The 72089-nt window shown below is 37.5% G+C and overlaps 3 protein-coding genes across 5 annotated transcripts in view; 2 read left to right on the top strand and 1 right to left on the bottom strand.

Annotated features, from left to right (window-relative positions):
- Window positions 1-27788: 27788 nt before the first annotated feature.
- LOC140864970 (sm-like protein LSM5) lies at window positions 27789-35533 on the bottom strand. Of its 3 annotated transcripts, none has more exons than XM_073269429.1 (9): window positions 35356-35533; window positions 34255-34299; window positions 33381-33456; window positions 32188-32382; window positions 31894-32017; window positions 30208-30280; window positions 30056-30089; window positions 29436-29486; window positions 27789-27998 (listed from the first exon to the last, which is right to left on the bottom strand). In XM_073269429.1, exons 4-7 carry the CDS (start codon window positions 32222-32224, stop codon window positions 30057-30059), a joined length of 267 nt encoding a protein of 88 aa, XP_073125530.1. In that variant the 5' UTR covers window positions 32225-32382; window positions 33381-33456; window positions 34255-34299; window positions 35356-35533; the 3' UTR covers window positions 27789-27998; window positions 29436-29486; window position 30056. The 3 variants fall into 3 exon arrangements, with proteins under 3 accessions (XP_073125530.1, XP_073125531.1, XP_073125529.1); XM_073269430.1 differs by having other exon boundaries at window positions 32188-32268; XM_073269428.1 differs by lacking the exons at window positions 29436-29486; window positions 35356-35533 and having other exon boundaries at window positions 32188-32268; window positions 34255-34293.
- Window positions 35534-38532: 2999 nt separating this feature from the next.
- On the top strand, window positions 38533-39201 carry LOC140862807 (uncharacterized). Its single transcript, XM_073265847.1, has 2 exons — window positions 38533-38598; window positions 38683-39201. The coding sequence occupies exons 1-2, from the start codon at window positions 38533-38535 to the stop codon at window positions 39199-39201; spliced, it is 585 nt and encodes a 194-aa protein (XP_073121948.1).
- Window positions 39202-71432: 32231 nt separating this feature from the next.
- LOC140866133 (UDP-glycosyltransferase 76B1-like) overlaps window positions 71433-72089 on the top strand; it is a 1708-nt gene continuing 1051 nt past the window's right edge. Inside the window, exon 1 of the mRNA XM_073271035.1 lies at window positions 71433-71975. Within this exon, the coding sequence (XP_073127136.1) occupies window positions 71501-71975 (475 nt within the window). The 5' untranslated portion in view covers window positions 71433-71500. The remainder of the gene's footprint in view (window positions 71976-72089) is intronic.

Genomic DNA, 72089 nt, shown 5'->3' with positions numbered 1-72089 from the left:
ATGTGACTGAGAATGTAGTTGTTCGAAATGCTGAGGCACGATTGAACTTTCCTTCTATCTCATAAAACCGGCTTCAGCTCTTTTAGCCCTGTCAATAGCATCAACCAATCTATTCGGTCTCCCCGCATCTATCCAAGCATAAATTTCCGGATTCAGTCCATTGATAAACAATTTCGTTTGGACTTCTTCATCTTGAATCACGTGAGGAACAAAACGGAGCAAGCTGGAGAATTCAGCAACATACCCGTCGATAGTCATATTTCCTTGCTGCAAGTTAACAAATTCTCCTGCTCTATCCTCTCTATATGATCTCGGATGAAATCGTTGACAAAATTTAGTCTTAAATACCTGCCAAGAAATTACTATACCTCTGTTTTCCAGACATTGCTTCGTCGCAAACCACCAGCTTCTTGTTAAATCTTGCAGTTGGTATACGACCAGCTTGATTCTTCGTTCATCAGAGTATTCTAAAGATTCAAACAATTGATCAAGATTTTCTAATCAACCTTCACAAGCACTGGAATCTTCTGTACCTTTCAAATTTGGTGGATTATACGTCTGAAATTGTTCAAATAGCACCTCCATCGGTGTGAGGGTAGCATCCATCGATTCTAAAAGCTTACTACAATACTGATATGTTCAGTCGAAGGTAATTACTTCACTTGCGAAGTACTGTTCGGTTCAATCTGGGGTGCTAACATCACCCAAAGAACATGACTTACTTCAAAATAAGATCCATAAGTAACATAGAGATTATACTATTCAAATCGTTAAAAATACATATAATCTCATGATTTGCCATATTACACATGCTTACAACTCCTCATGCTATTCAAAGAAACATGCTTACAAGGAATTCAAAAATTCATGTGAATTCACATAATCAGGTAAGCACATAAGTATTTAAGCATGTACTCAGATGATTTCTCCAAGTAGTAAATCACACTCACATACATTTTATCAATTTCAGTAAAGCATCAATCAAGTCATACTAAAGAAAATGCATGCGACTCGATCTACCCCGCTCAACTTCTAACTCAGTTCAGTAAACATACGCTCTGATACCACCTGTTGTGAGGACCCGGGCGCTAATCTCTCAAATCAAAACATTTAATCCAATAACATGAATTAAAATCAAGCAATCAAAGGCCTAAAAAAAATTAACATGGTTGCGCCACGCACGCTTGAGAGCGGGCAAACAAACCAGCAACCGAGCTGGTTAGCTCGCGCACAGGCTCGCCCCTGCGCGGGTCTGCAGTCCAAAAAAATAAAATTCAGCACTTGGTTGCTGCTGCCCAAGCCCTTCCAAGCCATTTTTGCACATCTAGACAAGATATTCCAATGCCAACAAGAATCTTAAACATAATACAAGTTCCAAGTATAGATTACAAGATAACATAATGATTCTTCTTGGCACCTATCCAAAAGAATAAGAACAAGTTCATGCCATATTCCTTAAGATAGTCTCAAAGCTAATGGAATAAATAATACAAGCATCTTCATAACCAAGAGAGCATGATGCTACAACAAGATAAGTTCCATTTCTTCATATAAACCAACTCAAGTTTACATGTAGAATCTACAAAAGTGACTCAACTAAATTTCAAATGTAGCAACAACATAACATCTAGATTAAAGTCTAGTCTCAAGCCTTTAATACAAACATCAAAACATGAAAGGATAAACTAAACCAATGAATTCAACATATCAACATTTGATTCCAAATCTAACATGCTTGACATTACAAAAGAACATAAACTTCTTCTATCACCCGAGTCTCCACTCTAATCTCTCAATCTCTCGCTTTCTTGCCAAGTCTGACTCGCTTACTCTTCAACCTAATGCAATGCACACATACAGGCAAAACAACAGCCGGATAACTCTAGTGAGAATAAATCTCAGTATGAAAGACATATATATAAATCAAGTAGATATAATTCAAATAAGAAATCTACTATCACAATCATCATTTCCTTATACCCTTACCTATCGAATATCTTTCAAAAAAAATTCATTCAATAACATAAAGTGTAACACCCGGTATTTTTAATTACATAAATCCGCCTGCATAATTAGGATATTTAATTATTTAAATTTATGATTTATGAGTTAGATAATTATGTGAATTATTTATGCATGATTTAATTTATTTTTAAGCATTTAACCCATAATTAGTGATTTTTATGATTTTTAGTATTTTTATTATTTAATCGCGTAGACGAGACCGTGGACGGACGAGATGACGACTTTCCATCCAAATTATTTTATGAACCTTTTTAGAGCCTTAAAATATTATTTTGAGTTTTATTATCTCAAAATTTTAAGTATTTAATTTTATTTAATTTTAGGGGTCATTTTTATCCAAAATTAGTCAAAATATTGACTTTTTAGTATTTTTAAAATTCCCCTAAATTATTAATTCGAGATTTTATTTATGTTATCAGATTTTTTAAATGTTCAATTAAGAGTTTAAGTTGTATATTAATTATTTAAAACCTTTTTATAATTAATTAATTAACCTATATTCTATTTGACACAAAAATTTAACCTAATCAACATAAAAATCCTAGTAGCCGATTTCTTCACCCCTTAGCCGCCTCCACTCTCACAAAATCTTCATCTCCTTCGGCCAAGACCAGCTCCAAGAACACCATAGCCATTATTTCGAAGGTTCCAAGCAAGCCAAGGCATCCCGTCGTCGTCCCGTCGTCCCGAAGCCCGTCGTACACGCTTTTAGCTCTATAAATCGGTATTAAGGCATGTTTCTATTCACTTTTCAAACCTATATCAGTGTATGTATGCGTGTGGGTGTGTAACATCAGAATTTATCATTTGACAGCAAGCTTTTCGAATTTCCTTCACTAATGCTCTCGGTTTTGACATGTATTGGTTCATGCTCACGTTTTTGTCATCCATGGCTTGAAGGGGGCTGCTGGCTAGGTCCTACGGGGTCCCTAGGATGTCTAGATGAGTCGGCCATGGTTGGGTTGGGGCTAGGAATCACGGCCGATCGGGTTTTCAGAAAGGAAACTGAGGCGCGCAGGGAGGGCTCGGTGTAGGCTAAGGGGGCAGCATGGGGTTCGGGCCAGGGTGTGGTTCGAACCGGCAGGACCCTGGGGAGGTCCTGCCGGCGGGGCTCCGGCCACGGTGGCCGGAGCTAGGCTGCAGCAGGCCGTGAAGGCCTGCTGCTCGTTCGGCCGAGACAAGGAGGGAAAGGATGGTTAGGGTTTCGGGTTCTAGGGTTAGGCTTGGATCCGGGTCAGGTCAGGTGTTCCGGGTCGGGTCTAAAATAATATGGGTTGAGTTAAGTGGTTCCGGGTTCGGGTTATTTTAATTGGGCTCGGGTATTTTTATTTTTTAGTTTTTAAGTTAATTAGGAGTTAAATGGACTAATTAAATTCCCAAAAATTTAATTAGTACCATTTAATTTATTTGGTTTACATTAGATTATTTTGGGTTATTTTATTTATTTTTGGGCTTTTAATAATTTTTATTTAAATTTTTAAGTTGGCCAGAAATTTTTATGGGCTTGGGAGCCCATGAAAGTTATTGGGCCTGTTATTGGGCTTTTGGGCCCATTGGGCCAGGGACAGTGTTATTGGGCCAAGTCTTAAGTTAATGGGCTTGCATGTCTAGGGCCAGCAGCTGTATCAAACCATGAAAAATTGCATGTGTCCTGATTATATATTTAATTATTTTTATGCATTTAAGTTATTTTAATATTTATATGTTAGTAAAAAAAAAATTAAATTAAATATATATGAAGGACACACAATTTATTTAAGTACATGCATTCATGAAATCAATTTTTATGCTATGATTGAATATCTATGGTTGAGCAAATAAAATATTTTAGGTGGAAATTGAAGTAGTGTGGCCATTTATGGGCAGTTTTCTGCCATTTATGTATGGGCAGTTTCTGCCATTTATGTATGGGTGGTTCGCCACCAGCCTCGTACGATGGTTTCTTAGACTGATCAGTCGCACTATAAGTATGGGTCACACTTACGGATAGAACCATTCGATGTTAAGAAAATAAATGCTCAACAACTCAAGTATGTATGTTATGTATTATTGTTATTTATGTTTATTTAGGTAAGTTATGTTATGTAAATTTTAAGCATGCTCATTCATGTATATGTATGTATTAGTATTAAAGTGTTTTAAATTATTTTGAACCCTTGTTAGTATGCATGTTGGGCCTCTAGGCTCACTACACTGATATGGTGCAGGTGAGTACGTAGAGGAGCAGGTTACTCCTACCGGTGGTGAGGATGTATGAGCAGCGCTGCAGTAGCCCCGTGACCGTGACAGCTTCTGAGTCACCATGCATGAGTGTCATGATACATTTTAATATTTTTAGTGGATGAGGTTTATTGGAATATTTTATTAAATATTTTTAGTGCATGTACACATTTTATTATTTTATATATGCAGTATATTTTAATTATTGTTTTGACTCAGATAGTTATTTAATTTAAAGAATGCATTTTCTTAAGTATTTAAATTGTTTATTTATTTAGTCATGTATTTATTTTAAATATTTTATTCTGTGCATATATGTATGGGCATATATGTACATATTTTATTTAGTAGTATAAAAAAAAAAAAAAAAATTCCGCATATTTATTTATTAGAGAGTTAGGGTCGTTTCAGTTGGTATCAGAGCACGGTCCTTGGAGGGGTCACTACTGCTATGCAAGCTCAGAAATCCACGCTACCGGTCTGTAAGTTTTAATGTTTATAGTATGATTTAATTTCTAGAATTTAAAGTTAGCCTTAATTTTAAACACTTAGTTATGCATGGCAATTTACGTAAATAAATATGTGGTGGTGCAGAATGCCTCCCAGACAGGTGAACCGACGTGGGAGACCTCCACATCCACCTCCACCTCCACCGCCACCTCAGCAGCACCCCATGACAGCACTGGAGCAGGCCAGTGCCACCATGATGGCGGGTATTACTGCTCTGTTGGAGCAGCAGGCTGCACGTCCCAGACTGTCCCATGAGGAGGACGTCGCAGAGAGGTTCCAGAAGAAGGGGCCTAAGGAGTTTTTGGGGACCACCGATCCTTTGGTGGCTGAGAGATGGATTCGCTCTCTTGAGTCCATTTTCGACTATATGGGGATCACAGACACCGACAGGGTGAGCTGTGCTACGTACATGATGAGAGGTGATGCAGCCCTTTGGTGGGAGGGTGCAGTTCGAGGAGTCCATCTACCTACACTGACGTGGGCCGAGTTCAGGCGTATCTTCTACGCCAAGTACTTCACTGAGGACGTGCGCAATCGCATGATCCGAGAGTTCATGAGTCTCCGTCAGGGGGACAGGTCTGTGGTGGAGTATGTGAGCCAGTTTGAGAGGGGCTGTCACTTTGTGCCCATGATTGCTGATAGTCCGCAGGAGAAGCTGCGACAGTTTGTGGAGGGCCTGAAGGCTGAGATCAGGCACGACGTGCGTATGGCAGACGTCTTTACATATGAGTCTGCAGTTAGCAGGGCCTTGCGTTCCGAGGAGGGACGGAGGGAGATACAGAGAGAGCAGCAGGGTAAGAGGCAGTTTACGCAGACAGGGTATCAGCGACCATCTTCGCAGCCACCTGCGAAGAAGCAGTCTACAGGGCCATCTAAGGGCCCAAATCAGCAGAGGCCTCAGGGGAAGCCACAGCAGCAGACTAGGGGCGGGGCCCCTACTCCAGGGAGATACCCAGTATGTCCGAAGTGTCAGAAGATGCATTCCGGGCAGTGTCTATTGGGAGCAGGAGTCTGCTATCGCTGCAAGGAGCCAGGGCATCAGATTGCCAACTGCCCGCAGAGGCAGAACGTCAGTGGGCGAGTTTATGTGATGCAGGCAGAGGAGGCAGACCCAGATACCTCCTTGATCACCGGTATACCTAACCCCTAGAACTTTTTCAATTCTTTGCTTTTGTTTATTGTGATTATATCTGAATGCCTGTTGCATGAGTTTAATTATCAGCATGCTAGAATAAGAATTTTGTTTCTTTGTGATTAGAATTAAGGATTTGTAGTGTTTTAACCTTGGGAGCATAGTGGTAAGAATTGTTGGGAATCTTCTGCGTGCAGGGAGAATTCTAGTTGGAGGCAACTCCACGTTTGCGTTGCTAGATTCAGGAGCCACGCATTCGTTTATCTCCCGAGATTTTGTCAGACGGATAGGCATTTCACCGGAGGTTGTAGACAGTGGTTACGATGTTACCATGCCATCCGGACAGATTATCACTACCACTAGTGTCATCAGGGATCTGGAATTGGAGTTGCAGGGACACTCCATTCGAGCAGATCTAGTGGTTCTTCCATTGACTGGGTTTGACTTGATTTTGGGTATGGACTGGCTATCAGTTAATGGAGCTTCGATTGATTTCCGACGTAGGACAGTGTCAGTGAAGCCAGCAGGAGGTGAGATGTTTACTTTCTTTGCATCTCAGTCTAGCAGTATTCCTCAGATGATATCACTTGTTCGTGCAAGGAAACTGTTGCGCCATGGATGTCAGGGTTTTCTTGCTAGTGTGGTCACTACCTCAGATTTTTCTAGCAGATCTTTATCAGATATAGAGGTGGTACGTGACTATCCAGATGTTTTTCCTGACGATGTTGCAGGAGTTCCACCAGTGAGAGAGGTGGAGTTCAGTATTGAGTTGTTGCCGGATACTGTGCCTATCTCTAAGGCACCGTATCGACTTGCTCCTACAGAGATGAGAGAGTTGAAGGAGCAGATTCAGGAGCTGTTGGAGAAGGTCTTTGTTCGTCCTAGCTTTTCTCCATGGGGAGCTCCAGTGTTGTTTGTGAAGAAGAAGGACGGCAGCATGAGATTGTGCATCGACTACCGGGAGCTCAACAGAGTCACAGTGAAGAATAAGTATCCACTACCGAGGATAGAGGATTTATTCGATCAGTTGCAGGGAGCTTCGGTATTCTCCAAGATCGATCTGCGATCTGGTTACCATCAGCTGAGAGTCAGGGATTCAGACGTGTCTAAGACTGCCTTTAGGACACGATATGGGCATTACGAGTTCTTAGTGATGCCCTTTGGGTTGACCAATGCTCCAGCAGTTTTTATGGATCTCATGCATCGTGTCTTCCAGCCGTATCTAGATCAGTTTGTCATTGTATTCATTGATGACATATTGATCTACTCGAGGAGCATTGAGGAGCATACACAGCATTTTCATACAGCCTTGCAGACCTTGAGGGAGCATCGACTGTTTGCAAAGTTCAGTAAGTGTGAGTTTTGGTTGGAGCAGGTGGCGTTTCTAGGCCACATTATTTCTAGGGATGGGATCGCAGTGGATCAGTCCAAGGTGCAGGCAGTGAGGGATTGGGGGATTCCAAAGAATGCTTCGGAGATTCGTAGCTTCTTGGGTTTGGCAGGATACTATAGGAAGTTCATCAAGGGTTTTTCCTCTATTGCAGTACCCTTGACTTCCTTAACCAAGAAGAACGCGAAGTATACTTGGAGTCCAGATTGTCAGAGGAACTTTGATCAGCTGAAGGATGCACTTACTTCAGCGCCTGTGTTAGCTATGACAGTGCCACATGAGGAGTTAGTGGTGTACACCGACGCGTCCAAGCTTGGGTTGGGCGCAGTACTTATGCAGAGTGGCAGAGTTATCGCATATGCGTCGCGACAGTTGAAGATTCATGAGCAGAACTATCCGACGCATGATTTGGAGCTTGCAGCAGTGGTATTTGCGTTGAAAATCTGGAGGCACTATCTTTACGGCGAGAAGTGCAAAATTTTCACCGACCACAAGAGCCTCAAGTACTTCTTCACCCAGAAGGAGTTGAACATGAGGCAGCGCAGATGGCTTGAGCTTGTTAAGGACTATGACTGTGACATTAGCTACCATCCGGGTAAGGCTAATGTAGTGGCAGATGCTTTGAGTCGGAAGTCGTCAGTGGTGTCATGTTTGACTGTACAGTTACCACTACAGACCGAGATTCAGAGATTTGGTTTGGAGTGCTATCCGAGCGGCCAGGCACCGAGCTTGTCAGTGTTGACGGTGCAGCCAGTATTGCGAGATCGGATTAGAGAGGGACAGTCCACTGATGAGGAGCTACAGCGATGGAGACAGAGAGATGAGGCTAGAGGTAATCTCTTGTATACAGTGGAGGATGGCATCGTTCAGTACCGTGGGAGGATGTGGGTATCGAACGTTGATCAGTTGAGAGCCGAGATTCTAGCAGAGGCTCATGCATCTCCGTACTCCATTCACCCCGGAAGTACGAAGATGTACCGAGACTTACAGTTATTGTATTGGTGGCCTGGGATGAAGAGTGACATCGGGAGAGTGGTGTCAGAGTGTTTGACTTGTCAGCAAGTCAAAGCAGAGCATCAGCGTCCAGCAGGACTTCTTAGACCTCTCCCTATTCCGGAATGGAAGTGGGAGAATATTACGATGGACTTTGTGGTTGGCTTACCGAGGAGTACCAGAGGGTGTACAGCGATTTGGGTGATTGTGGATAGACTCACCAAGTCAGCTCATTTCTTGCCGGTAAGGACTACTTACACTTTGACACAGTATGCAGAGCTTTACATCAGAGAGATTGTTAGACTGCATGGCATACCAGTGTCTATCGTATCAGACAGAGATCCGAGGTTCACCTCAGCGTTTTGGAAGAGTCTGCACACAGCCTTGGGGACTAGACTTTTGTTCAGTACAGCATTTCATCCCCAGACAGATGGTCAGTCCGAGAGAGTGATCCAGGTTCTCGAGGATCTTTTGAGAGCTTGTGTCATCGATTTTCGAGGATCTTGGGAGACTAGACTGCCATTAGTGGAGTTTACCTATAACAACAGCTTTCAGTCGTCTATAGGTATGGCTCCTTATGCAGCACTTTATGGGAGGAGATGCAGATCTCCGGTGCATTGGGATGAGGTTGGTGAGCGGATTTTGTTGGGTCCGGAGATTGTGCAGCAGACAGCTGACATCGTGACGCAAATTCGAGAGAGGATGAGGACTGCGCAGAGTCGGCAGAAGAGTTATGCAGATGCCAGACGACGCGATTTGGAGTTCGCAGTAGGTGATCACGTATTCTTGAAGGTGTCACCTATGAAGGGAGTAGCGCGTTTTGGGCGGAGAGGCAAGCTTAAACCGAGGTATATAGGGCCATTCGAGATCTTGGAGCGAGTTGGCACGTTGGTCTATCGTTTAGCTCTACCTCCAGGGCTAGCGGCAGTGCACAACGTTTTCCATGTGTCCATGCTTCGGAGATATGTCTCCAACCCGTCGCATGTGTTGGATTTCGAGCCCTTACAGTTGCCACCGGATCTTGTATACGAGGAGAGACCAGTGCGGATCTTGGCTAGAGAGGAGCGGAGGGTTAGGACGCGGGTCATACCGATGGTCAGAGTCCAGTGGCTGAATCACTCGGAGGAGGAAGCTACTTGGGAGACCGAGGAGGATATGAGGACTCGCTACCCGGAGTTGTTCGGGTAAGTACTTTAATTTCGAGGACGAAATTCAATTTAAGGGGGGGAGAATTGTAACACCCGGTATTTTTAATTACATAAATCCGCCTGCATAATTAGGATATTTAATTATTTAAATTTATGATTTATGGGTTAGATAATTATGTGAATTATTTATGCATGATTTAATTTATTTTTAAGCATTTAACCCATAATTAGTGATTTTTATGATTTTTAGTATTTTTATTATTTAATCGCGTAGACGGGACCGTGGACGGACGAGATGACGACTTTCCATCCAAATTATTTTATGAACCTTTTTAGAGCCTTAAAATATTATTTTGAGTTTTATTATCTCAAAATTTTAAGTATTTAATTTTATTTAATTTTAGGGGTCATTTTTATCCAAAATTAGTCAAAATATTGACTTTTTAGTATTTTTAAAATTCCCCTAAATTATTAATTCGAGATTTTATTTATGTTATCAGATTTTTTAAATGTTCAATTAAGAGTTTAAGTTGTATATTAATTATTTAAAACCTTTTTATAATTAATTAATTAACCTATATTCTATTTGACACAAAAATTTAACCTAATCAACATAAAAATCCTAGTAGCCGATTTCTTCACCCCTTAGCCGCCTCCACTCTCACAAAATATTCATCTCCTTCGGCCAAGACCAGCTCCAAGAACACCATAGCCATTATTTCGAAGGTTCCAAGCAAGCCAAGGCATCCCGTCGTCGTCCCGTCGTCCCGAAGCCCGTCGTACACGCTTTTAGCTCTATAAATCGGTATTAAGGCATGTTTCTATTCACTTTTCAAACCTATATCAGTGTATGTATGCGTGTGGGTGCGTAACATCAGAATTTATCATTTGACAGCAAGCTTTTCGAATTTCCTTCACTAATGCTCTCGGTTTTGACATGTATTGGTTCATGCTCACGTTTTTGTCATCCATGGCTTGAAGGGGGCTGCTGGCTAGGTCCTACGGGGTCCCTAGGATGTCTAGATGAGTCGGCCATGGTTGGGTTGGGGCTAGGAATCACGGCCGATCGGGTTTTCAGAAAGGAAACTGAGGCGCGCAGGCTAGGGTTTTGGTGGAAGAGGGCTCGGTGTAGGCTAAGGGGGCAGCATGGGGTTCGGGCCAGGGTGTGGTTCGAACCGGCAGGACCCTGGGGAGGTCCTGCCGGCGGGGCTCCGGCCACGGTGGCCGGAGCTGGGCTGCAGCAGGCCGTGAAGGCCTGCTGCTCGTTCGGCCGAGACAAGGAGGGAAAGGATGGTTAGGGTTTCGGGTTCTAGGGTTAGGCTTGGATCCGGGTCGGGTCAGGTGGTCCGGGTCGGGTCTAAAATAATATGGGTTGAGTTAAGTGGGTCCGGGTCCGGGTTATTTTAATTGGGCTTGGGTATTTTTATTTTTTAGTTTTTAAGTTAATTAGGAGTTAAATGGACTAATTAAATTCCCAAAAATTTAATTAGTACCATTTAATTTATTTGGTTTACATTAGATTATTTTGGGTTATTTTATTTATTTTTGGGCTTTTAATAATTTTTATTTAAATTTTTAAGTTGGCCAGAAATTTTTATGGGCTTGGGAGCCCATGAAAGTTATTGGGCCTGTTATTGGGCTTTTGGGCCCATTGGGTCAGGGACAGTGTTATTGGGTCAAGTCTTAAGTTAATGGGCTTGCATGTCTAGGGCCAGCAGCTGTATCAAACCATGAGAAATTGCATGTGTCCTGGTTATATATTTAATTATTTTTATGCATTTAACTTATTTTAATATTTATATGTTAGTAAAAAAAAAATTAAATTAAATATATATGAAGGACACACAATTTATTTAAGTACATGCATTCATGAAATCAATTTTTATGCTATGATTGAATATCTATGGTTGAGCAAATAAAATATTTTAGGTGGAAATTGAAGTAGTGTGGCCATTTATGGGCAGTTTTCTGCCATTTATGTATGGGCAGTTTCTGCCATTTATGTATGGGTGGTTCGCCACCAGCCTCGTACGATGGTTTCTTAGACTGATCAGTCGCACTATAAGTATGGGTCACACTTACGGATAGGACCATTCGATGTTAAGAAAATAAATGCTCAACAACTCAAGTATGTATGTTATGTATTATTGTTATTTATGTTTATTTAGGTAAGTTATGTTATGTAAATTTTAAGCATGCTCATTCATGTATATGTATGTATTAGTATTAAAGTGTTTTAAATTATTTTGAACCCTTGTTAGTATGCATGTTGGGCCTCTAGGCTCACTACACTGATATGGTGCAGGTGAGTACGTAGAGGAGCAGGTTACTCCTACCGGTGGTGAGGATGTATGAGCAGCGCTGCAGTAGCCCCGTGACCGTGACAGCTTCTGAGTCACCATGCATGAGTGTCATGATACATTTTAATATTTTTAGTGGATGAGGTTTATTGGAATATTTTATTAAATATTTTTAGTGCATGTACACATTTTATTATTTTATATATGCAGTATATTTTAATTATTGTTTTGACTCAGATAGTTATTTAATTTAAAGAATGTATTTTCTTAAGTATTTAAATTGTTTATTTATTTAGTCATGTATTTATTTTAAATATTTTATTCTGTGCATATATGTATGGGCATATATGTACATATTTTATTTAGTAGTATAAAAAAAAAAAAAATTCCGCATATTTATTTATTAGAGAGTTAGGGTCGTTTCATAAAGACTCAAAGACAAGTCGAGGGTTAAAGGATTCAAGTCTCACAGAATCGATATTTTCAAAAATCATCTCGTTGGGATCCCGAAAATATAATAAGGCCCAAAATCAAGCCTCCCACCTACACTCCCGCTCGAGGTGGTAACAATCTCGTATTTCCTGGACTGTGAAGACTATACTGAGAACCGTGGCAAAAAGAAATCAAGTCAGATCTCTAGCCTCTAATATACAAGTTCACCACGTCCAATATTTTATTTTCGATTCTGTTTTCAGGGTTTCAAAAGAATTGTGGCTCAAGAAGTTTACTCTCGACTCTATAACCAATCTACCACAACTTAACAACTCAAAATAATCTAAACTCATCAATCTCAAATAAATTATCAATCATCAATCTTAACAAGTAGTCATGTTTAAATCAAACAACTCATATATCAACCAATCCAATCAACTAATTCAAGTAATTCATATAGGTCATATAAGAGTAAGTAAAACACCTAATCATGCATGTATGTGATTTAATAAACTCTAAAACCACCACGTTCTCGGGTCATTCTACCTATCGAGGTTAATGTCGAATCATACCTTGATCTTGATCTTTACTTCTCAAAACTCTTGTAACTTCTGATCACACAAGCTTCCACAAAAATCTGCTCAAACCTTCTTGCTATTCCAATATCTAGTTGTGTCCAACTTGAAGCTCATTTCAAGTCACTTCTGGACTCGTCGACTCAAATTCGATATCCATCAACTTCAATCTAAATTGAAGTATGTTACAGCTCAACATTAGCTTCCCAAACTCATTTCAACTCATCAAAGTTTAATCAACTTCAAGACTTGTCAATAACCAAAAATCCAATCGACGACGAATCAATTTGAAACCGATGATTCTAATATTTTAAACATCAACCAAACATTGATATCTAACTCATAATACTATCATTTCATCACTACACATTCAAATTCAGCACTTGCATTTTTCAAAAATTCGTCAAACAAGAACCGACGACATAACGGGTCGAATTCGATAATTCCAACAGTATAATCATCAATATTATCACCATATAAACTCAATGTCAATATCAATATATCAGCATTATCTCGAAATCCAACAGCCTATAATTTCAGAATTTCAAAAATACTTCCAAAAATCGAAAACATGTTCAAACGACGATCTTTTCTCGATCCGTCTTAAATATGCTATCGTCGTATATACTAGAACACGTTTATAAAATCAAATCTTAATTCTAACAAAATATTCAAAATTAAAACATGGTAGAATTTAGCCAAAATTACGTCAAAGTGTAGCACTCGAAGCCGTGATTGCAAATATACGATCAATTTAAAATTCTACCGGCCGGATTGAGTTCTATGAATTTTTGAAATGAAGGAATCGAGCATGGGAGCTTCTTCTTCAACGTTTCTGCTTCCCTTCGTTTATTTTGCTGAGTGAAATGAATTGGTTGTACCAATTCATATATGTATCACACGTGTGATCCCACTCGCATGCCTAATTGCATTTTGGTCCCTGAGAGTTTGGTTATTTGCAAATCAATTCTTCCTCAATTATTTGCTTTTAAATATATCCTTTTTATATCCAAACTCATAATAAAAATATTAAATCTCATAAATATTCAACCCAAATATTTTATTATTTTAATTTATAAATCCCGGAATTTAATTCTCAAATATCCGTAAATTTTCAAATTAAATATTTTTGGTTCGGAAATTAAATCTCTAATTTTCATAAATTCTCAATTAATATTTTTCCAAATACGAAATTTAAATCTCTAATTCCGTAATTAGTAACTTAATATTTTCAGGACCTTACAATTCACATATTTTACTTTTTTTGTTACTGGTCGGTTGAGTTCACATATGTCACTACAATTAATGCGAGAGATGAAACTGGGAATTTTCAGAAGTGATATATACCGACAGTCTACTCATTAATTTATTGAGAGCGCGTGGTTTAAAATTCATAATATCCTGACAAAAGGTGTTGATTGGATATTTGACCTTTGGTTTCTAGTGACCTTTCATCTTCTCTCTCTAATAAATGTCGATGGCAAATTATGCACATATTTCCATATCATATCAGCAAATATGGACATATTTGAGTAAGGTGAGTAGACTGAATAGTACTATAAGATAACATGTTATTATATAATTTTTCAATATCAACTGATACGTTATATTAAATGAATATCAGTTACTGATTTGACATGTTGCCGACTCTTGAGTTCTCAGACTTTGTCAACTTCCTGCTCATCTATTAATCCAAGTATATTGAGAAAATGAGAAAACTTAACGTCTGGTAGTGGTTTGGTGAAGATGTCGGCTGCCTGTTGATCGGTAGATATATAGATCATTCGAATCTCTTTTTTCAGCACATGATCTCTTATGAAGTGATGTCGCACATCGATATGTTTGGTTCTTGAATGCATTAAAATATTCTGAGTGATTGCAATAACTCTTGTGTTATCACAAAATATGGGAGCCTCGTTTGATTTTATTCCTTAGTCTTTAAAATTGTTGTTGTATCCATAGGATTTGTGCACAGCAGTTGCCAGCTACTACGTATTCATCTTCTGCAGTTGAGGTTGCAATAGATGTTTGCTTCTTGCTAAATCATGACATCAGTCTATCTCCCAGAAATTGACAAGAACCGCTAGTGCTCTTTTGATTAATTTTGCATCCTGCATAATCTGCATCTGAATAACCAACTAAGTTAAATTCTGAGTCTTTAGAGTACCAAAGACCCATGTTAGGAGTACCCTTAAGATATTTAAGTATTCGTTTAGCAGCTATATAATGTGATTGTTTGGGTGCTGCTTGAAGTCTAGCACATAAACATACTGCAAACATTATCAGGTCTACTTGCATTGATATATAATAATGAACCAATGAGTCCGCGATACATTGTTATCTCTACCGGTGCTCCTACTTCATCTTTATTGAGTTTTATGCAAGCACTCATAGGAGTTGATGCAGTAGAGAAATTCTCCATTCCAAATTTCTTGATAAGCTTGTTGTTCAACATAGACCTCTTCATGCAGTAATCCATTAAGAAAGGCTGACTTCACATCCATTTGATAAAATTTGAAGTTCTTGTAGGCAGCATATGCTAAGAATATTCTTATGGCTTCAAGTCTTGCCATCGGTGCGAATGATTCATCAAAGTCAATGCCTTCCTCTTTTCTAAATTCTTAAGCAACCAGTCTGGCTTTGTTTCTTATCAATGTACCATGATCATCCAATTTATTGAGAAATACCCATTTGGTACCCATGATATTTTTGTTCGGTCGAGGAACTAGATTCCAAACTTTGTTTCTGTTAAACTGATTTAGTTTCTCCTGTATTGCTTCAATCCAGCTAGTATCTTGTAAAGCTTCATCAACTTACTTGGGTTTCAGCTGTGATATGAATGCTGCATGCAGTAACTCATTAATCATTTGATTTCTAGTACGTAATGGAGCAATAGTATTACCAATGACCAGCCAATGTGGATGATCTTTGCTTTACTGGAGACATGGTCCAAGGGAATTTGTATCTTGATTTCTTGGAGTATCATCTTCAAGTCTGACTGTGTTGTCAGGTGTGATAGTTTCCTCTTCAATCATTGGTTTTTCATGATCTCGACCAATTTTGTCTTCGTTTGGTTGAACAGTCAGGGGCTCTGGTTCAGTTCTCCTAATGGGAGGTTCATCACTATCACTTTCATCATTTAGAATGGTTTTTTTACAGCCTATTTTCTAGATCTTTAATATTCATCTGATATTGATCTGCACATACATTAGTTCATCAAAAAAACATGAATGGTTTCCTCTACTGTCAGTGACTTATTATTGAATACTCTATAAGCTCAACTGACTGAGGAATAACCAATGAATATGCCTTTGTCTACCTTCGCATCAAAATCTATCAAGTGATGTTTGTCGTTGTCATGGATAAAGCACTTGCATTCAAATATTTTGAAATATGAGACATCGGGTTTTGTGCCATTATAGATCTCATAAGGTTTTTTGTTGTGTCTTTTGTTAATCAAAGATCTGTTTTGAGTGTAACATGTTGTGTTAATTTCCTCTGACCAAAGTCTTTGAGAGACGTTAGAATCAGCAATCATAGTTCTAGATGCTTCCTTGAGAGTGCGATTCCTTCTCTCAGCAATACCATTTTGATGTGGGGTCCGAGAAGCTGATAACTCATGCTTGATTCTTTGGTCATCTAGATAGGATCCAAGGGTTTTGTTTAAAAACTCAGTGCCTCTATCACTCCTGATCCGATCTATCCCAACATATTTCTCATTTTGCAAACGTTTTAACATTTTAATCAAGTGATTAGTTGTTTGATCTTTAGAAGACAAAAATATTACCCAGGTAAACCGAGAATAATCATCCATAATGACTAGATTATATCTCATTTCTCCTATTATTCTGATCGGTATAGGACCAAATAGGTCCATGTGCAGTAAGTATAAGCATTTGAAAGACAACATACACCCTTTTGTTTAGTAGCTCTCACTTGTTTGCTTTGCTGACAGGCTGAACAGACTTTATTCTTTTTGAAATCCCCTTTGGGCAAGCCAAAAACCAGTTCATGTTTGCTTAGATGTTTAATGGACTTAAAATTTAAATGATTCAAACGCTTATGTCATAACCAGTTCTTATCACTTTCAGCAACAAAACATGTAGGAAACGATGGTTGATCACATTGCCAATTTATCCTATATGTGTTTTGTTCTCTTATTCCGGTTAACATAATTTCACCTTTACTAGATTTGATTATGCATTAGTGTTTGTGGAATTCAACAATATGACCATTATCACACAATTGACTGATGCTAATCATATTATAGAATAGATTATCGACAAGTAACATGTCATTGATAATAATGTTACCATTGGTAATCTTACCCTTATCCACAGTCTTACCCTTTGAGTTATCACCGAAAATTATTTTTGGTCCTTTGTAGTATATGATTTCAGATAATAAGTCTTTGTTTCCAGTCATGTGCCTGGAGCATCCACTGTTGAGATACCAAGTTGTCTTTTCTACTGTTTTGTTTCTCTCGACTGATTTTACTGATAGTACCTGCAAAAATAGAATATGAATATGGTACCCTTATCTATTTGGGTCCGAACTGGATTAGTCCTTTTGGGACCCATACCTGAATTACCCTGACGGGTTTACCCGTGTGTGCATCCAAAAAATGAATCGGCAGAGGGGACTGATGTATGCTTGTGTGTGGTCTGGATACTACTGTGTGTTGTTTGAACTTTTTATATTTGTTGTTCAGTCTGTACCGCTTTTGAACAGGCATACAGTTGAAGTACCGGTTCTGTATCACCTAATGATTCCTGTACTTAGATTGACTTGGTTCAAACCTTGATTGTTTTAACTTAGATCGATTTCCATTCTTTGTTCATTCAGTTTAGGTCTGACTTATGTTTCTCCTTTCCATGGATTCTGAGGTTCCACATATCCCAGCCCTCTGAGCTTAGCCTTGTTCTCATAGCGTATTGGTTGTTCTACATTGATCTTAGGCTCATTGTGTTCATATATCATACTAGATCGGGCAAATGTTATGACATTAGGATTGTCCTTGCTAGGATATGATTAAGTATCTTCCTCAGTAAGAGTGCAGTCATTTGAACCATATCCTAGGCCGATTTTTTCACCTGTCTGTTTCTGGTTCTCATGTATCTTACTTAACGAGGTAGAAGAATTATTCCAAGAGTTGATTGTTTTAAGCAACTTTTGATTTTCATACAAAGTAGCTTGGAATACTCGTCTCATGTTATCATTCTCAGTTGCTAGCAGGTTTAGCTTAGTCTTTAGATTGTCAAGATCCTTTCGCTGTGAACATCTAGATTCTCTTGACTTGTCAATGAGACTTGCTTTTCCTGCCTTTACTTTCTCGAATGATATAGAGAGCTTCTGATACTCATTTACCATGTCATTAAGTGCTTGTACAAGGTCCTCACATGTAAATTCAAATGAGTTAAAATCAAATACCTCAGTATCATCATCTCCTAATTGAGATTTGGCCATCAGACACTGAACTTGTTCCCCTCACTTTCTTTAGATGAGTTGTCCGAGTCAGATGACTCAGATTCAGTTTCTTCCCACTTGCTTTTTCCTTCGTAATCAACTAGCACTCTTTGTTCTTTTTTTCTTCTTAAAAGTTCTTCTTTCTTCTTTTTCTTTCTTCTTCTCATAGTGTTGTTTCTTTTCATCATTCTTGGGTTTGGTACAATCTGCAATTAAGTGGCCTTTTTTGTGATAGTTAAAACACGAGGGACCATCGTCTGTATTGTCACGCCCCGAAACTGGTCGACATCGACGTTATTTTCAAATAACATTCAAAAATAAAAAGCCTCATAGTACAAACTTTAACCAAAAACCAGTATATTATTTCATGACAAAATTTGTTCTTACATCCCATAAAGAAAATCATAAGCTAAGTACATCAGCGGAAGCTAAGACTTATCATCATAAGGACAAAGAACTCAAATGATAGCATCACTTATAAATTTCTCCTATTAACCTTAAAAATAATAATAATTCTTAACTGGTTCTTTCTCATTCTCAATCTTAATTACTTGTCTCCAAAATATTCATTCTCATTCTAAATCTTACTTACTAGATCCCAAGTAATTAATTCTCGTTCTAAATCTTAATTTCTCATCAAGACCATGAACCTGGTTTTGCTCTGATACCACTTTTTGGGAAGCACTCAGCAAGTGGGGTCCGATTGTACATACAAATATCAAATATACATACATGATAGGAATTCAAAAGGGAGCATGTTCCAGCACATGTCGCAACAAAAATCAAGACAAGAGAAAAACTCGAAACTGAGCATCAATACATATCATAACTGAAACATAAACTTGGACATAGCACTGTTATTCATATTTTTAATCATGGCTACTGATCAGTCCCTAATGTTACTCCTCTAAGGGGAAAAGGCCTTAAATGGTTATTATAATCCACCGCATCAGGGCCTTGTTTTCGAAATTTCCTTACCATTTCTTAAGTTGAATTCTAACAGTGCATAACAAGAAATCGTGCAGAACAAAACACGAAACGAAATCAAAGGATATGAAACGAGTAATATACGATTTAGTTTTCAAAATCAAGAACATCGTTATTTTAAAACATATATATAAGCCCACTTACTGAATTATGCTCCAATAATGTGAGAAGTTCGTTGCTAAGGTTCTTCTTGAATTGCTTCACATATTTTGTTGAAAAAAAAAGAGAAGAAGAATTTAAAGATGAAGAGCCTAGCTAATATTGAACTAATAAAAAGGAGAAATTTAGAAGTGATGCTATCATTTGAGTTCTTTGACCCTATGATGATAAGTCTTAGCTTCCGCTGATGTACTTAGCTTATGATTTTCTTTATGGGATGTAAGAACAAATTTTTTCATGAAATGATATACTGGTTTTTTGTTAAAGTTTATACTATGAGGCTTGTTATTTTTTAATGTTATTTGAAAATAACGCCGATGTCGACCAACCCTGGTTTCGAGGCGTGACATGTATGGTATTTTTTGTAGTAAGGTTTAAACTTTGTTTTATTCTTACGCATAAACTTACCAAATTTCTTAATAAATAGAGACATTGCTTCATTGCTTATTTTCTTAGCTGTCTTCTTTGCTAATGCTTCCTCAATCGGTTTAGGTACGGAATTTGAGGTCAATGCTTTAGTAGGATTGGAAGAATATGGTTCTTCTTCAGTTTCGATTCCGAGTTCAAACTCATAGGCCTTGAGATCAGCAAACAAATCATGAAGCTCCAGTTTTCTAAGGTTTTTTGATTCCCTCATGGCTATAGTCTTGATATCTCATTCTATTGGCAGTGCATGCATAACCTTCAAAGCAATTTCACGATTAGTATAAATTTTACCCAGAGAGATAAGTTCACAAATAATGTTACTAAATCTTTCATCAAACTCAGCCATGGTTTCTCCTGGCTTCATCTTGGCATTATCAAACTTTTGAATGGCTACTGTGAGTTTGTTCTCTTTGGTTTGGTCATTGCCCTCGCACAGTTGAGTAAGTTTCTCCCAGATCTCTTTTGCAGTTGAACAAGTCTTGATCTTGCTGAACATGTTTTTTTTCCAAAGTCTTGTACAGAATATCCTTGGCTACGTTGTCAAGGTTTGCTTTCTTCTTGTCCTCGGCGCTCCATTCTGCTCTGGGTTTTTTAACTATCTGTGGTTCACCTCCTAAAATGGCTATAGCTGTATTGACTTTGAGAATCTTTATTGGGCCATCAGTGATAACGTATCACATATCATCGTATTGTGCAAAAAGATGTGCCTACGTATTTTCCAATCATCATAATCTTCCATAGAAAACATAGGAATTTTGTTTAGAGAAAGTCATGATGCACGAGTAAATATCAGTAGCTGAGAAGAAAACCCTCTTTGATACCACTTGTTGGAGATCGGTTGTGTGTGTATAGGGGGGGTGAATACACACTCTCAAAAATATTATTGTTATCGTAATGAAGTTAAGAAAATGTACATTAGTCTTCTTTACTAGATTTTTCTCAGCTTCCTAGATGAAAAAGAGCTACTAGAAATTAGTGCGAAAAATGGCTCTCACGAAACTAGGTGACAATAGTGAAAATATGATGTGATGCAGTAATGTAAATGTGCACAGAGTTGTTTACGGATGTCGGAGCTCAATCTCATACGTCACCCCTTCTTCCTCATAGGAAGGATACACTAGAAGACTTTGTCTATTACAACGTCTTGTAATACACCCGATCCAAGTGAAGACTTATCACTGCCTAAAGTGGAACTCCTAGATTATACTGATAAGATTTTTAAGTTCTTATCAAACTTCTTCGGTTGATGATGATGAATGCCTAAGCTTTTGAAAGCTTAGAATCTCAAATCCTTGGAGTATTGTCGATGTTCTTCAAAAAACAGCTTGGATTTGAATAACCCTTGAAAAGATCTCTTAGAAGATCAAATATGCTTCTGCTTTAGCGAAGGGTTGAATGAGCAGTAGAGTGTTGAAACATTTCGAGTGCTCGGATGCTTTGATAATATGATGGTCGTATCTCTTTTGCTTCGAATAACTTGAATATTTATATCTCAATCTTTAACGTATCTTTCTCTTTGTCAACGGTAAGAAACGTCTTTTCAGGCAGATATATAGCAGACAATATTTCTCTTTTTGTAGAGTAAAGTCTGTTCGTTTTCAAATATCTATAATTGAAGCTTCTTTACTGTCCATTCAATTTGTCTTCGTAATTAATGCTATTAATGACCTTTCGAGCTTTATCAAACGGCTCATTAAATGTTTTGTCCTTTCGCATTTAAGTTGTCTTGTCAAAGATCTGTTACAAAGCATTTGTGTCTTATGAAATCGATAGACGGTCTTGAGACTTGTATCCCCGTTGACATCAATTCTAATAATATGTGACTTAGATCAGTTGATGTTTGTGAGTCGGCTGATATCTTTAGGTTAGTAGAGGTCTTCAACTCGGTAGACGTTTTTCTGTCTGTACATATAAGTGGCGGTCATACTATAACAATGATATATTGTTTTGTTATCATCAAAAGTTAGAATTCAACAGATGGTAATTTGGATAACTCAACTCAAGTGAACACTATCAAATAAAAATTGGGTACTATAATTTTTAATTTTGGTATTACTAAAAATTAATTATTATTTTATAAACATGATATAATACTTTTGTTTAGGATAAACTTTTCTTGAAAATACCGTATTTTATTCTCAATTTGTGATGTTTAATACTCATTTGTGGAAAAACTTTGAAATGATTCATTAGCACAACTAATTCACCAATTACAAATAAATTTTGACATAAAAAACTAGTTATGCTAAACTAACAAACAAATGCATCATATAGATAATAAAGTCCAATAAATAATTAAGATAAAACACAAACCAATAACCACCATATATTGAATTAAAAAAAAAACCAATCATTGCACATTTATTACAATTACAAAAAATAAAGTGTCTTACATCAATAAACTCAATACGTTGTGTAGACCGATCCTCATGCTATTTCAAAATAAAAAATTAGTGTAAATGTTCTTTGTCACTGTTCATTAACAATTATTTTTTTTTACAATTATCCAAAGAGACATTTCTACAAGCACTTAGTGTTCACCAAAGAAACTTGGAGTGAAATATTTGTATATTTAACACATACAAGCTAACAAATCTAAAAAAAAAAAAAGAAATAATAAATAAGGAAATGGGGAAAAAAAAAAGGTAAAAAAAAATGACATACAATAGTTCAAAAAATTAATTATATTGAATTTTTTGGAAAGCAAATAAACTAATTACTTTTCTGTTAACCAAAAAAGAGCAATAACTCTTTCTTTGCCAACGTAATATAGCAGCTACTACTTTGAAAATAATCAAGCAAAACAAATATGTCGGCTAAATCCTCAAAGAGATCATGGAAATAGAAAAATATCATCCATGGTCTTCGAACTTGCAAAATTCCGCTGATTTGTTTTTTCCACAAATTCGAACTATATTATGAAACGCCTACTACTTAAAAAAAATGCGGAAAAACTTTTTTTTTTATTTTATTTTAATATACTAAAAATAATACTATATATATACACCCATACATATATGTATATAAAAATAACATACTTTTCTTAAGTAACCTAAAAAAAATATTAAATAAATAAATCCTTAAAAATGTTTCATGCATCAATTTAAAATAATAAACAATACTGCTGAAAAATCTCATACGCGAAAACAATAGTAAAATAAATCATGTTTCAAAACTCAATGCAATAATCTAAATAACTGCGACGGTCACGGGGTCCACTGTCATGCTCGCTCATACGTCCTCGACACCGGTAGGAGCTACATAGACATCATCATACTCACCTGCACCATATAAGCGTAGTGAGCCTAGAGGCTCAACATGTCTAATCCTTGATAACGAGGTTTAAAATAATGCATCACATAATCATACTAATACATATAACTTACGTGGACATGCATGCATGATCTTAAAATAAATGCATCATAAAAATTATTCATCATCAGTCGTACATACATCATAACTAATCATACATAACATAATTGAGCATGTCATAATCATAAAAACTGAGTATGGTCATATCCATGAATGTGACTAATAACTGTGCCGACTGATCAGTCTAAAGAACCATCGTACGTGGCGGTGGATAAATCCACATTTATGCTGGTAGTAAACTACCTCTGTACCAGTGGTAAAACCACTTCTATGCCGGTAGTAAAACTACCTCTGTGCCGGTGGTAAACCACCTCTGTGCTGTCACACCACTTCAATTTCCATAAAAATATTTTTCATACTCAATTCTTAATCATAAACACATCATAAAATATTTCATATATGCATGCACTTAAAATATGTCCGTAATATATATTTAATTAATTTTAATAATAAATATACTTATACTTAAAATAAACTTTATGCATAAAAAAAGAATTAAATATATATTCCGAACTTAGTTAATTTTCATGGGTTGGTCCAGACTTCTGATCACTCACTCTAAGCCCATTAAACTTAAATAAAATCCAATAATCATATTTTAGCCCAAATAACTTAATTAAACTTAACTTGACCTAAATAAAATATTTAAGCTCAATTACTTAACTTAAGCCCAATAAAACTCTAGACTGGCCCAAAATCCACTGACTGGCCCAAAAATTCTCATGGACTCCCAAGCCCATAAAAATCATTGTGCTAACTTAAATAAATTATTTAAGGCTTAAATAAAATTATTTGGAGGTCCAAATAATTTTATTTCTAATTAATTGACCCAAAAACCAATTAAAACATTAAACATTTAAAAATTAAAATACTCAAGCCCGGCCCACCTAACCCGGACCCGGACCGACTTAACCCGACCCATGACTACCTGACCCGACCCAGCACTCAACCCTGACCCATAACCCGACCTAGCAACCCCCCAAACCCCAAACCCGATCACCCCGAATGGCTGCTGCTCGCCCTGGCCGGAGCACCACCGCCCATGGATAGCCCACATCCAGGGGGTTCTAACACAACAAGAATCAGACCAAACCATGGCCCGAGGAGTGAGAAAGAAGCTCTGCACCAGACGCCTTCCTCCTCCTCGCGCGCAGACTGAGCAGTCGCCAAACTTTCGTTCGTGCGGCTTCCTCCGACAACCAAAGACCCTGAAACCACTTCTAAATTTTAGCCAACATCTAAATCTTTTAAACCCAACAAACCACGCACAAATCCATGGCCTGAGGAAGGAGAACGACCCCTCTCTTCCTAAAGCCCTAACCTGCGCATCTGTGTGCATCAGAAGTGAATAGCTTCGTTTCCAGCCTATGACACCTTAAAACTCTGAACAAACTCGACCCTAAGGCACCCTGGGACCCATCTGACTCGAGCCCTCAGCCCTGGACCGTACCATGCTTGGCAAAAACGTGAATCATGACCCAAACAAGCATGAACATGCATCAATACAAAGCATACATGCATAAACTCTAAATTTCCATGAAAAGTCTGATATAAAACACATCATGCATGATTAATAGCTTATATGGTGGCCAAATAAAAGTTTTAGACATGCCTTTTAAATTAAATACGAGGACTATTGCGTGTTCGGGGCTCCGGGACGACGAACAATGAAAAACCACCAAAAATCCTTGAAGAATCGGCTATGGAGGTTGAAGAAATTCTGAAAATCTGATGGTGAGGGTAGGAGAGGGTTGAAGGCGGCTAAGGGAGACAACGTAGGGTAGGGAGTGTTTTATTTTGGGTAGATATAGGTCAATAATTGGTATAAATTTATTAGGTAGATAATATAATCATAAAATATAACATTTTAAACTCCTAAAATACTTACCAATCTGATAATAAATTAAAATCCCGAAATACTAATTTATAGTATTTTTAAAAATTAATAAAAGTCATTAAAATGACTTATTTTGGCTAAAAATCAACTCTTAAATAAATATATAAATAAATACTAAAATTTTCTTGACAAAATACATTAAAATAATATTTTAAGCCTCATAAAACTCATAAAATATTTTTGGCTACAAAATATTGGTATCTCGTCCGTCCACGGTCCTGTCTACGCGATCAACTCAATAAAATTCTTAAAAATCTAAAAATACAATAATTGCGGGTTAAATGATAAAATAAATTTAAATCATGCATATAATTCACATAATAACACATAAATGTCATTTAACCCAAATATAAATTTTTAAATAATTAATTTCCCTAATTATGCATGCGAATTTACGTATTAAAATTTCCGGGTGTTACATATTATTCACATGTATGTAAGATTTTTAGTTGGTTACTTTGATCTTCAAAAGCCATAATCTAATTTCAATTTTATGGGAGATTTTGAGACGTGAGTTTTATAGCTTTGGAACAAAAATAAGTTAATGGAGAAGAAGACAGGTTCATGTGTATTTGATGTGATTAAACGGAGGTACAAATGTAAAATTGTTGTACTAGGGAGTAAAAATAAATCAAATGTGTTTGTCAGGGAGGGAGAGCGGTATAAAAACATTCATATGGGGACTGAATTATCCAGATGGATTTTATCCCAAAAATCAAGTTACATGTTTAATTGTTTATTAAAAAAAATGATACATGACGTAAAAAATTAGCATGGTCAAAACAGTCCACGACACAGGCTGACTCTCAAAAAGTTATTGAATCAATTTGTTTTACATGGCGAGGTGGGCCGACCTACTAGAACAAGCCAATTTTATATTGAATTTGGTCGAACCCGGACAAACCAGCCCATGCTTCGAGGGATGATTAATATGTTAACCCAATTCATTTATTTTATATCAGAAATGATACTCAGCACACTTCACACAAATTTTTTTTTTTTTACAAAAAACGGGTGACCAATTATGGACCGCCACGTAGGCGGTGCCCATGTTACCCTGCACCCTAGGAGTGCAGGGTATCAAAATTATATTTTATATGACAAAACAAACCGATTCGACTGTGCAACCTAGGAGTGTAATCGAGTCGAGCCGAGTCGAGTAGCACACTACTCGAGCTCGAGCTCGACTCATCGAGCTCGAAAATCATATAATTATATATAAATATATATAAATAAATAATTATATGAATAAATAAATAAATAAAATATTATATAAATTATATTTATATATATATTTATATTATATTTTATATTTATATGTGTTATCGAGTAACTCGCGAGCTACTCGACCACATATATTTCGAGCTTGATCAAATCGAGCTCGTTTCGAGCTACTCAGAGTAGCTCGGCTCATTTGCACTCCTAGTTCAACCCATTATAACAATTCTAAATAAAATTAGTAATGTTAACTATCAACTTATCACGTCACAACACCGTATTCATTTTTTCACCATCAATTAATATAATTATCATTATTAGGTGCGAACGAATTGAGTATATATATATATATATATATATATATATATATATATATATATATATATATATACCGTATTCATTTTTTCACCATCAATTAATATAATTATCATTATTAGGTGCGAACGAATTGAGTATATATATTATATATATATATATATATATATATATATATATATATATATATATATAGTCATGATCCACTGCACACCAGTGTGCAAGGATTTTGTGTGTACCGCGAGATGTTCTTGGGAACATCACAGGGTGCACACAAAATCCCTGCACACTGGTGTGCAGGGAAACAAGATTATATATATATATATATATATATATATATAATTTTGATACCCTGCACCCCTAGGGTGCACGGTAACATGGGCACCGCCTACGTGGCGGTCCATGATTGGTCAACCGTTTTTTGTAAAAAAATATATATATATATTTGTGTGGTTGTGGGCGTGCCACATTGGCAGGCGCCCACAGGTGTGCAGAATAAAGGTTGTGCAAGGTATCATTTCTAATATATATATATATATATATATATATATATATATATATATATATATAACACGAGTCTGTACAAAATAGATATATTTCAAGTTTTTATTTTCGAACAATAGTTATAAGAACTCGTGCTCATATTTTGAGACTAACTCTACTTGAAACCCAATACGAACAAATTTTTTTTTTTTACTAATGCATCTCAAACTCAAATATAATTATTTGAACACGAACTCATACCTTAAATTTGTCTTCATATTTAACTTGATTTGGTTCATTTATGCCACTTCTCTAAACGAAACTACAACCAAGTATTCAAAAAAACTCTTATCAACCTCCATCATAGAGAGACGTAATTAAGAATATTTGTGTTCTATTCTATTATTCCCATTGTGAAACACCAACATTTGGCAAAAATTTTAATTTCTCCACATGTATAAACGAAACGAATTTATTGTCTTTATATGAAAGCTACATAAAATTTTCATTTTTTTAAACGCCGACTGTGACGTCCTCTATTTTCTTTATCATTTAAAATCATATAATCTAAAATAATAAAAATGCTGACTATCTTTTATAAAAATAAATAAATGTGGAAGGGATGGAACATAAAATAAATAAATAAATCTTTAAACTAAAAATATTAGAATAAATTACTGTAGTGCAAAAATCCAGAATAAAAGTTTAACAATGCACTGGAAAATATTCAAGCATAAAAATAATCTTAATATTCAACACTTGCATAAATAATCAAAAGCTCGTAAAAACTTCAACATAAACATTCAAGAAAAATTCTGACACATTAAAAGCTCCAAAAATATTTAACTTCCAACATAATAAAAATTCATATTTCATTTTTTTCTAAAATCGCGAAAACATCATAGTCTTTGATAGGCGCCGTCAGACTGCACCGCTTTAATTTTTCTCACCTGCAACAGTAAAGTCTAGTGAGACTAATTATTCAACGAGTAATACCGGATATAACAAATACATAAATACAAACTTTAAACCTTTTTTTCAACTTTTAAAACTTTTAACACCTCATTAATTTCACATACAAAATGCGCACACAAGCCTACAATCCTCATCTTTTTTAAAAATATTTACTTGAGACTTTTTACACAATACATTAAACTTTCACACCTCAAACGTCTCAAACACTTTCTTTTAAAATTTATATCTTTACTCTTGACACTTCAAACATTTACACCTCATACTTTTTCTTTACACCTAACATAAACATCAAAACATTAACACCTCAATCTTTTCTTTTCTTTCGACCCGTGGAGCCGTAATTTTTCTTTTCTTTCATAATGGTCACTCGATCAAACTTATACAAGGATGGGGCCTTATCCAACACGCCGTCAACCTCAATCGTTACTTCACCACAAGCCATAAAACATTTTTCACCTTTTTTCTTATCCTCGAGACTCAACACAACACACACAAAAAATATCCAAACACACACCGACTCACATAAAAACAGCGCACAAACCCACCCAAACTCACGCACACACATCCCAACACACTCATTAAAAAATCACAAACCCACATACACACAACTACACTACCCCACATAAAATAAACAAATCACATGCACACAATTAAAATTACCAACACACTCTGGACACACACCACTCACGCATATACACTCACATGCACACACACACACAATCACATACACACACGCACTGCACACACTTAAACACACACACCCCCCCCTTCGAATACTTACATACATAATTTATACGGGTACTGTAGTAACCGTATATGAACGGTAAAAAATACGGATACACGCACTGTTTCACCTTCAAACACACACATGCATTAAATCTTTTGTATCCGCATATATATCATCAAATCATGACTAGATCATCAAAAATACATCAAAACACCTATGAAAAATATATGGCTTTATAGATACGTCAAGAAACGGATTTTTACTTGTCTTTCACCGAGGAACGGAGGGTTTGAAAGCGATTCGGAGGTTGGAGATAGACCGAAACACGATCGGAACACCAAAAAGAATCAAAGATGGAGAACCCTAGCCACAGCCGCCCCTCTCTACTCACGCTTCTGCCTCTCCCTTTTCTTTTAAGTTTCTACCTCTCCCTTTCTCCTAATTTCTTTTACACGCTAACTCCTTTCTTTTGTTTTGGGTTTAATTAAAATCCCTAGCCCGGCCCAATAGCTAGAGTTTATTTTTCGATTCATTCTACCAACCCAGTCCATATATAATATAAAGTTTTCCCTACAAATTAAATTCTAATAATTTTAACGTCTAGTCTATTCCCTAAAGAATTTAAATAAATTTATTTTACTGACTAGCCCAAAAGCCCAAAAATCAATAAAATAATCTCTTATACCTTTTATCGTGTCCGGTATCTCTTCACATGAATGCCTCCAAACATCGTCCTCTAAAATTTAAAAACTCAAAAAAACGTCAAGCATTAGAAATAAAATAATTTAAATCTAACACGCAAAATTTAAACTTTAAAATTCTAACAAACAAGAAAATTAAACATTTTAATATCATGTATGTGATCAGGTCGGTCACTTAATTTTCGGGGCGTTACACCGACTTACGCCCGATTGTAAGAAATGGTATAGGCTAGAACCAGTTCGAGAGAACCAGGCCAAGTTCAACCGATGGCAAACTTCCCGTGCCAGTCCGCCAGAAAAGGCTAGAGGCCTTTCAGGACGGTTTACACCGTCTATAGTCATAATATAAATTTCAAATATCGCACTTTTACGTGCTGTCTCTGAATGATGAATGCAGCACCACTTCAGCGGTGAAACAGAAGGTAGAATACATAGACCTCGAAAATAGATGGCATTTATGCGCCTCTTCTTCAAATAAAACTCAGCATCATACACTCATTACTGATACATCTCGGTATTTCTCAAGCCAGAAATTAAATTACTCCCCCAAAACACTGATTTCACTAATCGGAATGTTGGAAAGTTAAAGATTGGAGGTGCGTACCTCATTCTGGGTCCGGGGAGCCACCAGGAACCAGCTGCGTTAGGTAAAATGATTGTTAGCTTTGACTCCAAAGATTCTTTAATAGGCAATACAAAATGAACTGAGCTAAATTTGAGTCACGGAGACAATTGCAGTAGCTTTGATATACTTACTATAGCAATGTTGTTTCCGTTTAGCAATATTTGATCAAGTTTCGTGATTCGACGCCCTTCAGAAGTGATCTCACTGAAGGAAACACAAAAAGCTTAAAATATGATCGACATACATGTAAAATTAAAAATAGCAAATTGTACAAAAATCGAAGCTCTGAAAAGCTGAGTAAATATCAGTTTACTCATTAGGGTGAGTTTTTTTTATCGGTAGTAGGGTGCGAGTTTCCAATTTGGAGTCTTGGACATGTTTGATGTTGTAGAATCGGAAATGGTACTGAAGGTTGCAATAAAAGCAAAAATAATGGTTTGCTACACATGATGCAATAAAAGCAAAAATAATGGCTTGCTACACATCATACTGAACCTGAGAAACTACTAGAATGAGATAAATCACTTAGCATAGCATGTATACAACATTTGAAGGTAAAATAAAAAAAGATAAAAATATCATGTGTTTGGTTCATGCTTCATACCATCCACCCATTAACATATAATATATATGGCCCACTTTTTAAGAAATCTTGAGCAATTGTACGGCATAACCATAAAATTCGAGATAATAAGAACATATTTGTGCACCAATTTTCGGTAAGAATAGCATACGTAAAACATTTCAAGGAAAAACTTGTATCAGGACCTTCAGGAAAAATGTCCACCACAAAAGATTAAAAGATAAAGATTTATATACCAATGAAGCATAAACAAAATCAAATAAAACAGTCCTTAAGTGCAATAATCATCAGGCCCTAATCAACCACGATTCACTAAATTTACTGCACTCATCATATTTCTCCAAAGTTCATTTAACAAAAAGAGATAAAAATGCACATGTCACTAAACGAAAACTCGAGGCGAGTCACCACACTGTGGAAACAGACCAAAAATGCCATCACTTCAATTCACATCCACTAGCACTTTGAACCATAGTGATAAAAAGCACACAAGGCCTAAGCATGGATCAGGTCATTGCCTCGGCGTGAAGCCATAGCTTTGGCGAGTTTATGTAATCTTTCAACTGCACCTTAGATTTATGTTGTGAGGGCAAATCTAAATGAAAAACGAAAGATAACTACTCATTTTTGGATGTAGACTGGAAATATCTCATTTTTACTGTCGTACAATAATTTACAGAGTAAATATAAGATAATTCATGATGATATTCTTTCCGATATTCAGATTGTACCAACTACCAAATAACCCAGATTTCAACCATATAAATGTCATGTGTTCCACCTTATTCTTGGATTTTACGACAACTATGAACCTTACTTTGGCTTGTGCTTCCAATAACAATACGATAAACTATGCGAGTCAAAAACTATCTTCATAAACTGATTATCCATACTGAGCAAACAAACATTGATGCATTTATTCGATATCCCAAGACCAAAGACACCACTCTAGTAAAAAGAAACAACACTCCAAAAGGGTGGAAAACAAAGTATGACTTTCGTCGAACATAAGTGCAAGAATAACAATCATAAGCAAGGTTTGGATGAAGTGAAAAAAATTTCAACTCTAAATAATTGTATGAAATCTGAAGTGTTGCATCTATTCAAGTCATGGAATGTTCCAGAAAATAATCTTAATTCTATAAATACCTTCATTCATAAACAAATCAAACACGAGCACATAAAAAGAAAAAAAAAAGACACGAGGGAAATCAATTTTCAGTCAGAAACTTACTACTCTGTTACATCTTCCAACACCATGTTAACATAGACATCAAATCCTCGGAGAGTACCCACCAACTCCTTGTCGCCCTTCATTATAACCCAAATTTTCGACCCAATGCAACGGTCAATCAGCTCTGCAGGACAAATATATAAGAAAATAACAAAAAAAACATAAAAATTCTCAGGTAAAGCGATCGAACCCAGACATCTCCTTCAACAAATTTTCAGCATAAGTGGAAAAATTAACACCCACACGGTTAAATACTAGAGGAATCGAAAGCAGAAAGTAGTAAGCGTCCGTTACCAGATGGAAGAAGCTGCGAAGGATTGTTCGACGACATCGAAAACCACTGGAAATGAAGACGGTTTTGGTCTAGGGTTTTCGCTGGGATGATAGTCGGAGAACCAAGGTAAATTGCTAGTAAGTCAACAGCATCGTGGGATTTCCACAGTAAAAACAGATCACCAAGGTAAACAATAGCGCCAAATTGCAGTTCCCCTTATAAAGAATCAAATGAGAGAGAACCCAACATTGCACAAATCTAAAGACTTTTTTTTCATCGTAAAATCACACCTTAGTTTAATCCAAATCCAAGATTAACAATCCAAATTGCTTACAATCAGAAAAAGATTTACTTAACCACACTTCAATTTCAGGCAAAGAAGAAGAGCAAAGGAATCTTTTGCAATAAACAGAAAAGAAGACTGAAAACATGGTGTTGAATCTTGAATTTTAGAATAACTTATACACATTATGAGAATGCCAAAAAACCGTAGGAAAAAACAAAAAATTAACAAAAAGTACAGAAGAAAAGAAATGAAGATTGAAAGTAACGTGCTGAGTGTTCAATCATTTTCGTGCGTAACTCCACAAGGGTTTAGAAAATTTCATATTCTTAACCTACTTCAACTCAAATGACATTATTATTATTATTATTATTATTATTATAGAATAAAAAGGCAAAGCTTGAATTTTGCAGTGGGTTGGATCTTATGCAGCATTCACTAAGCTTAAGTTGGAGGATATTTTTTATGTTTTGCTCTACTTAATGAGGTGATAAAAATGGTTGGAGAGTATTGATGGATAGGCATTTGACAAGAAGCTCAATAAATGATTATTGGTGGTTGATGTTCAGGTTTTGGCAGCAAGTGCTCAGAGTTAGAGGTGATCCAAAGAAATTGGTGGTTTTCTAGGCATTAAGAGATATGAAACGTAGATTATCTTGAAAAAAGATGTCATACCGGAATAAATAAACATATGCATGACCGTTGAAAGCCCGTTAAATTATTTTTTTAAAGCCCATTAAATTAGATTGTGTTTTTAATGGTAGTTTTCAGTTGTACAAAATTCAATCCACACGAGTGGAAAAAATAGAAACATGATTTTGTTTTCATTGTTTTGTTTAAGATGAAACCATGAGGAATTTCATGTAAATGGCTACTCTAAGCAGAGGTGATCAAGTGATGCGCATAATACCAGGGATGGCAGGGGCTTACCAGTTCTTGCTGAAGTTTGTTGTTTTGCAGAGTAGCACAATTTTTCTCCTGTCAGCTTATTTATCAGGAACTTGAGCTACAGTCAAAATAAAAAAACCAAGCATCAACAACAGGAATTATATTATTTCACCATTGCAGATTGATCTGTCAATTGTCACACGAGCTGTTCGGAAATAAGAGAAGCGGAATGAATGAAAACTAAACAGTCTCTAGTCTCCGCACTGCTTCAAGGTTCATCAAGATTGATTCAAACCAGAGATTGAACATAAATACATAACTCGTTCATCTTATCTTCTACACTGGACCTTTCGTATGACCTCCAGGAATTTTTGTTTGTATGACAACTTACTTTATAACCATATTAAAATGGACACTGGATAGTTTAAAGAATGGAGAACAAATAATCAAGTAAATTATAGATTGGTCTTTCTTCTAGTAGTTTTTTTCTAGCTTTTTTAAGCAATCTTTCTATGAGTAAAAGTTCGACCTAACTTTTCTAAAAGTAAAAATTGATTTTCATAGAAACATTCTTAATCCAAATGGACTTCTAAATCACGCATTACTCATTTTTTACCAGTTCAAAGAACACATATTTAAACAAAACCAGTAAGAAAATAATATTTAGTTCATGTGGGGATCTAAAGATGGAGAAAGAAAAAAGTGGGGATATAAAAAATTGAAAATGATGTGCAGTTTAAAATTGCATCTTTGCATGTGATGTGGGCAGTAGTAGGAGCAGGAAGAGGACCCCTCACGAAGGAAAAGAAGAAGAAAAATAGCATCCTTTTACGTTTCAAAATTTGTTCAAAAATGGAAGCAGAAGTATATATATAATATAAGAACACAAAAAATTCAAAAAGAATCTAGAGCTCACAGTATGAAATCCTCCAGCTGATATCTGGATAGAGCAGCAGTCAACCTAAAATATTAAAATGGCCTCTGTCAATAACATATTTTAAAAGTAACTCGATGATTAAAGAATTAGAACATAAAGTATTGCATAAACATAATCAACATACAGTTTATATGCCAGCACAAGATAATGTTAAAAGCAACCAAATAAAGCATAGGAATGTCAACAATTCGAATCATGGATTTTCAGGCTTGTTCTTCTCTGTTTTTTTCCTATGGTTTGCTTAAAACCATTTAAGGATTTTCTCTATCAATTGGTTGGTCTTTTCAAGGAAAAAAGCTCCATGTCATCGAGTGGTTTCATTACAATCACTTCCCAACTTAACAGCTTTGTAAAACAAAAAAATTTAAAGTAAATCATCAACTTTGACAAAGAAAGCCTCGTATATCATTGTGTACCTATAGTTAAAATGCCTTAATTATGAAGTTACACCTACATATAATATTAGCTATCTTTAATATATATTTTGAATCATGCATTTTTTTTAATTAATTCTATTCATTTTATTTATTGCTGAAACTTGTTTTCTTTTTTTGTTCCGGATGCCTTAACCCATGTCTCTAAGTGCTTGTCCCATGTATACTGTCTCGTGAAATCTATAGTTCCAAGAACAAGCTCACGCTTCTCTTCGTCGACCAGGAGAAGTAGCTAGTAATTGATCACATCTATTGACTGCATAAAAACATTTTGTTCATACTAAATGTAGTATCCATATCCGGTTGAGTGTCGTAGGTTCTCATACTTGGGAAAATCAAAAATGAAAATAACAAATACCCGTGAATGAGCAAAAGAAAATAAAGCACAAACACTTTGAAATAATAATAAATAATAAAGCACTAATCACTATTGTACAGAGAATCTCTGGCTATTCATTTCCTTTTTCAGTGTAAAACAAAATCTAAGAACATAAATCTAAAAACATAAATCACGTTTTACAGAGAACCAAACACAGATCTAAACCAAACAAGAGGAGAACAAACCCGCACGAAGTTTTTCAGTGTAAACAAAACAATTGCAACAGATAGAAGCAAAACAAAGGTAAAAAAATATTGAAGAAGCAACCTGTTGAGTTTCCGAGTCCCAAATAGAAGCCAAACGACGCAAAACTGTTGGAACTAAAAAATGCAGAGAAAACGGTGGGCAGCCAAAGGCGGAGAACACAGAACGGTCGGAGGAGAGAAGAAATAATGAAAGATAAACACAGAGAAATACAAGAGACGGGGAATTTAGGAAAAAAGGAAGCATAACCTAACTTATTTAAAAAAAGGATCCATGAGGTAATTTACATATATGTCCTTTTTTTCTGAGAGTTGTTTTTTTCTAAATACATTTTCTGAGTTGATTCTATGCTACATTGGATGAAAAACTCCCTATCTTTTATTAAGATATTCACTACACTGGATGAAACACTTCGGGAAAATTGGGAAAAAGAAAGTCATTTATATTTTATTTAAGAAAAGAAATTCAACTTAGTTTTTAAGTTATTGTCCTTTTGTTTAATTGTATATATATTATTATATATTTTAAAACATTATTTAACCATAAATATTTATCTCTCTTCTCGTCGCTCTCCTCTCTTTCCCTTCAAAACCTCCTCTCCTTCCCTCATTCTCTTCTCTTTTCCAGATCTCGTCTCATTATTCTTTTTTTTCAAAAAAATCTATATTCTTCTTCTCAAATCCTTTCCAGAGAGATGAACAACAATCTGATATATATTTTCAAATTATTTATTTAAAATACAAAAAAAAAAACTATCTGGAAAGACCCAAGCTTGGGTCGACCCAAGACCTTGGGTCGTGCTTGGGTCGACCCAAGCTTACTCATGCTTGGGTCGACCCAAGCTTGTGTTGCGGAAAGAAGCTTCCGCAGTGTGTTATGCGCTCTGCGGAAAGAAGCTTCCGCAGTGTAATGCCCCAATTATCTTAATTGACTTTATTTGAGATAATCAGTGATTTCGGAATTCAAAAACCGACTTTTTATTGATCAGGGACTTTTTTGCAATTTTCGGAAATTTCAGGAACTAAAACGCAAAATTGAGTTTTATTATATCCTTAGACTTGTTGACTAGGTCTCTCATTGCTTCTCTTTCTCCTCCAAGTCGCCTATCACCATTGAAGAACGCCCAAATCTTTCCCAAGCTTTTGTGATTTTGATTTTAACTCGATCCGTCCGTTGGAATTTGATCTGAAGTAGATATCTGCGATCACAGCATCGAGTGCTCCGTTTGAAAGTAATTTTCTCTTATTTCTACGAGGTTTGAATTTTTGGATGTCTTCACAATTGATTGATATTCGGAGAGGATGTTCTTGAGGTTGCTGTGATAGTATATCTAAGACGGTTCGGAGATTTATCGACGATCGGATTTGATATGATTTTTCTTATGATTTTTGAAACTTAGATTTTTGAGATGTGTTGGGTTTGACTTGGAAATGATGTTAGATGATTGGTTTGGTATTTGGAATTGATATTCTGATGTCTGCAATTTTGGTTTGATCAGTTTATAGCCGTTATGCCGTCAGTTTGAGTTTCGAGATGTCGTTTCTATTGATTTGATTATACCGAGTTTGATGAGGTTTTGCTATCGATATTGATCATGTGACTTCTTCTGTTAGATTGATTCGAAGTCTTTGGAGTTGCGAGATTGCAGCTTCGATCCGTTTGGAAGATTGAGTTGGTATAGTATCGACTTCTTACTTCGATCGTAGAACTTGAATAGATATTGAATTGAGATTTGTTGTTTTACAGATTGAAGATTGTGAACGGCAAGAAGGTATAAGACAACTTTGGAATGTAATAGGACGTTTAACTTGAATCCGGATTGATTCGAGTGTCCTAGAAGAAATCACATATTGCATGTTTATATGCTTATTTGAACTTATGATTGAATTGATGATTGAATGCATGAGATTTTATATGCATTCATTTTAAGCCGATTGATTATTCATTTTGAATTAGACGATCTGGAGATTATAGTTGAGTGGCCTTGGTAGGTGATTTACTAAAAGTGTCGATTAACTTACTATAATGCCCTAGAGTCTAGAGGATTAAAATATACCTCATCCACCTCGAAAGGGGAGTTCGGTGTGATTGTTGGATATTTTAACCTTGGGATCCCAAACCGAAGAAAGAAAGAAGAATTCCTTTCGATTATCTGAGTCTAATAATCCAGAAGTTTTAAAAGTCATGCATATCATTTTAATTCCGCAATTGAATGAATTACTTGAGGTATATGTGAAATTTGATTATATATCATGTTTTGATATATTATGTGATATTGTATGCTAGTCTTTTTTACTGGGAATACTATTCTCACCGGATTATCTGGCTGTTTTCTTTGTTTGTATGTGTACTTGGCAACAGGTGAGGCAGGATCAAGTCAGAGACCTCATGGCTAGATCGGGAATGAGATGATAGAAGTGAGGCTTAGATGTTATGAGTCATTTATGTATTTTTGAACTCCTGTTGTTTTGTATAAGTCGAACTAGTTGGAACTTATGCATGATTTTTGTTGAAGATTGTATGAATCTAGAATCGAATACTTTTATATCTTGTTGAATGGGAATATGATAGAGTTGGAGTTGAATTTTTGAGGAAAACCCAGTTTTATTTCTGGTACAGAGCACCTCGCTCGATCGGTAGAAGTTCACCGATTGAGCGAGCACCCCTGTACCAAACCAGAGAGTTGGACATTTTTGTGTCCGCTCGATCGGTAAGATTTTACCGATCGAGCGGGCGTCCTGATTTCTGGGCAGTGACTTCGGAATCCTTGGCTGCTCGATCGGTAAGAATTTACAGATCGAGCGGGCACTATTCATTTCAAAAAAAAAAAAATATTTCGATGTCTTAATCCTTATTTTTTAATTGTGTTGATCTATTGCTTTACTCTAAGTATATGATTAGAATCGAGGCCTCACATTTAGTGGTATCAGAGAGATAAGATCTTGGACTGAATTTAGAAGAGAGCGGGGTAGATCGAGTCTGCTTGTATTGGCTTCTCGCATGTGTTTGAGTTATTTAATTGATTTATTAAATACGATGCGAGCATGCTGTATTGATTGAGAATTATTTGAATTACATGATTATGTGATTTAATGTATAAAGCATGAATTGATTGAGATATGAACTATAATCATTCATTGGATCTGAGTTCCATCTTTTGAATTGTGTTAGACGATCAGAGGTTGTGGGATACTGGAATTTTGAGATTGAGATATCTGTGTCCTAATCCCTTGTTTTTAGATGGGTACTCGAAGAAGATTGAACTTGAATACTCCGCCAAATTTTGCTACGACTGAAACTCCACCGGTAGTGACTCCTCAGAATGACTAGGGCGATACGGTTGAGAATCAGATGGATGCCACGGCTACCCCTATGGAAACCTTACTAAAGAGGTTTCAGTCTTTCCGACCACCGATCTTGAAAGGTACGGAAAATCCCGTGGATTGCGAGGGCTGGTTGGATGATATAGATCAGCTTTTTGATTCTCTCGACTATTCCGATGACCGGCGAATTATATTGGTTATTCATCAGCTGCACGGAGTGGCTAAGAAATGGTGGACCTCGACTAAGAAAGCCATGGAGAACAGAGGTACGCTTATCAACTGGATTCTGTTCAAGACTGAGTTTTATAAACGATTCTTCCCAGTTTCGTACCGTAAGGATAAGAATGCCGAGTTCGCAAATTTGAAGCAAGAAAATTTGAGTGATTATGTTACCAAATTTGACAGTCTATTGAGGTTTGCTCCATACATTTCTGACAATGAGGAAGCGAAAGCTGACCACTTTATTAATGGTCTGAACCCTGATATCTTTGTTCTGGTGAATACCGGAAGGCCGAATAACTTTTCTGATGCAATGGATCATGCCAAGGGTGCGGAAGCTGGACTGATAAGGCAGAGAGGGAATTAGTTTGCCCCTCAGCAACAACAGAGGCAGTTTCAGGCCCAACCGTCCCAATACCAGAATCAACCACCGAGGACTGAAGGTGGTAGCAGTGGAGGTAATAAGAAGAATTACTTTCGTCCCAAAGGAAAACAGTTTAAGAACTCGGGAAGCAGTTCTTCAAGTTCTGGTGGCTCGAAACAGAACAGTTACTGTAACGCCCGAAAATTTTAAAACGTAAATCCGCATGCATAATTAGGAGAAATTAATTTTTAATTAAGGGTTAAATGTATTTATGTGATATTATGTGATTTATACATGATTTAATTTATTTTAGCATTTAACCCATAATTATGGAAATTCTAGATTTTAAGGAATTTATTATTTTGATCGCGTAAACGGGACCGCGGACGGACGAGATACCAAAATTCTTAGCCAAAAATATTTTATGAGTTTTATGAGCCTTAAAATAATATTTTAAGGTATTTTGTCAAGAAAATTTTAGTATTTACTTATATATTTATTTAAGAATTGATTTTTGGCCAAAATAAGTCATTTTAATGACTTTTATTGATCTTTAAAGATCCTTTAATATTATATTTCGGGATTTATTATTATATATCAGATTAGTAGGTATTTTTAAAAGTTTAAAATCTTATATTTATGTTATATTATCTACCTAATTAATTTATATTAGTTATTATCCTAAGGGTCCGTTTGGTTTCAAAAGCTAGGCCAAAAAAACACTTTTTTAAGTGTTTTTCATTTAATAAAGTATTTGGTTGACAAAAAAGTGCTTAAATAAGCACTTTTTTAAGTCAAAATTAGAGCTTTTTCAAAAGCCAAAAATTATAGCTTAAAAAAGTGCTTTTTTAAAAAAATGTCTACCAAATCCAAACGGGGCCTAAATCTACCCAAAATTAAACCCCAAAATCACTCCCTACCCTAAGACTAATCTGATCAGCCGCCGCCAACCCCTTTCTCCAACCTTTCTCACGCCTATTTTCCAGAAACACAGCCTCCATAGCCAATCAAGCAACTTCATTTGGTGATTTTGGTCCGTTCGTCGTCCCGGAGACCAGTAAACGCATCAATCTTCATTCAAAGATTTAAAGGCATGTCTAAAACTTTTATTTGGCCACCATATAAGCTATTACTCTTGCATGATGTGTTTTATTTCAGATTTTTCTTGGAAATTTCGAGTTTATGCATGTATGCCTTGTATTGATGCATGTTCTTGCTTGATTGGTCATGACTCACGTTTTTGCCAAGCATGGTATGGTCCAGAGGCTGGGGCTCGGTCAAGGGGTGTCCTAGGGTTCCTTAGGGTTGAGTGGTTTGAGTGGTTTGAGCCAAGGTTGGTCTGAACCGAAACAATATCTTCTGGTTGCATAGAAGGTCGCAGTTTGAGCGATTTTGGGAGAATGGTTTGTGTGCACTGTATAGGACGGTTTTGAGGGTGATTCCAATTGGGTTAGAACTCCAAGACATAGAGGAAGTTATCTCAGGTAGTTCTCTAGCCAGTGATGGTCGGAGTTGGGCGGCCGAATGGCCGGACGTCCGGCGTCGCGCGCAGTGCGCGAGCAGAAATTAGGCAGATTTTGTTTTGGTTTGTTCTCCTTCGTTAGGACTCCGTTTGGGCTGGTTTTTAGCTTTATGGAAACGTATTGAAGTATTCTAGGTGTAGGTGGTGGTTTTTTGGCCATTTGGTGGCCAGAGTATGGCGGCCGATGCCTCTGAACAGAAGCTGGTCGCATCCGAGAGTAAGGAACAAGAGGGAAACGGGTTTAGGCTTTTGGGCAGGTCCAGGTCGGGTCTTGGGGCCTGGATCGGGTCTGGTAATTTGTGGGTCAGTTCAGGTCGGTCCGGATCCGGGTTAGGTGGGCCGGGCTCGAGTATTTTTAATTTTTAAGTGTTTAAGGTTTTAATTGGTTTTTGGGCCAATTAATTAGAAATAAAATTATTTGGGCTTCCAAATAATTTTATTTTGGGCTTTAAATAATTTATTTAAGTTATCCCAATGATTTTTATGGGCTTGAGAGCCCATGGGAATTTTTGGGTCAGTCAGAGGATTTTTGGGCCAGTCTAGTGTCTTATTGGGTTTATTTAAGTTAATGGGCTTAAATGTTTTTATTTAGGCCCGTTAAGTTTAGTTAAGTTATTTGGGCTAAAATATGATAATTGGGCTCTTATTTAAGTTTAATGGGCTTAGAGTGAGTGACCAGCAGTCTGGACCAACCCATGAAAAATGACTAAGTTCGGAATATATATTTAATTATTTTTATGCATGAAGTTTATATTTTAAGTATAAGTATATTTATTATGAAAAAAATCAATTAAATATATATTACGGACAAATTTTCAGTGCATGCATTCATGAAATTTTATATGATATGATTATGATTATGTATGAGTTGAGCAAAAATATTTTCTTGATGGAAATTGAAGTAGTGTGACATAAGGGTGGTTATCCACCATATGATATATGATTTATGAGGTAGTTTACTACCATAGGAGGTGATTTATCACCGCCACATACGTTGGTTTATGAGACTGATCAGTCGACACAGATAAGCGTCACACTTATGGATAGGACCATAGACTGTTTCAAAAATACCATGCTCAATTATGTTATGTATGATGAAGAAAGATGATGTTTATGCTTAAGATTTATGATTCAGCATTTATGTTATGAAAAATGTTTCCATGCATGCTCATGTATCATGTATATGTATTATTATTATTATGTGATGCATTATTTTAAACTTTGATATCCAAGTTTAGACATGTTGAGCCCCTAGGCTCACTACGCTTATATGATGCAGGTGAGACAGATAACTTTTAGGTAGCTCCTATCGGTGGTGAGGACGTATGAGCTCACGGAACAGTGGCCCCATGACCGTTGCATGATTTAGAATTATTTCAGATACATTTTATTATGTTGTTGATTTTTAAGCAAATTATACTTTTACTTTAGTATTTCCGCACTTGGTATTTTGGAGCATGCAAAACTTAATTTTTATTTCATGCATGATAATATTTATCTTTTATTTTGAATTACATATATGTATGGGCATATATGTATTGATATTATTTAAAAAAAAATTCCGCATTTAAGTTTAAAGAGTCCTAGATGTTTCAGTTACAGTCAAGGTTCAGGTTCCTCTGGTACTTCTTGTAGCAAGTGTGGAGGTCATCACTCCAGTGACCAGTGTAGGGGAATATTTGGGAATTGTTATATTTGTCAGCAGACGGGGCATTATGCTAGACTTTGTCCTCAACGGGGCTCTGAGCAAGCACAGAGTGGAAATGCTTCTCGACAGTCATCTCAGCCTCAGAGGCAATTGAATGCAGTTCACTCTTTTCAACCTCAAAAACAGAATCGTCAAGGAGGCAACCAGAATTTGAACCAACCTCCTAGACAGTAGGCGAGAGTGTATGCTCTGAATGAGGATCAGGCTCAGGCTGCACCTGATGATGTGATTGCAGGTAATTGTATGATCTTTGATTATCCTGCTAATATTTTGATAGATACAGGTGCTTCTCACTCTTTCATATCTGAGAAATTTGTGTTGGTGCATATCTTGCCTTTTGAGCCATTACCTGCTGTAGTTTCTGTTACTTCACCTTTGGGTGGAAGAATTGTTTCGAGGAATTTTGTTAGGAATTGTGGATTGAGTTTTGAAGGAAATTTGATCGAGTTCGACTGTATTGTACTTGGTTTGTCTGACTTTGACTGCACAGTTGGCATAGATGTTTTGACTAAGTACAGGGCTACAGTAGATTGTTTTCATAAGATAGTCCGTTTCAGACCAGAGATGTCAGACGAGTGGAGATTTTTTGGTAAGGGTTCTCGTTCTAGAATTCCTTTGATTTCTGTATTGTCTATGACTAGATTGTTGCAGAAAGGAGCCGAGGGATTTTTTATTTATGCGGTCGATGTTTTGAAGTCTATCCCTGAGTTGATTGATATACCAGTGGTTAGAGAGTTTTCTGATGTGTTCTCGGATGAAATCCCGGGATTACCGCCTATTCGTGAGATTGAATTTGGCATCAAATTGACGTTAGGTACTCAGCCGATTTCTAAAGCTCCGTATAGAATGGCTCCGATTGAATTGAAGGAATTGAAGGAGCAGTTGGAAGAATTGATTGCCAAGGGATACATTCGACCTAGTGTATCGCCTTGGGGTGCTCCTGTGCTGTTTGTTAGAAAGAAAGATGGATCTATGCATCTCTGCATTGACTACCGCCAATTGAACCAGGCGACGGTTAAGAACAGGTATCATTTACCTCGTATGGATGATCTTTTTTACCAATTGGAGGGTTCCTGTATCTATTCGAAGATAGATTTGAGGTCTGGGTATCATCAACTGAGAGTTCGTGAAGAGAATGTTCCTAATACCGTGTTTCGAACGAGGTATGACCACTTTGAATTTCTTGTCATGTCGTTCGGTTTGACTAACTCCCTAGGGATATTTATGGGGTTGATGAACCGAATCTTTCAGCGTTTTCTAGATGAGTTTGTTATTATTTTCATTGATGATATCCTGATCTATTCGAAGAGCCGTGCTGATCATGCAGAGCATCTGAGGATTGTTTTGCAGATTTTGAGAACCAAACAGTTGCTTGCCAAACTGTCAAAGTGCGAGTTTTGTTGGACCGAGTCATTTTTCTTGGTCACATTATCTCGGGAGATGGGATTTCTGTCGATCCCAGCAAGATCGAGGCAGTTATGAACTGGCGTAGGCCGACTTCTGTGTCTGAGATTCGAAGTTTTATGGGTTTAGCTGGTTACTATCGCCGATTTATCCAGGGTTTCTCTTCTATTGCAAAGCCGATTACCCAGCTGACTCAAAAGAAAGCGCCTTTTGTCTGGACTGAAGAGTGTGAGAACAATTTCATTGAGTTGAAGAAGAGATTGACTAGTGCTCCGATACTTTCTATTCCATCAGGTTCTGGAGGTTTTACGGTGTATTGCGATGCTTCTCATTTTGGTCTTGGATGTATTCTTATGCAGAGGAAGCATGTGATAGCGTATGCGTCGAGGCAGTTGAAACCGCACGAGACTCGCTATCCAGTTCACGATCTTTAACTCGCTGCTATTGTTTTTGCCTTGAAGATCTGGCGTCACTATTTGGACGGTGAGTCTTTTAAGACCTTTTCGGATCATAAGAGTCTTAAGTACTTATTTTCACAGTCTGAGTTAAATATGAGACAAAGGAGATGGTTAGATTTATTGAAGGACTTCGACTGCGAGATTAAGTATTACCCGGGAAAGTCGAATGCAGCTGCCGATGCTTTGAGTCGCAAGCTTTGTTCTTTATCTCTTTCGACCATCGGTGTGTCTCGTTTGATTGAAGACTGTTGCAATTTTGGATTGGAGTTTGAATCAGATAGGATTCCTATCAGAGTTTGTTCTATCCAGGCCGAGCCAGAGTTGTTTGTGTCGACCAGAGAAGCACAAAAATCCGATGAGAGTATTCAGAATTCGATAGAGAAAGTGAGATCTGGACACCAGTCTGAGTTTCAGGTCAGAGATGATGTTTTATTTGTGAATAATCGTATTGTCGTGCCTGATATTGTTGAGATGAGACAGAATATTCTGCGAGAGGCACATTGCAGTCGGTTCAGTGTTCATCCAGGAGGCCGAAAGATGTATAACGACCTGAAGAGTCAGTTTTGGTGGAAGAAGATGAAGAGTGACGTTGCGAGGTTTGTATCCCGTTGTTTGAACTGTCAACAGGTGAAAGCCGAGAGAAAGAGACCGGGTGGTCTTCTGCACAGTTTATCTGTTCCGAAATGGAAGTGGGATCATATCTCGATGGATTTTGTCACGAAACTACCCCGATCTGTTCGAGGATGCGATGCCATTTGGGTAGTGATTGATCGTTTGACGAAGTCTGCTTGTTTTATTCCGTATCGGATGACATATCGTCACGATCAGATGGTCGAGTTGTATGTTAGAAAGATTGTCAGATTGCACGGTGTGCCGAGATCGATTGTTTCAGACCAAGATCCTCGGTTTACTTCTCATTTCTGGCACAGTCTACAGGAGGCTCTTGGTACTCGTTTGCACTTGAGTACAGCTTACCATCCTCAGACCGACGGTCAATCAGAACGGACGATTCAGACTCTGGAGGATATGTTATGAGCAGTGGTGCTTGACTTTGGCGCTGCTTGGCAAGATTCATTGCCTCTCGTTGAGTTTTTGTACAACAACAGCTTCCAGACGAGTATAGGAATGGCACCATTCGAAGCGTTGTACGGAAAGAAGTACAGATTTCCTCTGTACTGGGATGAGATGTCTGAGTCCCCAGGCTTGGGACCAGATATGATTCTTGATATGGCTGAGCAGGTGAATATTATTCGATTGAGAATGAAGACTGCTCAGGACCGACAAGTGAAGTATGCGAATATCCATCGCAGACCTCTATCTTTCGATCAGGGAGACCGAGTATTCTTGAAGATTTCTCCGTTTAGAGGTACTGTTAGATTTGGGAAGAGAGGGAAGTTGTCACCGAGATTCATCGGTCCGTATGAGATTTTGCAGAAGATAGATGATCTAGCCTACAAAGCACTTCCTTCTTCTTTATCTGGAATTCACGACGTATTTCACGTTTCGATGTTGAGGAAATATCACCCCGATCCTTCTCATGTTCTTCAACCTGACGAAGCCGAACTTGATGAAACTCTGAGTTATTTCGAGAGACCGATTCAGATCCTTGACAAAAAGGAGAAACATCTCAGAACCAAATCGATCCCTTTGGTGACAATTCAGTGGAGTCGTCACGGAGTCGAAGAAGCGACTTGGGAGACAGAATCTGATATAAGGCAGAGATTTCCGGATTTGTTTATCTGATGTGAGTCCTTAATTCTGTTCTTGAATTCTTTATTCTTTCTTATGAGTTGATATCTTTGGTTTCGAGGACGAAATCTATTTTTAGAGGGGGAGAATTGTAACGCCACAATTATCTTAATTGACTTTATTTGAGATAATCAGTGATTTCAGAATTCAAAAACCAACTTTTTATTGATTAGGGACCTTTTTGTAATTTTTGGAAATTTCAGGGACTAAAACGCAAAATTGAGTTTTATTATATCCTTAGACTTGTTGACTAAGTCTCTCATTGCTTTTCTTTCTCCTCCAAGTTGCCTATCACCATTGAAGAACGCCCAAAGCTTTCCCAAGCTTTTGTGATTTTGATTTTAACTCGATCCGTCCGTTGGAATTGATCTGAAGTAGATATATGCGATCACAGCATCGAGTGCTCCGTTTGGAAGTAAGTTTCTCTTATTTCTACGAGGTTTGAATTTTTGGATGTCTTCACAATTGATTGATATTCGGAGAGGATGTTCTTGAGGTTGCTGTGATAGTATATCTAAGACGGTTCGGAGATTTATCGACGATCGGATTTGATATGATTTTTCTTATGATTTTCGAAACTTAGATTTTTGAGATGTGTTGGGTTTGACTTGGAAATGATGTTAGATGATTGGTTTGTGTATTTGGAATTGATATTATGCTGTCTGCAATTTTGGTTTGATCAGTTTATAGCCGTTATGCCGTAAGTTTGAGTTTCGGGATGTCGTTTCTATTGATTTGATTATACCGAGTTTGATGAGGTTTTGCTATCGCTATTGATCATGTGACTTCTTCTGTTAGATTGATTCGAAGTCTTTGGAGTTGCGAGATTGCAACTTCGATCCGTTCGGAAGATTGAGCCGGTATAGTATCGACTTCTTACTTCGATTGTAGAACTTGAATAGATATTGAATTGAGATTTGTTGTTTTACAGATTGAAGATTGTGAACGACAAGAAGGTATAAGACGACTTTGGAATGAAATAGGACGTTTAACTTGAATTCGGATTGATTCGAGTATCCTAGAAGAAATCACATATTGCATGTTTATATGGTTATTTGAACTTGTGATTGAATTGATGATTGAATGCATGAGATTTTATATGCATTCATTTTGAGTCGATTGATTATTCATTTTGAATTAGACGATCTGAAGATTATAGTTGAGTGGCCTTGGTAGGCGATTTACTACAAGTGTCGATTAACTCACTATAATGCCCTAAAGTCTAGAGGATTAAAATAAACCTCATCCACCTCGAAAGGGGAGTTCGGTGTGATTGTTGGATATTTTAACCTCGGGATCCCAAACCGAAGAAAAAAGAAGAATTCCTTTTGATTATCTGAGTCTGATAATCCAGAAGTTTTAAAAGTCATGCATATCATTTTAATTTCGCAATTGAATGAATTACTTGAGGTATATGTGAAATTTGATTATATATCATGTTTTGATATATTATGTGATATTGTATGCTAGTCTCTTTTACTGGGAATATTATTCTTATTGGATTATCCGGCTGTTGTCTTTGTTTGTATGTGTACTTGGCAACAGGTGGGGCAGGATCAAGTCAGAGACCTCATGGCTAGATCGGGAATGAGATGATAGAAGTGAGGCTTAGATGTTAGGAGTCATTTATGTATTTTTGAACTCCTGTTGTTTTGTATAAGTCGAACTAGTTGGAACTTATGCATGATTTTTGTTGAAGATTGTATGCATCTAGAATCGAATACTTTTATATCTTGTTGAATGGGAATATGATAGAGTTGGAGTTGAATTTTTGAGGAAAAACCAGTTTTATTTCTGGTACAGAGCATCTCGCTCGATCGGTAGAAGTTCACCGATCGAGCGAGCACCCCTGTACCAAACCAAAGATTTGGACATTTTTGTGTCCGCTCGATCGGTAAGATTTTACCGATCGAGCGGGCGTCCTGATTTCTAAGCAGTGACTTCGGAATCCTTGGCCGCTCGATCGGTAAGAATTTACAGATCGAGCGGGCACTATTCATTTCAAAAAAAAAATTTATTTCGATGTCTTAATCCTTATTGTTTAATTGTGTTGATCTATTGCTTTACTCTGAGTATATGATTAGAATCGAGGTCTCACACGCAGCGTGTTATGCGCGCTGCAGAAAGAAGCATTGCTCGTCGTGGAAAAGACATTCGCAGCGAAAAAATCAGGTTTCATTAAATTCAGGATGCGAAACATAATGGTCTAGGCTGATTATCAATTTCATAATACAGGTTGTTTGTAACGCATTTATTTGTATTTTTAACAGATCTGTTTGTCAAGAAAAATTAGGCAATGAAATAATTTTTTCGCTGCTAATTTTCACAAGTTTGACCAATATTTACATAATTTTGACCCGTAATTACATAATTTTGATCAATGTTGACATATAATCGTACATGTTGCAACATATGGATCCACTAATTTCATAAGTTTGTTCTATAATCTTACACATTTTAATCGTACTTGTTTTAACATATGAATCCACTAATATCACAAGCATGTTGACATATAATCATATATATTTTACAATATGAATCCGTTAATTTCACAAATATATTCTATAATCATACATGTTTTTAAAGTATGAATCCATAATTTGACAAGTATGTCCTATAATCGTATATATTTTAACATATGAATCCACAAATTTCACAAGTTTGATTGATAATTACATAAATTTAACCCATAATTACACAATTTTGACCAATGTTGACCTATAATCGTACATGTTTTAACATATATATCCGTTAATTTTACAACTATGTTCTAAAATCATACATGTTTTAACATATGAATCCGCTAATATACGATGAATTCAGAGCCCAGATTAAACAGTATGTTCTCCTATTTCGAATGTGTAATATGTTTAGCATTGATAGATGACTAATAATTTCATGACTCTTTTTAATTGTACAGTGAAGATTCAGGAGCATTTTTCCTAATATAGCTTATTCAGGCACATCGATCACCTGGTATTAAAGTTAGATGATAGACTAGTAACTGAGTTTAGAATTTTTTTGCCTGTAATATGTTTGATAATTACTGGACATTGTTTTGATATTTAATTTCTTTCAAATTGATGAATTTAAGGTTTGATATATAATCATGCAAATTATAACATTAGTATCCACAATTTATAACATATGTATCCGTTATTTTCACGATTATGTTGTATGATTATACATATTGTAACATATTAATCGACTAATTTCACGATTATGTTATATGATTATACATATTGTAAAATATTAATCAACTGATTTCACGATTATGTTATATGATTATACATATTTTAATATAAAAATCAACTGATTTCACGATTATGTTATATGATTATACATATTGTAATATATTAATCGACTAATTTCACGATTATGTTATATGATATACATATTGTAACATATGAATCGACTGATTTCATGATTATGTTATATGATTATACATATTGTAACATATTAATCGACTAATTTCACGATTATTTTATATGATTATACATACTTTAATATAAGAATCAACTGATTTAACGATTATGTTATATAATGTTACATGTTTTTGAATATAAATATAATACATGGTCTACGGTCGACAAAAAAATATCCATGGTCTGCCCATGGTCGACCATGGTCCAGAACTCTCTTGGTAGACCATGGGTAGACCAAGCTCGACCAAGACCCATGGTTATATGATTATACATATTGTAACATAGACTGATTTTATAATTATGTTATATGATTATACATATTGTAACATATTAATCGATCGATTTTACGATTATGATATATGATTATACATATTGTAACATATTAATCGACTCATTTAACAATTATAATATATGATTATACATATTGTAACATATAAATAGACTGATTTGAAAATTATATAATCATTGATTTGACGATTATATTATATGATTATACATATTGTATCATATTAATAGACTGATTTAACGATTATGTTATATGATTATACATACTGTAACATATGAATCGACTGATTTCATGATTATGTTATATGATTATACATATTGTAACATATTAATCGACTGATTTCATGATTATTTTATATGATTATACATATTTTAATATAAGAATCAACTGATTTCACGAGTATATTATACGATTATACATATTTTCAAGAAAAAAAAAATCATCTACTACTGGAATAACATCAAACTTTGAATTGGGCCCTGGATTCCATTTATATACGTTATCTTCACTCGCTTCCCATCTACCATCGAAATGAACAACGATAACTGTAGGCATAACCTACAAAATTCACAAAAATTATGAGAATAAGACTATTTTAATAACAAAAATAACAAGAACTCTCCATGGTCTACCCATGGTCGACCAAGAGAGTTCTCGGTTGACCATGGTCTACCCATGGTCGACCATGAACTTTGGGTCGACCATGGTCGACCAAGAACTCTTTGGGTCGACCAAAAAATTTTCCTGGGCTACAGATCACCAATAAAATCAAACCCAGTTTATTCCAAACACATCATTTTTTTTTATCCACACTTGTTAAAGGAAAAAAAATGACTTAAATCGGATTAATGCTTACATTCAACAACAATGGAGAAAACTTACTTGCGCTTGTACCGATATAAGTTTTTGTTTTTCTTCAAATATTGATGAATGAGAAATAGAAGATGTTTGAAATAGATTAGGTCTGCTTCACAGCTTAAGGATATAAATGGATCTAATATCGGAGCAGCTAGCTGAAGAGAAAAATGAAGAAGATGACAGGTTTTTCTTGCGGGAAAATAGGGCAAATTGCGGGAAAGAATCAAATAAACTGATAGGGCATTGTTAATTAGTTTAACTAATTAACTTATTAGGTTTAATTTTAATTTAAATGAGTCAACTCCCTTTTTTTTTTTAAAAAAAAAGAGTCAACATCCTTTTTTTTTTAAATACTCCCCAAACTAATCTTACTTTTTTAACTCACCCAAACACTCCCTATCTTTTATTAAAAAGTTCGCGCGAACATCCTGCTAAATGATAAGAAAAATTATAGGCAGGGTCCACGTGATTTTTTTCTGCATGATATTCACGCGAACATCTTAACAAAAATACAAAAGAGGGAGTGTTTCACCCGGTATAGCATAGAATCACCCCATTCTCTCTCACTCTCACATTTTTAATTGGCCCGACAAGAGACGTGAGAAGCGATAGCCACCGATTATCTCCACCACTCTTATTTCAACGCGTTTGGTCCGGTTAGGTGTTGTAGAACAAAATGAATGTCACGGGTATTTTTTCTTACCGACAACGGGCAAAAAACAGGCCCATTTTCAACTATTCATTATTTAGATAATAGAAATAGATATAATGAAATTTGTCTTCATTATTTTTAAAATATAATCACGATAGTAATACAATTTTATCTATGTGATCTTCTATATTAAGATATTTCGTTTATTTATTTAATTGTTTGAAAACAGTCTTATAAATATTTTAATAATTAAAGTATTTGCAAAATATTTTTATTTATTCATCATGTTAATTCTTTTCAGTAATTTTAGTAAAAAAATAATCAAATGAATATGAATTAAATTAAAATAATAACTGTGTGCTGTTACTAATTAACTATATTAAAAAATAATTAAAAACTTCGTTTAACTAGATTGTTAGATGAAAATCAATCAAAATATAACAATAATTGTGTGCTATTATTTTTATATATGCATTCTTTGATACTAATTAGATGTGATTAGCCAATAATCGGACACTCTAAATTCAAATAACAATTAGCAGTTATCATCATACAATAAAATGTCACTCTTTATTGTTTAGATAACTCATACCCTACTAATTATATTATAATTAATAAATAAATAAGAGCACTGATGTTTCAAATGTTAAATGGAGATCCAAATTGGCCGGACTATTATTATTAAATTGGGCATTACTTAATTGATAATAACTAGGTACTAATGAACTATAATTTGAAACTCTTAATTCAAATGACAACTCACTACTAAAAAAAACACGGAACGTTGCGACGGTTTTGACAAATTGTTGCAAATTTCACAACGGTTTATTTGTTACCACGGTTTTTAAACACCGTCAAAATTTGCGATGGTTTATACAATAACGTTGCAAAAATTTTGCGACGGTTTACTAACCGGTGCATTTTGCAACGGTTTAATATTTAACCGTTGCAAAATTTTGTAACGGTTATTGTAAAACCGTTGCTTTTTGCTGACGGTTATGTAAGCCGTCTCGCAAATTTCTTCTACAATACACGTTTTTTACGCGTTTCAAATAAGTGTGTGTTGGTGTCAAATCTTTAAATTGAAACGGTTTTCTTAAAACGGTCTCAAATATTTGGCTATATATACCCCATTAGCCATTCTAAACTTCACGGAACAAATTATACATAATAATTATATCTATATATATTTATAATCATTATTATTATTATACCATCGAAATTTCTCTTATTCGCTGCCTCAAATTCTGAAAACTAAAAGACGAGGTACGTAATTTTAATACGAAAATTAAAATTTTTATATTTTTATTTATTTTCTTTTGTATAATTTAATATATAATATCATATTATTATATAAAAGGAGTTTCTGACACCTCATTATAATAATGTGATGCGATTATATTATTTTACTATTTAGTCATTTTTATTGTGCACATATTTAATATATAATATCATGTTATTATATAAAAGGAGTATTTGACACCTCATTATAATAACGTGATGTGATTATATTATTTTACTATTTAGTTATTTTTATTGTGTATATATATTTAGTATATAATATCATGTTATTATGTAAAATGAGTCTCTGACACCTCATTATATAATGTGATGTGATTATATTATTTTACTATTTAGTCATTTTTATTGTGTACATATTTAATATATAATATCATGTTACTATATGAAAGGAGTCTCTGGCACCTCATTATAATAACGTGATGTGATTATATTATTTTAATATTTAGTTATTTTTATTGTGTATATATATTTAATATATAATATCATGTTATTTTGTAAAAAGAGTCTTTGACACCTCATTATATAACGTGATGTGATTATACTATTTTACTATTTAGTTATTTTTATTGTGTATATATTTAATATATAATATCATGTTATTATATAAAAGAAGTTTCTGGCACCTCATTATAGTACGAACATTCAAGTATTATATTTAATTTACTGTAGGACAGCATGGCTTATGACCGGAGTTGGATTAACGAATTGTTAATGGATTATTGACTGATGAATTCATTAATGTGATCGAGGTATTTGTTGCTTTTGCAAAGAGTAATCCGACATGTTTAACTGATGGAACTATAAGGTGTCCATGCAACTGGAAGAAATGTCAGAATCTAACTTACTTAGACAAGAACACGGTGAAGGTACACTTGTGCAGATATGAGTTTGTTCCTAACTACTACAATTGGTTCTTTCATGGGAAAAATTACATTTGTTCATCGTTTTCAGGAGTTAATATGGATGCACCATCTTCGTCTCGAAGTAGTCGGCGTACGACCACAGACGATTTGCCACTGAACTTTGCAACTTCAATGAATCCAAACACATATTCTGACAGTGAATATCAATGCAGATTTGAACAACCTTATTATTATTACCAAAATGTTATTGAGGAGGCGGTGGTGAACGAGGATCCTGATGCCAATGTCGTCAAAGATCTCAACGTCAACGTAATAATCATATAGAGCCATGGACATACCTTGTTGTTTGTTCTTGCAAGATTGTTGAAGATGAAATATGATCATAGCATGTCTGAAAGAAATTATAATGACATGTGTCAAATGATGAAAGAGTTATGTCCTACCGATCACAATTTTCCAAAAAACTTCAATGCAACCAAGAAACTAGTTAAGGATATGAGGCTGCCAATCGAGAAAATTGATTGTTGCAACAACAACTACGCAGTGGGTTTGTTCGTCGTTTTTTTTATCATCTTTTGCATATGTACAGATTCGTTTGGAGTTTTCGAGCCCAGAGTTAGCAGAAGTCGATTGCCGAAGAGTTGGACGAAAAACGGTAAAGAGATTACTTTGAGCGGTTTTTATTGTTAGGTTGTATAGTTTCTGATATAACCTTTTATTGTAGCTTATCCAGAGTTGGAGCTATTCGTATCGAAAGGTACAAGCAGTCATCGTTTTAGCGGGATAGCACACTCGAGACAGTTGGTTCTTGAGTTTCCCTTAAATCACATACTTGCATCAATACTTGTTCTAGAATGTGGGACTTGTATTTTGTTGATTGAGCTGTTGTTATATGTCTTAATGCTTTATGTTGTTCTTATGCATTCATATTGAGCCAAATCTTTGATTTCAGCGGGCAGAACGGCCCTTTTTGTTAGACGATTTGGGGGCTATAATCGAGTGGCCTTGGAGTAGCGGTTCACCTAGTGTCAGCATACTCCTTGTAGTCGCACCGAAGTCTAGAGGATGAAGATACGTGACACCACCTCGATCAGGAGAGTCGATGGGTTGTTTACGTTATCTCATCCCCGAGTTCCCAAAAGCAGAGCAGCAATTCCTTGATTATCAGAGTTGATATCCCTGTTATAAAGACATGCATTTCATTCGTATTAGCTTTAAATATGTTGTTTGTTTTACATGTTTTGAGTTAATACTTGTTATTGCATGTTATGTTGCTTTTACTGGGAATATCATTCTTACCGGAGTTATCCGACTGTTGTTTTGTTTTGTATGTGTACTTGGCAACTGGTGGGGCAGGATCAAGTCAGAGGAGGCTTGGTTAGCTTCGAGGTCAAGAGATAGAAGTGAGACTCGGTTTAGAAGTCGAATAAGCATGTCAATCTAGTTTATGATTTGAAGCATGTTAGAACTCAAACTTGTTGATGTTTGTAGTTCCTAATTTTCGAATATGCGAGCCTTATGGGTTGAATGTTTTTGTTACATGTACTATAAACCTCGTTATGTTTTGTATTGAATAAACTAGACTGGAGCATGTTTTACTAGTTTGAGATTGTGTAACTCTAGAATTATCTTGCTATGTTTGGATGTATTGGACTTGAGAGTCGGCGTGATTTCTGCTGTATTTTAGCCCTGTGCTGTCATCGGAGCGATGGACTTTGTGGCTGTATTCTGTTTTTCGAAAAAGGGTGCCCGCTCGATCGGTTGGATATTATCGATCGAGCGGTGCTGGAATTCCTTGGGCAGTAAGTTTTCAAATCCTTGCTCGCTCGATCGGTATTCAACCGATCGAGCGAGGCCCCCTATAAAAAAAGAATTTATTGCTTTTAGGTATGGATCTTGTATTTTCATTATTGTTTAATCCGAGATTAGATGTTTAGGACCGAGGTCTCACAAGAAGAGCCTGAGTTTAGTGCCTGATTCTGGCACTAGCTGACGAGTGTCGCTAACTCCTATAAGTTCTTGTACAACAACAACTATCTGATGATTATTTGGATGGCTTCTTTTGATGAGTTGTACAAGCAGAATGAAAATCTCTTTTATATTGGGATGATTATTTTTCTGAGTCGCCTGTTATGGGACCAGATTTGTTTCGAGGTTTTTGAACAGATGATGTTTGTCTGTCGAGAATGAAGACGACTTGGACTAGACAGTCGAAGTATACGAATGCTAGATGCTGTAGCGATCCTTACCAAGATCATCTACTAAACAGAACTTAGGCATGCAATTAACTCAATCAAATAGTAAACCAGAATAAGCTGTGGAAACAATAAACATTAATACAATCCCAAGAAAAGGAATCTGCAATACCCAAATATTATACAACCAAATCAAATAGTGTATAAGCCCAAATCATAACAGAAATAAACCCCAGGCGAAGTTCCAGCTGGCCAACCACTGCCTAGTCCCTCTTGGATCCACCCGCCTTATCCAATCGCAAACCTGCCCATGGAATAGGGTGTCCAGAAACACAGAGTACGAGACATGAGCATAAAATGCTCAGCACGAGAGTATGAGTATACATGAATGAAAGTGTACCGCCTACTGACTAGAGGTCAAGAATCAGATAACAAAGACAGATCGGGCCCTGGTATGTAGCACGCTGTGTCGTCGCTTCAGGAGGTGGCTCACATACCGAAATCCTAGTGGATACGCCGGACCCAAATCGATGGAAGTCCATCCACTAACAGGATAGGGTAGAACCCTACTAACAGACATCTCAAAAGAGATAGCTCAAGATGCATATTAGCATAAAATCATGTCATATAAATCATGCAATCACATAATACATGCATACTCAGTCAGGATATCTCGAACAGTACTTTTGTACCTCAAATGCTAGGCTCGCTCTACCAGCTTTAGGTCTACGCCTATAATCCGCACTACAATGCCAAATGATACTAATATCATTATAGTTCTCTAAAAGTCTTAACTAATTTATTGCATACTCCTAAATATTTTTAGAAAGCAAAAGCTATACCTGCGTTCGTCGTCAGCCTTTTGATGTTGCTTGCCTCAAAACTAGGCCGCAGCTCCGCTACGACGCCTGGACCGCTATGCCACTTCTGGATTCCCAACGGAACGCCTAAAATGCCCTAGATTTAAGCTAGAAGACCAAGGAATCGAGAGAAGAGAGGTGAATGGTGTGCTTGGAAATGAATCTCGGCACCTCTATTTATAGACATCGAACGGAACGTTCGTTCCTCCATCATTGCATCCGTTTGCCATCGTTGCGTCCAAACGTCAACATCAAGTGCATAAGTAGTGACGCATTCTACCTGGCACGAACATTGCGTCTATTCCTAGAACGTTGTCCGTTCTTCCTGACCCTCCGGACCATATCTGATCATTCTGGGTCCATTTCCGGGCTCCGGTAATCCAATTGAAATTCCCTTAATCATGTTAATTGGATTAATTAACAGTTACTCACTAAATCTGGGTATGGGCTACTACATTCTCCCCCACTTAAGATATTTTGTCCTCGAAATCAGATCTTAAGTACTGAATGTAAAACAAGATGCAGAAACATTCTTTTATTCAAATGCAAAATTCACAGAGTTTGCAACTGAACACAACTTGAAAAGAAAATCAAAATAACTCAGGGTGTTCTGAATGCATCATGCTTTCCATCTCCCAAGTGGCTTCTTCAGTGCCTCGGCGCTGCCACTGAACTAAAAACAGAGGAATGACTTTATTCCGCAAGACCTTATCCTTATAATCCAGGATACGAATATGTCTCTCTACATAAGTCAAATCTGTATCCACTTGAACTTCAGACGGTTGTAGAATGTGAGACTGATCTGCCACATAACGTCGCAACAGAGATACGTGAAACACGTCGTGAATATTGGACAGATACGGTGGTAAGGCTAGACGATAATCCAAATCTCCAATGCTCTCCAAGATCTCAAACGGACAGATAAATCTGGGAGAAAAATTGCCCTTAAGACCAAATTTGAGAATCCTGCGAAAAGGTGAAACTCTCAGAAACACTTTCTCCCCAACCTCAAACTGCAAAGGCCTACGCTTGGTATTAGCATAGCTGGCCTGACGATCTTGTGCAGTCTTAATCCGTTTCTTGATCTGATCAACAACATCTGTTGTCTGCTGGACTAACTCCGGTCCCTCAGCCTGTCTCTCCCCCACTTCTTCCCAAAAAAGTGGAGTACGACAACGTCTCCAATACAACGCCTCAAAAGGAGCCATCCCAATGCTAGTATGATAGCTGTTGTTGTATGCGAACTCAATCAATGGCAAATGATCCTGCCAGGCTGAACCAAAGTCCATAGTACACGCTCGAAGCATATCCTCCAAAGTATGGATTGTAGTACCCCGTAACCGAAATTGGTAATTAAGAGATATGTTAATTAAACCAATTTGGTATCTGAAGGATCGGAAGCTCCAAAGGTGAGATCGGAAGCTCCTATCAGGATCGGAAGCTCCGATGCAGGATCGGAAGCTCCGATCGATATTACATCATGCATGACGTGTGACAGGATCGGAAACTCCGATCGGGATCGGAAGCTCCAATCGCCCTATCCAAAGTCAACCAGTGAGATTTTGACATGTGGCAGATAAGGATGTTCGGAAGCTCCGATGGCAGGATCGGACGTTCCGAACAAGGATCGGAAGTTCCGATCGAGGATCGGAGGTTCCGATCGATGCCTATAAATATAAGGTCCGAGGCATTCATTTCTTGCCAATTCCGAGTTCCTTTCCTTCGCCCTAGTGGCTCTATTTTAGGGCTTTGGGTACTCTTATTTTAGAGTTGGAGTAGGGAACATATTTTAGTATAGTCAGACAGTGTCTGACATAGTAGCGGAGCAGCGCTCGTGTTGTAGAGCCATGTTCGAGGCTGTGGATTTGCAGCAGGGGAGTGCCCTAGTTGTGGGATAGTCGCCATCAGTGGGCTGACGACGGACGCAGGTATAGCTATGGTCTCCTTTAATTATTTAGGAGTATGCAATAGCTTAGTTAAGGCTTTTAGCGCTTAGTGAATGATGCATGGGTATTTGCATTGTAGACTTGATGATAGGCTTGGAACCTAGAGTGGAACTACTAGGACTGCCTTAGAAAGGTACGTAAGTACTGACTGAGATTGCCAGTGGATATATATGCTTATATGTTGCATTTATGTGTTTGCATGTTATTATTGTTATGCGGCATGTGCATATCATCTTGTGCCTGTACATCTGTATATCTTTCAAGATGAGCCAGTTAGGATTGCTCAGCCCTGTTAGGACGTTTGATATCGAGTACCCTTAGGTACTGATACCTCGAGGACTTCGCGGTCCGCGTCCGGGATTCGGGAATGAGTGGTCGCACACAGTGGTTAGCTACCCCGATGTGACGAGCTTATATCCCAGACGCCAGTTTGAGCAGTTTGTATACAGTTATCCCAGATATGGATACCCGGTCATTTTCATGCATCATATTTGTATGTTTATCCGTGCTTTTGTATTGAACTTAGAGCTCACGTCCAGTATTTTCTGTGTATCTGGATACCCTATTCGATGGGGCAGGTATAGGTGCAGGATTGAGCACCAGGAGCCTGGAGTAGCCAGTGACGGTGAAGACAGCAGGATTAGCTGTAGGTTTTATTTAAAGTAATTCGATTGGGTTATTTAAATCAAGTTTGATTAGCCGGTTGTATTCTGCCGGTCTACTTGTATTTAGTCTTCCGCAGAAATTTGATTTAATGCATGCTTAATTATGCTCTTAACTCTGATTAGGTAGTGGATCCGGGTCGAGTCGCTACATTTATGGTATCAGAGCAACTGCATGCAAGGGACTTAGGAAATTGATAATAATACCTCTTGATTATCCTTGTAGGATTGATTGAGGCTAGCGAAAGAAGATTTGGTTCTTCAGTGCCAAGGTTTGCGGCAGAAGTTTTTACTATAAAAAATGCAACAGTGATGAGAACACCAGTAGTAGCATATCGATAGATAGACTGACTGCTGTGAACGGTTCATCATTCGATGCATTGGGATGTTGATCGAAGAACATATGGATTCCAGCCAGGGAAGACTGGAAGAGAAGATCGGTTATATCGCGTCAGATACCTCTGAGGGCTTTTTGGAACGAATGGTGTTTAGTAATCCATTTGGTTCCAGTCCTTGAAGATTATCCACTCGTAGTTGGAGAGATTGTCAGATAGACCTTCACTAGAGAATGCTTCGAGTGCCTAAAACATGACAGGTTTCGAGAGTGAGGTCTTTAACCTCGTGCAGAACATGGTTTTGCCGGTATGCTTGTATCAATGCTTTTGGTAGGCATACGGAAAACTTTATGTTCAAAAGCATGATTTAGGTATAAGAAGAACGCTGATGGTAGATCGTGAGCAGAAGAAGTCGACTGACATGCACTGACGCAGAGCATAGCTGGTTAGCTATCACGTGCCATTTCTCTGGAGTTCTTCGTTGGAGGACATGTAGAGAGACTTGGACGGAAGTATGCTTGTATCGATGCGTGTGTCGATTGGAAGCTTCATGCTCAAGGAGTGAAGACAAGTTCGTCGACTTTAAATACTGTATTGATGTATTTGTAAACAGTATTTCAGTTGTAATGAATCATCAGAAATTGGTTGTATCAGTTCAAGTTATTGGATGTACATTTTGTTGTATTTTGAATACTGTATGTATTACATGAGATTGTAATAAAGGAAATTGTACATAACTTGAAGTAATGATACATGTTCAAAGATTCGTGTTTGATTACAAGTAATTTTACTAAGTTTGACTTGGAATTAGTTGACTAGGATAGCTCATGGATTTTGAGTAAGTCAACGGTAACGGATTGACATGGGGTTAGTCTAGGTGTCTTCCTAGGGCTGACCTAATTAGTCGTTTGACTGAGTTAGTGCCATTGATGAGGTAATTCATCTGGGAGCATGGAAATATCGATCTTGTTTGAAATTTTGAGTTTTTGTTCTAAGTTGTTTCCTTAGGACGGTAGTCTGATTGACCTGCATAGGTTGAGACTTCGTGATGATGGGATTTCATCGGGATACCAAGTCAGGTATATGCCGAGAGTTGTGGACTATGACCATGAGTAGATATGATGGAGCGCGACCCTATGCCAGTGTTACTCTGGGAGTCTTTCGTACTTCGGAGAATGCCTGGAAGCCTTCGTGCTTCAGGATTTGGCGGTGGGAAGGCTACTTAGTCTAGAGTTTTGGTAACAGTCACGACGGGGTATGACATTGGATTGGATGCCTGGTTAGGTGTCAGCGGTTTAGATATCGTCTGACTGTCCTCAGAGATATTGGGTTGCAGTTTTGTCACAAGGACCAGTCTTGGAGGGATTTTCCTTGACGAGTACGTACTCTGAACAGATAGTTTTAGTCTATTGGATACTGCTAGACTAGTGGATCTAGTCGGGGTTTGGATGCTCTTGTGATAGGGGCTATCCAGGAGTTTTGGTTTGTGAAATTCCTGAAACATTTGACTCGGAGATGAGTAGTTTTCAGCATTAATGGTTTCCTTCAGTGATAGATTATATCCGATTCTAAGGATTGTACATGACTATTTGAGGCGTGAGGATAGCGTGATTTATGCCAGTGTACACTTGGTGGTGATTTCAGGTGGGACACCGCGGCAAGTAACCTCAGTCTCGATTTGTTGCAGTCTTAGCAAAAGATATAGTTATCAGGAGCAAGTTTCGCGACAGTTGGTAGTGAGTCAGTATCGATGCAAGATTGGTACTGGAGACTACTAATAGCTATTGTCTGACTTTGTCAAAGATAGGTGAGTTGAATCAGCTGTGATTCTTTTGATTCCAAGTATTTGGGGATATGCGGACGTATGGCCGTGAGATCATGATTATTGATTGAGCCATGTGAGATTTCAAATGACCAAGACCTGGCGGATGGTTGCCATAATTTGGTTGGTACTGACAAGTTGTGTGATAGTCACAACTTATCGACGAGGTCGATTGGTTGAGCAGATCAATAATTAAGATATCATAAACCGAGAGATACTTGGGACGATACTATAAGCCGTCGTGCTTATGAGTTTAGATCCTTTAAGTAAATGTCTCGGAACAGTAATAGAATTATTTGCATTCAGGATTCTCGGGTGGTTGAGATTTTCGGAGTGCAGTCGTTTGGACTTTCAAGTTCGATAGATCACGGGAGGTGATTGCATGTTTTGACTTTGGTAAGTCATGGCTAGTTCGATAACTCGGGTAAAGTTATCAGTGGTAAAAGAAGACATAATTGATCTAAACATTGCTTGGTATTAGCAATGGTTGACCCAGTTTTGGAAATAGAATTGTTCCATGCTATTGGATTACAGTTTTGGAAACTGTTATCTGAATACTTGTTTAGGAATTTCCAGCAGTTTTCTCGGAGGATTTTCGTTAAATTGTGATTCGACGAGTGTTGCGGAATTCAATGAGCATTAGCAGGTCGATATCAGTTGTTTGTTCGTGGGATGATACGACAGCTGAGACTGTGTTCAGAGTCTAGTAAGATTGTTGTCGGTGATTTTCCAGTACGTTCTGATGTGCTATGCCATTAAGGTGTTGGGATCGACCGAGATCTATCGGGTAAATTCGTTGGTTTACCGCATGTGTCATGGATTGCGCGAAGAGTTGAGGTGAACTAGTTTTGTTCATCTTGGTAACAAGTCAAGTGTGACTTGGGATTGTTATCTATGATTGGATAACCAGTGTTGCGAATTCAATTGATATCTCGAGTGACGAGATAGTGGTGATATTTAATCTAGACTACTAATGTTGTAGATGTTGCGGTCCCATCTATGTGTTCAGCATTATAGCGGTGACATTCTTTGAGAATATTAGTCAGCATCGAAGAAAATAAGTACAGAATGTAAGTCTGTCGATGCTAGGAACTTTTGGGATTGGTTGTTATCTGTGGCAGGACGTCAAGTGGGAATCGATTGGTTAACACTTGCGGTTACCTCTGGGATTTGATGTCAGTGTTAGAACAGTGAAGATACAGGTTGGTTGTATCTGGTAGTCTCGTTAGTATGAACTGATTCTAGCAAGAGGGATAGTCGGTATCAAGTGGTATACTTGACGAGGAACTATCACTGCTAAGGTTCGTAGGAACAGTGGGTATTCGAAGAACAGTCGAGAGCACTTTATTGATCGTAAGACTCGGTTATACATCCAAAAGATCGTTCTACTTCATGGATGTCGGTGGGCATTGTCAGCGATCGAGACCCAGGTTTACTTCCATATTCTGGGGGAGTGTCCAGCGTGCTACGAGCACTGCTTTCAGTTTAAATACTGAATATCATCCAGAGACAGATGGTCAGATGGAGAGCGCTATCCATACCTTGGAGGACACCTGTTGAGGCGTTGTACGGGCGACTTGTCGTACTCCATTCTTATAGAAAGAAGTGGGGGAGACAGTATTTCTGAGAATGTCACTTTTTCGTAAGATTATCAGATTTAGTCTTAAAGGCAAGTTGTCTCCCGGGTTTATCGGTCCGTTTGAGATCTTGAAAAACATTGGCGATTTCACTTATCGACTAGCTTTGCCGCCGCATCTTTCCAGTATTCACGACGTGTTCCACGTATCACTGTTGCGACGGTATGTGGCGGATGAGTCTCATATTCTGCAGCGGTCTGAGGTTCAAGTGAGCAAGGATTTGACCTATGCTGAGAAACCTATTCGTATCCTAGATTATAAGGATAAGGTTATTACGGAACAAAGTCATTCCTTTGGTTTTAGTTCAGTGGCAGCGCCGAGGCACTGAGGAAGCTACTTGGGAACTTGAAGAAAGGATGCGTGAAGACCATCCTGAGTTGTTTTGATTTCAGTTTTGAGTTGTATTCGGTTGTAACGTTTGATTTGAATAAGGAATGTTTCTGTACCTTGTATTGCATTCGGTACTTAAGATCTATTTTCGAGGACAAAATATCTTAAGTGGGGGAGAATGTAGTACCCCGTAACCGAAATTGATAATTAAGAGATTAATTATGTTAATTAAACCAATTTGGTATCTGAAGGATTGGAAGCTCCTATCAGGATCGGAAGCTCCGATGCACGATTGGAAGCTCCGATCGATATTACGTCATGCATGACGTGTGGCAGGATCGGAAACTCCGATCGGGATCGGAAGCTCCGATCGCCCTATCCGAAGTCAACCAGTGAGATTTTGACATGTGGCAGATAAGGATGTTCGGAAGCTCCGATGGCAGGATCGGACGTTCCGAACAAGGATCGAAAGTTCCGATCGAGGATCGGAGGTTCCGATGGATGCCTATAAATATAAGGTCCGAGGCATTCATTTTTTGCCAATTCCGAGTTCCTTTCCTTCGCCCTAGTGGCTCTATTTTAGGGCTTTGGGTACTCTTATTTTAGAGTTGGATTAGGGAACATATTTTAGTATAGTCAGACAGTGTCTGACATAGTAGCGGAGCAGCGCTCGTGTTGTAGAGCCGTGTTCGAGGCTGTGGATTTGCAGCAGGGGAGTGCCCTAGTTGCGGGATAGTCGCCATCAGTGGGCTGACGACGGACGCAGGTATAGCTATGGTCTCCTTTAATTATTTAGGAGTATGCAATAGCTTAGTTAAGGCTTTTAGCGCTTATTGAATGATGCATGGGTATTTGTATTGTAGACTTGATGATAGGCTTGAAACCTAGAGTGGAACTACTAGGACTGCCTTAGAAAGGTACGTAAGTACTGACTGAGATTGTCAGCGGATATACATGCTTATATGTTGCATTTATGTGTTTGCATGTTATTATTGTTATGCGGCATGTGCATATCATCTTGTGCCTGTACATCTGTATATCTTTCGAGATGAGCCAGTTAGGGTTGCTCAGCCCTGTTAGGACGTTTGATATCGAGTACCCTTAGGTACTGATACCTCGAGGACTCCGCGGTCCGCGTTCGGGATTCGGGAATGAGTGGTCGCACACAGTGGTTAGCTACCTCGATGTGACGAGCTTATATCCCAGGCGCCAGTTTGAGCAGTTTGTATACAGTTATCCCAGATATGGATACTCGGTCATTTGCATGCATCATATTTGTATGTTTATCCGTGCTTTCGTATTGAGCTTAGAGCTCACGTCCAGTATTTTGTGTGTATCTGGATACCCTATTCGATGGGGCAGGTATAGGTGCAGGATTGAGCACCAGGAGCCTGGAGTAGCCAGTGACCGTGAAGACAACAGGATTAGCTGTAGGTTTTATTTAAAGTAATTCGATTGGGTTGTTTAAATCAAGTTTGATTAGCCGGTTGTATTCTGCCGGTCTACTTGTATTTAGTCTTCCACAGCAATTTGATTTAATGCATGCTTAATTATGCTCTTAACTCTGATTAGGTAGTGGATCCGGGTCGGGTCGCTACATGGATAGTGCGCTCTGACTAACCATCTATCTCCGGATAGGCCGTACTCAAACTGAGAGTAGTGCCCATCGCATGCTGAACACTCTCTCAGAACCTAGAAGTAAACCTGGGGTCTCGATCACTGACAATGCTCACAGGCACTCCATGAAGTCGAACAATCTCCTGAATGTACAATCGCGCCATACGATCTACAGAGTACTCTCGGATATAGGCAATGAAATGCGCTGACTTGGTGAGTCGGTCCACCACAACCCAGATAACATCACAATTCCTCGAGGTTACCGACAAATGGGTCACAAAATCCATCGTGATAAGCTCCCATTTCTACTCAGGAATAGGCAGACTGTGAAGCAAACCTCCAGGTCGTTGGTGTTCTGCTTTGACCTGCTAACACACCAAACATCTCAAAACATACTGATACACACTGCATTTCATTCCTTTCCACCAAAATCGAGTACGTAGATCCTTGTTTATCTTGTTGCTCCCCGGATGAATACTCAACTTAGTGCGATGTGCCTGAGACAAGATCTCCTCTCGCAACTCTTCATCCTCCAGAATCACAAGCCTACCAGACAAACACAGAAAACCATCTGACTGATAGTAAAATCCAGACGTACTACCCTCGTTGGCTAGATGAGCCAAATGCTGGGTCTTCGAATCAGACATCTGAGCCTCCCGAATCCACGAATACAAAGCTGGCTCAGATAGTATCGCAAACATCTGGATACTCTGCATACCTTTCTTGTGCTTGAAGGTATACCCTGAAGAACAACAATCCCTGATCGCACTAGACATCGAACAAGTCTGAAGTGCGGATAGTCGCACCTTGCAACTCAATGCATCAGTGGTGAGATTAGCAGCCCCCGGATGGTACTTAATCTCGCAATCATAATCCTTAAGCAAGTTCATCCAACGTCTATGCCTCATGTTCAACTCTGCCTGAGTGAACAAATACTTGAGACTCTTGTGGTCGGTGAAGATCTCAAATTTCTCGCCATACAGATAATGACGCCAGATTTTCAAGGCAAACACAATGGTTGCCAACTCCAAATCATGAACTGGATAATTGTCTTTGTGCAACTTCAATTGTATAGAAGCTTATGCAATCACATGTCTATTCTGAGTCAGGACACAACCTAACCCCTGAAGAGAAGCATCTGTGTAAACCACATACCCTCCAGATCCTGACGGTAATGCTAACACCGGTGCAGAAGTCAACCGTCGTCGAAACTCACAAAAATTTTTCTCACACTCTGAGGACCACTCGAAATCAACACCCTTGCGGGTAAGCTGCGTCAAAGGTCAAGCTAGTTGCGAGAAGTTCAGAATGAAGCGACGATAATATCCTGCTAGACCCAGAAAACTACGGATCTCAGCAACCGTCATCGGGCATGACCAAATAAGCACAGCCTCAATCTTGCTCGGAAAGAGATGATATGGCCAAGATAGACCACTCGATCCATCCAAAACTCACATTTGCTCAGTTTGGCGTACAACTGCTCATCCCGAAGAGTCTGCAGTACCAACCGCAAGTGAGAAACATGCTCGCCCGCATTACGCAAATACACCAGGATTTCGTCAATAAATACCACGACAAACTTGTCCAAATACTCCCTAAAGACACGGTTTATCAGATCTATAAATATAGCCGGTGCATTAGTCAATCCAAATGGCATCACTAGAAATTCGTAATGCCCATAGAGAGTACGAAATGCAGCCTTGGCTACGTCCTGATCTTGGACTCTCATCTAATGATACCCAGATCTCAAGTCAATCTTGGAGTAAACCGAAGTACCCTGTAGCTGATCAAACAAGTCATCAATACGAGGCAAAGAATACTTGTTCTTCACAGTAACCCGATTCAGCTACCGATATTCAATGCACAACCGCATAGACCCATCCTGAACCAGAACCAGAACCGCCTCCCCCAGATAGTGGACAATCCCTCCGGAGATGACCCACCTCTCCACAATGGAAAACAAGCTCCAAAATCTCTACGACACTTGTCTGACGGATGGTTCTTACCGCAATGGTCGCACTTGTCCTTCTTCCCAAAACGAACAACACCAGCGAAACCAGAGGAAGAAGAAGTAGATCCGGACTTCTTGAAAGACTGAGCACGGGGACCCAAAGAGCTCGCAGGCATAGACTGAGAAAAAGACCTGTTCCGCCGGATGCTATCCTCCGCCTGGTGACAACGGCTCACCAAACTCTCGTAGGTCATATCATCACCAACCGCCACACGGTCATGAATCTCAGGGTTAAGGCCCTGAAGGAACAGATTGTACTTCATCTCATAACTATCAGCGATCTTGGGACAATAGGATAACAGATCAAAGAACTTCTGCTGATACTCCTCAATAGACATGGCTCCCTGACGTAAGCTCAGTAACTCACCCGCCTTCGTATGACGGAGTGTAGGAGGAAAATACAGCTTCTGAAAAGCTGTGCGGAACTCGGCCCAGGTGGCCAGTCCTCTCTCCACAACAAAGGGTGTAGAAGTAAACCTCCACCACCTACGGGCTCGCCCATCTAGGAGATAACCAAACGTCTCCATCTTCTACTCCACAGTACAGTGGAATGTCCGAAAAGTAGTCTCCATACGGTCTAACCAGTTCTCCGCATCCTCCGGAGACTCGCCTCCAACCAAGGGATTAGGACCCATAGATAAGAATCGGCGCACACTGAAACGCTGATCATCATGGCGACGATGATGGCATTTCCGACGACGCTCCCGGTCAGCATCGCCCCAGCGTCCACCTATACTGCCATGGCTGCTCTGATCATCGCGGTCTGCCATCTACAAAATTACCTTGCGGTTATCTTATGCAAAATCTAAATCCCAAGAATACTATGCATGCTCTGATACCATAAATGTAGCGACCCTTACCAAGATCACATACTAAACAGAACTTAGGCATGCAATTAACTTAATCAAATAGTAAACCAAAATAAGCTGCGGAAATAATAAACATTAATACAATCCCAAGGAAAGGAATCTGCAATACCCAAATATTATACAACCAAATCGAATAGTGTATAAATCCAAATCATAACAAAAATAAACCCTAGGCGAAGCTCCAGCTGGCCAACCACTGCCTAGCCCCTCTTGGATCCATCCGTCTCATCCAATTGCAAACCTTTCCCATGGAATAGGGTGTCCAGGAACACAGAGTACGAGACGTGAGCATAAAACGCTAAGCACGAGAGTATGAGTATACATGAATGCAAGTGTACCGCCTACTGACTAGAGGTCAAGAATCAGATAACAAAGACAGACCGGACCCTGGTATATAGCACGCTGTGCCGTCCCTTCAGGAGGTGGCTCACATACCAAAATACTAGTGGATACGCCGGACCCAAATCGATGGAAATCCATCCACTAACAGGATAGGGTAGAACTCTACTAACAGACATCTTAAAAGAGATAGCTCAAGATGCATATGTATGCAGCATAAAATCATGTCATATAAATCATGCAGTCACATAATACATGCATACTCAGTCAGGATATCTTGAACAGTACTTTCGTACCTCAAATGCTAGGCGCGCTCTACCAGCTCTAGGTCTACGCCTATAATCCGCACTACAATGCCAAATGATACTAATATCATTATAGTGTTCTAAAAGCCTTAACTAAGCTATTGCATACTCCTAAATATTTTTAGGAAGCACAAGCTATACCTGAGTCCGTCGTCAGCCCTTTGCTGTCGCTTGCCTCAAAACTAGGCCGTAGCTCCGCTACGATGCCTGGACCGCTATGCCACTTCCGGATTCCTAACGGACGCCTAGAATGCCCTAGATCTAAGCTAAAAGACCAAGGAATCGAGAGAAGAGAGGTGAATGGTGTGCTTGGAAATGAATCTCGGCACATCTATTTATAGACATCGAACGGAACGTCCGTTCCTCCATCGTTGCGTTCGTTCTCCATCGTTGCGTTCGTTCGCCATCGTTGCGTCCGAACGTCAACATCAAGTGCATAAGAAGTGACGCATTCTAGCTGGCACGAACATTGCGTCCGTTCCTAGAACGTTGCATCCGTTCTGCCTGACCATCCGGACCATATCTGATCATTCTGGGTCCATTTCCGGGCTCATCTAATCCAATTGAAATTCCCTTAATCATGTTAATTGGATTAATTAACAGTTACTCACTAAATCTGGGTACGGGCTACTACAGATGCTGACTTTCGTAATTGATCGGAAAGATCGATTATTTCTGAAGATTTCTACTTTCAGAGGATTTGTCAGATATGAGTAGAGAGAGAAATCGTCTCTGAGATTGTTTAATCTCACTAGAGTCTGGAGCTGATAGGTGATCTTGCCTACAGACTTGTTTTGTTCCGTCTCTTTCTAGTTTTCACAAGGTGATTTTCGTATTTTGTTGCGGATTATCGCCAGATCGGTGTTGCTGAATTACCAACCAGAAGTTTTTATGTTCATTATTTGTTGAGATCAAAATTTGACGAGTTACCAAATTGCCTGAGACGACTGATTTAGAGTATGATCGAACATAGAAGCAGCTCCGAAACAAATAGAGTCAGTTTGTGCTAGTACAGTTGAGCAGTTATGGTTTTGAAGAAGAGATTTGGGGGTTAGAGTCCGATTTGAGGCAGCGGTTTCTGGACTGATTCTGAGAGATGAATTCTTTCCACTTTTGGATATTACCCCTTTTCTTTTGAAATTGAACTGTATTCGATTTCGAGGACGAAATCAGTTCTAAGAGGGGGAGAATTGTAACCCCCAAATTTATCTTAATTGAGTTTATTTGAGATAATCAGAGATTACAGAATTCAAGAGCCGACTTGATTTTGATCAGGGTTTTTTTTGTAATTTTTGGAAATTTCAGGGACTAAAACGCAAATTTGGAGTTTGTTAGATATTTATAGCATGGATTGACTTTTATTTCACTCCATCACCTCCCTTCCATCAGTTTCCTCCATTGAAGTCGCCCCAACCTTTCTCCAAGCTTTCAGATTTTGGTTTCCGGTCGATCCGTTCGGTAGAATTTCAATCTGAAGACAGATTAACGATCACGGCGGTGAGAGCTCTGTTCTACCATAAGTTTTTCTTCGATCCAGTATACTTCGATTTTGGGATGTTGTCAGAATATGTTTAAATTCGGATATGTCGTTCTTGAGCTAGCATATATCGTATATTTGAAGCTGGATCGGGAAAAGAACTTCGTTCGGATTTGTTATGATTTTTAGGGCATAATTCGAAAGTTGGGTTTTAGAAATGGTTGGTTATTGGATAATTTGTTGTTGTTGGGAGTTGTTTTGGATCGTTACACTGCTGTCTGTGTTTCCTATTTGATCAGTTTATAGCCGTTATGCCGCCGGTTTGAGTTTTAGGATTTTGAACAGTTTGAATTGTTGAACTTTGGCTATTAGATTTGTTCGTCGTTATTGATATTCTTTTTCCTCCATACAAATTCGTTTGAAGTCTATTGAGCCCAGAGTTAGCAGAAGTCAATCGTCGAAGAGTTAGACGAAGAGCGGTAAAGAGTTTATCTTGAGCGTTTGTTATTTTGGGTTGTATAGATTATGATATAACCTCTTATTGTAGCTTATTCAGAGTTGGAGCTATTCGAATCGAAAGGTACAAGCAGTCATCGTTTTAGCAGGATAGTACACTCGAGACAGTTGGTTCTTGAGTTTCCTTTAAATCACGAAAATACATAAGATGGTCAAAAAATTTAAGTTAATCTTCATTGTTTAATGTGTGCAAAGTGACCCAAAAATTTGTGGCCCATAGTCTTTAAAAAATTGTACATAGCCCAATCATTAAGTTTTTAAATCTAAATAGAAATGAGTTTTAAAATTTTTAAACCCAAAAAAAAAAAAATTGTTGAAGCAAGAATTGTTAGCTTACAAGCTTGTAAGTTTGTCTTTTATTTTACCAATCGCAACAAATGCAGTGAAGAGAAAATTTTTTGCTGAGAAGATTTTTACGAATATTAATTAATTATATTGATATATATATATATATATAATATTAGTTTATCGAATGAAGTATTATTAATTATTTTCAGTAAATATCAAGTCGTATGAGTAAATTGTAAGTGAAATTTGAAATATAAAAAAATTATTAAATTTACTATATTAATTTTTTTTTATGTGATGATTATGTGTGTGTGTATATATATATGTGTGTGATTTTTTATTTTGTTCGACTGCCCCCCGTAATAAAATTTTTGGATCCGCCCCTTACCTAACATACAGATCTCTACCCATACTATTGCAAATGAACTCTCTGAAAGATGTCGTTTGTTCATATTTTTAGCCAATGAATTCCCAAGAAAGCCACTATTGCCCTAATTTGGCACCGATATTCTGACAAAAAAATCAAACACATAGTAGAAAATTTATAATGAAAAAATTTATACTTCTATTCACTTTTATTGGTAGACTAAATTAAATATATATGATCTATTTAATATTTTTAGTTAAAAATATGTTAGTTCTTAATATCAAACACCTATTTTTTTTTTTATCATTGTTTTTAGATTTCTTCAGAATCACGTTTTGACATAATGTTGTTTGTCTGATGAGAATTATATTAATAAAAATAAAGAAAAAATCTTTTTTCCCCTGTAGAATTGAGAGGAGCTGTTGAAAAATTTTATCAAACAAGTCTTCTTTCCTTCCTTCTCCATAGAGACATAAAACAAGTCTTGTGTGTATTATCCATGGATGATCCGGGAAAAGCACTGAGAGTAATCCTCTTCCCTCTACCGTTTCAAGGCCACATAAATCCCATGATTCAGCTCGCCAATATTCTCCACTCCAGAGGATTCACAATCTCCATTATACACACTCACTTCAACTCCCCCGATCCATCCAAGTATCCTCACCTCACGTTTCACCTTATCCCCGATGGCTTATCGGAAGATCAAGAGTCCAAATTTGACGTTCTGCGTCTCCTCCATCTTCTAAACGCCAACTGTATTGGGCCCTTCCGCGAGTGCTTGGAGAAGTTAATGTCAGCCCATGATGATATTGCGTGCATAATTACGGATGCTTTGTTGTTTTGCTCGAAAGATGTGGCGCAGGATCTTGGAATACACAGGATTGTGCTGAGGACCAGTAGCGTTTGTTCCTTTTTAGCCTTTGCCACTGTTCCTCTTCTTCAGGGAAAAGGGTACTATTCTAATAATAATCTGGGTATGTTTTCTTTTTTGGGGCCTATCTAATCAAACTCTGAAAATTGTCTGAATTAAAATTGACCCATTCTTGGTATGTTTCAATTTCTTGGGCTTATTTGTAACTGTATCAATT

This window comes from Henckelia pumila, chromosome 4 (assembly GCF_033568475.1).
Source record: "Henckelia pumila isolate YLH828 chromosome 4, ASM3356847v2, whole genome shotgun sequence".
NCBI lineage: Eukaryota > Viridiplantae > Streptophyta > Magnoliopsida > Lamiales > Gesneriaceae > Henckelia > Henckelia pumila.
Note: the sequence above shows the minus strand (reverse complement) of the source record. Positions and strands in the feature narration are given on the sequence as shown.

Excerpts from the sequence above, each read along its gene's own strand:
- LOC140864970 (XM_073269429.1), bottom strand. The coding sequence starts at position 32,224 with ATGTCGTCGAACAATCCTTCGCAGCTTCTTCCATCTG. Across the intron at positions 32,018-32,187 it reads TTCGCAGCTTCTTCCATCTG|AGCTGATTGACCGTTGCATT; the intron begins GTAACGGACGCT and ends TTTGTCCTGCAG. Across the intron at positions 30,090-30,207 it reads ACGGAAACAACATTGCTATA|CTGGTTCCTGGTGGCTCCCC; the intron begins GTAAGTATATCA and ends TACCTAACGCAG.
- LOC140862807 (XM_073265847.1), top strand. The coding sequence starts at position 38,533 with ATGGGTACTCGAAGAAGATTGAACTTGAATACTCCGCCAAATTTTGCT. Across the intron at positions 38,599-38,682 it reads CTACGACTGAAACTCCACCG|AGGTTTCAGTCTTTCCGACC; the intron begins GTAGTGACTCCT and ends ACCTTACTAAAG.